Source organism: Staurois parvus, unplaced genomic scaffold, assembly GCF_062004578.1.
Source record: "Staurois parvus isolate SC_StPar_1 unplaced genomic scaffold, SC_StPar_1.0 ptg000562l, whole genome shotgun sequence".
Classification (NCBI taxonomy): Eukaryota; Metazoa; Chordata; class Amphibia; order Anura; family Ranidae; genus Staurois; species Staurois parvus.
In genome coordinates, this window is record NW_028318358.1 from 9,464,089 (window position 1) to 9,536,177 (window position 72,089).

Below are 72,089 nucleotides of genomic sequence, written 5' to 3' on the forward strand. Positions count from 1 at the left end.
TTCTTGTGCTTCTGCTGTGTGATGAGACACCTAGCTAACAGGTGGAAAGCTGCACTTTCATCATTCACTGCATGCGCTGCTAGTAATGCGGAGTCATGACAGAGCTTATTGAGCTTCAAAGAGGGCAAATTGTTGGTACCACTTAACTGGTGCCTGTGTCACTAAAGTTGCCAATTTATATGCCGTGTCGCGAGGTACGGTATCAGAGGTTATACAGGTTCTGGGACAGCGTCGTCTGATAAGCGGTTGACATGATCAACTGACTGTAAGAGACAAAAGGACATTGTGCAGGATTGTGACTCAGAATAAGAAAGCAACTGCTGCAAAAGTGACTGCAGAGCTCAATCTCAGTCCTGTGAAGACTGAGATTGAGCTCTGCAGTCACTTTTGCAGCAGTTGCATTCTTTGTTTGTGTAGTATAGCAGCACTTGTTTCTGAGGGAAGGTACAGCGAAGAGAGTTTGAGAATACCTTGTCCTTACATATGCAAGCCTGTGATATCTGATACATATTAACTGCACTCTTGATGGCTGATATATATTTTTTAAGATAATTGCAGTTAAATTTGTATACTGTGTATAAGTGTGATTTATGTCTGAAAGGATTTGCAATATGCCCTGCTCTGATGCAGCCTTCCTAATATACGATTAGAACTTATCTTATGTTTCCACCACATAACACCTATATATAGGATCTTTGTGAAGTGGCTATATAGAATGGAATGGAAATTTTAACCATATGAGGTACACTCACTTTTTTCTGTGCTGAAATGTGGTGGTTTATTCAGCCTACACATTGATTTTTGAATGATTAGAGTTCATTTTGGCTAGACATAGGGGAATATGGGAGGAGGAGCCGATGGATGTGTCAGGGTGGGCACCCCAAGTGTCCCACAGATGGACCCATGCACATGGTACCCCTAGGTGGTGTGCTTGGTGGACCTGGGATTTTATTGCAATGGGATGATATATTGTGTTATTAATTATGATTACTGTATATTTATATTCATGTATACAATACTGATGGCTCCTGAAGAAGTGGATTATGTCCAAGAAACGTGTTGAGCAAAGAAGAATCAGTACATGTCAAGATAATATACATGACTGTCTATGATGTGATTTTCTTAGGCTATTTTTACAATCGACACATTTAGGGATGTGGCACCATTTCCATAGTGTTTTTAGAGTGCCTCCTTTACATTCGTTGTTGTGGGAGGTTGAAACATGCAGCTGAGTTATGTTTTTACCGCCCCCCAACTCCTCCCCCTTAAGCTGCAGAAGCAGACCAGGGTGCTGCTTTGCATCAAAGTGCAACAAAAATGATTTGTCCTTTCATGTTCGGCAGGTAATACCACCTGTTGCAAAGTGATCTACTGTAAATTATTATTTAGAGGGCAATGTCAGTCTAAATAAGCCCCAAGGGTTTGTTCACACCACGCCAAGTGCATTTTTCTGCACTGCATAAAGACAGGTCACTGCCAGTGCACATAGAAACTATAGATGTCTGTTCATCAACTTTAACTTCTTGCCACTATATGTAAACATATACGTGGCCTTGTTGAAGTGGTTCTTGATCACCTGATCCCTGTGATAGCCTCTGATTGGATCAGTCATTGTAAGCCTGCCTCTGTGTATGCTTTCTCCTCTGAATGGAGAGAAAGATACATTGAAATAAAAAAAAAAAAAATAAGAAAAAAGGGATCAAATTATGATCTAGGTTAGAATTAGGACTTGGGTCAAAGGTCAGAGTCAAAAGGTCAGGGTCAGTATATTTTAGGTAGGATTTTACAAAAGGCATTTTTTAAATTAGTATCAGTGTCAGTTAGTGTCAGTGTTGGTATGTTTTAGGTAAGATAAAAAAGAGTAAAATGTGCACCATTATTTCTGGGCTGTGCTACAGGTAAAAAAAAACAAACAAAAAACCCCATATATATACATATGTGGTATCACTATGATTGACTGGAGCAGGAGAATTTATTTTGGGTTGTTCTTTGGTACTGGGTTATGGTAGTAAATGAAATTCCTTGCAACCGGTATCCCCGGTATGTGCACAATCAAATATACGTCCAAACCCTAGACGCCAAGATATCACTTTCTCCCCTGAAAGTCCAAGTAAGAGTCTCTCACAACGTCTATATAATAAATGACCCCTACATTGATGTAAAGTTTCTCCTTCTTCTTATTCAATATCCTTCCATGCGTGATTCTTACTTCATCCTCCACTTGTTACCAAAAATTAGTGTAAAATCGTGCTTGACCACTCCACCATGTGTTCACTTCTATACATCTGAAATCCTTACTCTTACCCTTTATCTACTTGAAAACCGCCTTATAACAAATTCCACCGACAAGATTCTTCCAATATACAGCCTCCTCTTCCATCCTCCCCTTCATAGGAGATATCCCCTCTTTTATAATATAATATAGTATGATATCTTCAATTCCTCAATATTGTGTTCTCTTCCTCCCCTCAATCATCAATTGTGACCACCAGTGATAAGTGAATGAAGGATCCTTTGATAAAGTTGGAAGTGACGTAGACCGGAAGTTGCGGAGCAGCCATCTTGGATGAGGTCTAGAATGAGCAAACGCTGATGCTGATTTTTAATGAGAAATGCTGATGTGCTATGTTTGTTAGTAAGAGCTTTTTATTGGAATAAATAGTTGGTTTTAAAAATGGAATGCACTATGTATGCTTATCTATTCTGATCCATTATACATTGCCATTGGAAACCGGGAATATTATTGGCAAGGAAGAGCTGTTTTTATCCTATGCTTTTGGACTGGCTTAGTCTGGAAAGGTGCATGGTCTGTGAGGTGGAGGAGTGTTAATTCACTTATCACTGGTGGTCACAATTGATGATTGAGGGGAGCACAAGAGAACAAAATATTGATGTATTGAAGATATCACACTAGATTATATTTCTCCGGAGGGTATATCTCCTATCAGGGACGGACTGACAACTCATGGGGCCCCCGGGCAATAGGGGATCATGGGGCCCCTGTGTTCTTGCCCAAACGCAAAACAGCCTATGAAAAGGGTACCAGGGGCATCTCATGGGGCCCCCTACTGACCCCGGGCCCTCGGGCAGTGGCCGAGTTTCCAAATGGTCAGTCCGCCCCTGAGCATGCTTTGCTGGGTTTTTTGCCTTCCTCTGGATCAACTGTGGGTATAGCATTATAACTTTTTTTTCTATAATGGTTGAACTGGATGGACTTTTGTCTTTTTTCAGCCAGACTAACTATGTAACTATGTGAATAGGTTATAACACAATGCAATGTGCATAAAAGTGTATGCAAATGTGTAGTGCATTTTTTTATGTGCAGTATGATGTGAAAGGACCCTATTGCATCTTAATGTTTGACTTTAAGCATGTAAAAAACCACTGTTCCTGGCAAAATTGATTTTTTTTTTTTTTTTTTTTTAAATATTTAGTACATATTTACCAAGGCAGTGCCCTCCTATGCCCCCTCCAATGCTCTTTGTAAAAAATAATATTAGTGGAACTTCTGTTATGTACCCAGCAGCCCTGCACTTAGCATAACTCACTGGTGTAATGGTGTCTTAAGTAAAAATATTTTTTAGAGCACCCTTGGTATCAGCTAACACTTAACCTTTTTTAGTGCAAGGGAATCAATAGTGCAAGGGTATTATTTTTTTAAATGCTGGTCTGCTTTAGGCCTTGCTTACACGTGCTTCATTTTCTGAATAGCAATCCACATTCAGATCACTCTTTAGAGAGCATTTGACAGGCGGTAAGGAGGAGTTCTATTGCCCTTGCACAAAGCATGCAATTGGGGTGCGGAATAGTCTGGTATTTAGGTAGTTAAAACAGGCAGTGAGGAGGATTATGTGCAGCACTATTAAACTTCGGATTTCTTTTTTCATAAAGAGTTTTATTGAAAAAGAACAAAATACAAGAATTATTAAGCAAAGTGAACATAGACAGGTACATTTTCTAGCAATCTTGTCCAGTGTAAACCTCCACGCAATTATGACATAAAACGTTTGTCCACGAGATCCAGGACGGTTGCGCATGAAACTGTACAGTAAACTGATATCAAGGAGCAACACAAAGGATCTTGAGCTAAAAAATAGAAAAGTGCCTGCCAGAGAAAATTGACATCATGACTATAAAGGAGTTAAAACTCACAGGTGTCGAACAGACAAAGAAAAAATAAGGAGAGATAGAGAAAAAAAAGGGGGGGGGGAGTCAGGGAGACTTGGATTTTATTTTACTAATCCTGCAGATCATTCCCCCCCCCCTTCTTTTAACTCCGGCACACTATACATGATAAATTTTAATTTTGTTTTATATAAAACATTCAGATAAAGAAAATCTTCACTGCTTCCATTTTTTCTGCCCATTTTTAGTATTTATCTAATTTCATGATTTCTGCTGAAAATAATTTTGACGTATACAGGAGCATTGAGAGAGTTCAAAAATAATCCACCAGGGGTGTTTACTATGCTAGGTACTGTACATCACTGCTCACAGCTACTTGTTTGACTGTGATTGGTGATATAAGAATCAGAGAGACTGGAAGTATGTTCCAATAACATATTGATATGCTGTTAGTTCCCATACAGTATAGTTAGATTTTTGAATCTTTTAAATTTATACACCTGGGTATGTTTGTGTTTCAGGTGATCTGGAAGCAGTTATCTACCCTGACACACTGCAGACAATTTTAATGATCATATAAGCCCTGATTCTCATGGTCTTCGGTGAGTATGTGTTACCAATACATTTTTTTGTTTTTCTTACCCTGTCTGATGTTAAACAACCCCAAAACCTTCATTTAGTGGTGGTGATGAATTTTCAGGTTAATTCAACACTGTCCATTTGGTAGGTCAGCATTGAATGGCATGTAGTCTATTAAATTCTGGCATGCCATGCAGCTAAATAGTATGGTTTGCTTATTTAGTGAGGGCACCCAACCCCATCTTAATTCACTGCACAAAAGTATCAAAAAACACCTGTACAGGAAAAAAATAGATGATATCAGTAATTACCTTATCCTCATGGTGAATAAAAGAGGCTGACATCACCATCTTTCCAGTGAGCTCTGTTAGTGTGCCTTAGCCCCTTCTAATGAGAATTTAGTTACTTGGCATTCCCCAGCAATGAAATCGCATACCTACTGTACTACTACAGCATTGTTCCCTTTGCTGGCTGCTTAGGTGAGGAAACGCTACGCCTTTGCACCTTACTAAGTGTTCTATTTTGCTAAATTTCCTATTCTGTCCTGGCAAATTGCCTCCAGCAATAGAATTGCTAGCATTGGCCTTAACACTGTGAAGAAAGGAAGGGCCAAGATCTTCAGCTGATTGAGATTGATTGATTTCCTAACCTCAGTTCAACCTTACTGCACAGCATTGCTCCTTTGCTTACAGAGCCCAAGTATCCTCCTGTCCCTCTTTCCTCTTTGGTTTTCTTCTCTTTGGTCTGTTCTCACTGCTTGCTTGGGTTTCCTTCCAGTCTCCAAAAACATGTGGTCAGTTAATTGACTCCTGTGTAAACTGGCTATGCTGGGCCCAAGCTATTGGGAAGCGTTGAACAAATACCTGGTGGTGACCTACCTTCTAAATACATTGCCAGGAAAATTCTATGGGAAACACTCAAGAATCTCAAACATGGTTCCCAGACAGCTGGTCCATAGGAAATTCAATGGGAAGGCTCAAAAATATCTGACATGGTTCCCAGACATCTAACCCATAGAATGATGGAGAGTCAGATACACCTGAGCAGAAATATTCATATATGCATTGATCTCTATTAAAACATGTATTATCCAATATCGAATGTTTCATCCAATATTGAAATTATTGCATTCATTATTTTGAAAGTCTAATATAAATGAAGTGGTAAAAAAAAGGCAAAAGTTTTTTCAGCCAGTCACTCTGAACATTTCTGGTCTGTATAGCTGGGGGCATAGCAGGGATCCTTTGCCTACATAATTTTGTGTTAAAAGTTTTCCCTCTTATATAGCGCAAAGTTGGGACGTATGTTTGCTGATCAGAGAAAGAGACAGTGAAGGGTGAAGTGTATACAGTGAAGGGTGTTGTTAATGCTACATCATCCAAAGACATTTTAGACAATGAGCACTTTCAACCTTGACCTCAACCCAATTTAACAACTTTTGGATGAATTAAAAAGCTGAGTTTGCACCAGGTCTTCTTGTCCAACATCAGTACCTGACCTCTATATAGTGGTATAGAGACCAAAGTGTTTCTCTTCAAGTTGCTTGTCCTTTAAATTTTTAGAAGCTTTATAGAAACTGCCCCTTATCAAAGGAAAGCTCTATTTTGTCCTTAAGTTAACTGCTATGAACTGTTCATTTTTGGTGATAATTTGGACATACTGTACATCAGCAGGGTTGCTAGGATGCCATGCTACACTCATTAAAACAAGTGATTAAAGCAAGCAGACCAGAGCGACTTGTGACATTGTCAAGGCATGAAGCTGTATAGTCGTTTCATCAAACTTTCTTGCTTCCTCTCAGATCAGTTGTCTTACCTAGTTCACACGTTGGGATGAGGCAGAAACTGTCCATGAGGTGACATCCATCAAGAGCTCTGCCCAGAAAAGAGACAGTGTGGTGGATTACAACATAAATAAAGCTGTTTTAAATTCTTCTGATGGGATCATTGATGATTCATCGGGTAACTCTAACGGAATTAAAAATTTCAAAATGATACATATTTCTACTAGAAATACAGCTGCCACTTTAGGGGTCTGTCCATCCAAAAACTGTTTTATGTTGGGTGAAAGCTGGCAGGTTTAATCATCCACTACCAACTATAAGTGAATCTCAAGCTGAAACTTAAGGTGGACCTGTAGCCAGGCCATGTACAGACAAGTATTTACACATTCCTAACAAACAGTAAATTAGTTTTAAAACAATCCTTCACTGACCTCTATAGCTGCAGGTATGGTGGAGCAATTCATTGTCAAAGTTTAAAAGAGAAACAGTGACATCCTCTAGGCATGGTCTCTGGGCAGCTGTATCTCCCTTTGTTCTAACATTTCAGCATTCCTGCTCTATGTTTGCATTGAATATTAGAAGGCTGAAAAGCTGCTGAACCACTGCTGGGAGGGTGAGCATGGGGAGATAGGTTGCTTTGGAAATAGTAAAAGTGCTTCTGCTGTAATTTTATATAATGGATTTCTCCACTGTACTTGCATCTATGGTCAATGAGAGCTTGTTGTAACTCATTTACTGTTTGTTAAAGGATAAGTTCACCTTTTGGCTAAAAATAATAAATGCACATTTTTTGCAGGTATAAAAATGTGCATTTATTATGTTTGGCTTGGATTCAGCTGCTCGGTCATGGAAACCCATTCCATGAAGTTCTCTAAGCACTGTTGTGCTAATCTGAAGGCCACATGAGGTTTGGAGGTGTTTAGCTATTGACTCTGCAGACAGTTGGCAACTTCTGCACACTGTGCGCTTCAGCATGCACTGACACCACTCTCATTTTATTGGCTTACCAATTCATGGCTCAGTTGCTGTTGTTCCCAGTTGCTTCCACTTTAGTTGACTGTGGAATATTTAGTAGCAAGGAAATTTCACAGATGGAATTGCGCAGGTGGCAACCTATCACGGTACCATGCTTGAGAAAATAAATACCAAGAGCGACTAATTCTTAATGTTTGTAGAAGCAGTCTACATACCTAGGCGCTTGATTTTATACACCTGTGGCCATGGAGATGATTGGAACACCTGAATCCAATGATTTGGAGGGGTGTCCCAATACTTTTGGCAATATAGTGTATATATTATTATTATTTAAAGGGACAGCACACATTTTTGTTTTATTGTTAGTGGGTCCAGTATTTAGGATATTTTGTTGCAGCAGTCCTATGTACACGATTCTGTTTGGCTGAGAGCAGGAATTATTTTATTATTATTTCCTGCATATACAGACTAATTTCACTGTTGTGGGTTCAGTGACAATTTAATGTTAAAGCATGCAAAGGCATTTTGGAAAATTGTGCATTTTAAACTTGCAGCAAATTTGGGGAGGGCTCCTTTCTGTTCCAGCTTGACTTTGCCCCCATGCACAAAGCCAGCTCTATGAAGAAATGTTTTGACAGGTTTGAAAAAAACTTGGGTGGATTGGCAGAGTTCTGACCTCAACCCTACTGAACACCTTTGACATAAAGTGGAAGGAAAATTGAAAGCCAACATTATAACTGGATGTCCAACATGCCTATATAGGTGTAATTGACAGGTGTTTTTCCAATAAGCAGCATGCACAAGGCCCAAGTTCGTAGTTCTATAATATATAGTTTGGTCAACCTGAAAATATTCACTTTACATCTGGTCTACATCAGCAGAGATTTGGAGTGGAGAACAACACAGTTGAGGACCGCTTGTCACATAAGGCATAGCTGTGTAGATTTCTGTAGGCCACCAGGTATAAGAAGACAATGTTCTAGGGACCCCGTATTGATTGTTCTCAGTACTTGAAACTGGTAAGTTAGCTTTCCTGATAATCCCTCTCTTGCAGATGGTCAATCATGTGTTTCCCGTCTAAAAAAAAGCCATCTTCTGGTATTGTGGGATGGAATGGAAGGATGTCCAGGAAGAACAAGCCCCTGCTCCTCCTTTAGAGTCACCAAAAGTTTTGTTGTCTGAGGGACCATTAATTACAAATGTACTGAACATTAGCCTCATCTTGTGTATGAGTGGAGCCATCTTCCTTTGGGGTTACTTTGGCTAGATACTTCCTTGTGGTTGTTTTCCTTCGACAAAGGACATCACAAGTGCTAAAATGTGGAAGGGATAATCGTACATCCGTTCTGCACAAACTGCGTGCAACCTGCATTCTTCTACAAGGGAAAGCTAGGACAATGAGCCCCCAATGGGCTTCCTTTTTAATGACTAGAAGAAGTAGGGATGATTCCTCAGGTTGACCCAGCGGGATCATATCCATCATTAAACAGAAGGTCATGTCAAGTCCACGTACAATTCATTTTTTATTGATTTATAAAAACAATGTTTGCTTTTTCAAAATGTGAAATAAAAAAACAAAAGATAAAAATTAACCCAAAGACCTGATATATCTTATTCTGAAGTACCAACTATAAACTTAGCACACTTACCATATTTATTTTAATAAATGCATGATTTCAGACAGCCTAGACCAGCAATGGGCAAACTACGGCCCGGCGGACCTTTTAATCCGGCCCGCGGAGCTAGGCTCCTCTCACAGTCTGCCCTGAAGACCGGTGTAGCATGAAAATCTGTCTCCTATGAGGATCTGTCCCCCTCGACGTATCTGCGCATGTGCCGGAGATCGCCGATCGGCTGCTAATGCCTGAAACTGGCACATGCGCAGATACGTCGAGGTGGACAGATCCTCATAGGAGACAGATTTTCATGCTACACCAGAACGGCGCGGGAACACGGCGAGAGGAACGCGCGGAGCAAAGGTAAGTGAATTGACACAGGGGGGACTTGGGGACTTAATATGGGGAATGAATTACTATAGGGGGGATGAATTACTATGGGGGATGAATTACTATATGGGGGATGAATTACTATGGGGGATGAATTACTATATGGGGGATGAATTACTATATGGGGGATGAATTACTATGGGGGATGAATTACTATATGGGGGATGAATTACTATGGGGGGATGAATTACTATATGGGGGATGAATTACTATATGGGGGATGAATTACTATAGGGGGGATGAATTACTACAGGGGGGATGAATTACTACAGGGGGGATGAATTACTATATGGGGGATGAATTACTATGGGGGATGAATTATTATATGGGGGATGAATTACTATATGGGGGATGAATTACTATGGGGGATGAATTACTATATGGGGGATGAATTACTATATGGGGGATGAATTACTATATGGGGGATGAATTACTATGGGGGATGAATTACTATATGGGGGATTAATTACTATGGGGGATTAATTACTATGCTTACTATGGAGGAATATTACTATACTTACTATGGATGACACATACACATCATTCATCTACTCTTGGTCCGGCCCCCGGGTCCAATATATGAACCCATTGCGGCCCTCAAGTCAAAAAGTTTGCCCACCCCTGGCCTAGGCCAACATAAAAAGTATAGGTGTCCACATCTGCAAAATACATTGCAACCAATTATCTCGTTTACTTTGTCTGTTATTGGCCCTTAAGGTTTCTGCAGTACTGTAATCTTATAAACATATTAGGTCAAGTCAGATCTACTTTAGCAACCAATACTTGACACATTACACTGCCATTTTTCTGTGGCTAAACATGGATTCCTAATGGACTAATTATAATTTGAAAAGGATAGTGGTTTTGGTTACTTGCTCTTTATAACAGAATTTGGCTGAAGTGCAGGATAACCTGATCAAAAGATAGTTTGAAGATAAATCAAAAATAATAGTTGTTGAAGGTCATAATGATTAACACAAATTAAATTTAACAAACAGGAAAGAACAAATGAATACATAAATTATAAAAAGTCCTTTGAAAGAGAAATTGTACCACCTATTGATATATCCTGAAACTACATCTACAACCATTCTTTACATGACATTTTTTAAACTTTGATGATGTGTTGTATTCAGGGGCGGACTGACCATTCAAGCACTTGGGCACTGCCCGAGGGCCCAGGGTTAGTAGGAGGCACCATGAGATGCTCCTGGTACCTTTCATTGGCTTTTTCATAGGCTTTTTTGGGTGTGGGCGAGGACATAGGGGCCCCATGATACCCTATTGCCTGGGGGCCCCATGAGTTGTCAGTCTGCCCCTGGTTGTATTGTTCACTTTTTGCAGTCTCTTCTGGATTGAATTCATGAATCTTGCTGTTTAATCCCTGGCCTCCCTGCAAGGACAATAAAGGAGCCCTGGGATTAAGTGGCAGAGACTTCATCTGCTAAGAACGCAGAGCAGACGTGAAGGTTTCCATATCTGAACCCATCCATTCTGCAAACTTAATTAATTCAGTTATACAACCCATCTCACATAACCTGGCAATACCCTCTCCTATTGTTCTTGACGAGTAGATATTTTCCATGTCAGGATGGTTGGATTTGTGTCAGCTGATTAAAGAATTGGTCATCGTAAACACAAACTTTAAAATTCAAGTCTTTCCATTGTGTTGCAGTTAAGTATAGCAACAATTAGTGAGAAATCTTTCAGAAGAAAATTAAAACGTCTGCAATTTTAACAGGGTTTATGACGTGTCCATTTTTATACAGATGGTTTAGAAGAATTATTTTTATATGGGTTATAATTCTATAGCGCAGCCATTCTAAACCAGGGTTCCATGGGACTCTAGGGTTCCTTGTTGGGGGTTGCTTGGGCTGCGGCTGGTTGTCCTCCAAGTTGATAGTTCCCCGTTTCAGTCGATCCTGAATACGGCTGCCAGACTCATTCACCTTTCCAACGGCTCCGTTTCCGCCACCCCCCTCTGCCAATCCCTCCACTGGCTTCCGATTGCGCAACGGAACAAATTCAAAATCCTAACACTGACATACAAAGCTGTCCACCATACTGCCCGAACTACATCACTGACCTAATATCCAAGTACCGCCCAGCGCGCCCACTCCGCTCCTCACAAGACCTCCTTCTCTCTAGTTCCCTGGTCTCCTCCTCCCATGCCCACCTCCAGGACTTCTCCAGGGTGTCACCCATCCTCTGGAACTCCCTGCCCCAACCCATCAGATTATCACCTACTCTCCTCTCCTTTAGGAGGAGAGTAGGTGCACCCTGAAAACCCATCTCTTCAGGGAAGCCTACCCCACCCCCTGCTAACTTATCGACCTCCTCCACTCTTCCTACCACTCCATCCCCCACAGCTATCTCCTCCTGTGCCACCATCCCCTCCCTCCTAGATTGTAAGCTTGAAAGAGCAGGGCCCTCAATCCCCTCATGTTTTGCATTGTATTGGTATTGTTCTGTCACATGTTCTGTCCCCCTTTGTAATGTACAGCGCTGAGCGAACTATTGGCGCTTTATAAATACTGTATAATAATAATAGTTGCTGCAAAGTTCCAGGGCCAACACCACTTGGATGAGCCTGTGGCATACCATCAATTATCTTTTTAGCTGTCTGTAAGGTTGGTGATATGACTACCATTTTTTCCCCACTGACCACCAAAGTAAAGGGGTCAATTTACTAAAACTGGTGCACTCAGAATCTGGTGCAGCTGTACATGGTAGCCAATCAGCTTCTAACTTCAGCTTGTTCAATTAAGCATTGTCAATAAAACCTGGAAGCTAATTGGTTTGTGTGCAGAGCTGCATCAGATTTTACATTCTTCAGTTTTAGTAAATAACCCCCCATGTGTCATTTTCCCACTCTCTCCCAATTATATGTTCTTAGCAGGGGTTCCCCTAGACCAGCAATGGGTAAACTACGGCCCGGCGGACCTTTTATCCGGCCCGCGGAGCTAGGCTCCTCTCACAGTCTGCCCTGAAGACCGGTGTAGCATGAAAATCTGTCTCCTATGAGGATCTGTCCCCCTCGACGTATCTGCGCATGTGCCGGAGATCGCCGATCGGCTGCTAATGCCTGAAACTGGCACATGCGCAGATACGTCGAGGGGGACAGATCCTCATAGGAGACAGATTTTCATGCTACACTGGAACGGCGTGGGAACACGGCGAGAGGAACGCGCGGAGCAAAGGTAAGTGAATTGACACAGGGGGGACTTGGGGACTTAATATGGGGAATGAATTACTATAGGGGGGATGAATTACTATGGGGGATGAATTACTATATGGGGGATGAATTACTATGGGGGATGAATTACTATGGGGGATGAATTACTATATGGGGGATGAATTACTATATGGGGGATGAATTACTATAGGGGGGATGAATTACTATATGGGGGATGAATTACTAGGGGGGATGTATTACTATAGGGGGGATGAATTACTATAGGGGGGATGAATTACTATATGGGGGATGAATTACTATATGGGAGATGAATTACTATGGGGGATGAATTACTATATGGGGGATGAATTACTATATGGGGGATGAATTACTATGGGGGATGAATTACTATATGGGGGATTAATTACTATGGGGGATTAATTACTATGCTTACTATGGGGGAATATTACTATACTTACTATGGATGACACATACACATCATTCATCTACTCTTGGTCCGGCCCCCGGGTCCAATATATGAACCCATTGCGGCCCTCAAGTCAAAAAGTTTGCCCACCCCTGCCCTAGACCTATTCATATTTCAAGGGTTCTTTTGGGATAAAAAGGTCAAGAAAGGCTGTTACAGAGTCCACAAATGCGCCCTCTGTCCCTAGTGGAGGAACAACCAATGCACTTGCTCCAGGGCTAAGGGTAATGTTAAATTAATTGATTACACTGGGTGATCAGTACAGAAAGACACTCAAATTAAAGATATAAATCACATCCTGAAAGTAAAATGACAGCTTCTCACCTTTCCAGCACTGTAGCTAGAAAGTCTCCAGGTTACTCTCACAGTCCAGAGGCTGAATGCTCACATCCAAAAAGTTAAACTGACCCTAATACAAATGTGTAACATCCTTCTACAATTCAGATTGCAGGAACTTAAAAGAGACACAAGGTGGCAGTGTCCTGCAACACAGTGGCACACACACTCTGGTGAAAAGCTTTATGGACTTTGTAGGCTGAACCGCAGGACTTTGCTGGGAGACAGCTAATTAAAGAACTACATTTTCCAGAGGAGCTGGAGTGTGGGCGGAGGCAGATATATACAGAAGTCCGGGAACTCAGGGACAGGAAGTGAGCTGGGAGAGTTGGAAGGCGGGTGTGAGGAGAAGGCTGTGCGGAACACCAGAGGATCAAAGCAGGCCACAGAGTGCGAAAATGGAAAAAAAGGAAGGAATAACTGACCGCTGTTATTGCCAACAAGTCTGGAGAACTACCATGGCGGACAGTGATCCAGAGTGCTTCTGTCAGGAACGAACTCTGCACGAGGGACTGGACCACTGGGGGCCCTCATCTACAGAGAGACCAGCAGTGACCAGAATGATGCCACAGATCAGGTGAAAGAGCCCCATTCTCCAGTCCATTATGATGACACTGACATTTTCTCCAATCAGCCATTCTCCATCTAGTTACTGACATTGTTCACAAGTTACATATGTTGAGGCCTAGTTCACCTGGCCTATTAGCAAGCACATCTCCAGCATAATCCAGTTATCAGAGCATACTGCATTGCTCCTCTTACAATTGGACCACATGCATCAAGGGACACTTTACATTTGCTTTGGTTTGTGTGAAAGTTATAGTGTGTACAAACTATGGTATACATACTGGAATTGTTTATGTTTAACGCTAGTAATGGCGGGTATCAGCAATTTATGGTGGGATTGTGATAGTCTGGAGGGCAATGTGACACTTTGAGGAAACTGACTGACACTAATTCAGAGCTAATAATATACACTGTCACTGTACTAATAACACTGGCTGGGAAGGGGTTAACATTTAGTAGCAATCAAAAGGTTAACTGTGTGCCTAACAATGTTTACTGTGTTGTGCTTTTACTAAGCAGTGTGCCGGTTTTTACTCCCTGTTTTGTTTCCTAGGGATAACTAGCCTGGTGTTCTCTTCACCTCCCGTCTTCTCTCCCACATTCCCTTTGTTCTTTTCTGCTTGTTTACTTCCTGTCTGGCCTTAACCTTATCTATTGCCTTGCCAGGTTTTATTTTAGTCTCCTCTAGCACCCCCAATTGGCTTAAAAGGGTAGTGGTTTTATGAATCTTGATGTTTAATCCCAGACCTCTCTGCAAGGACAATAAAGGAGCCCTGGGATTAAGTGGCAGAGACTTCATCTGCTAAGAACACAGAGCAGACGTGAAGGTTTCCATATCTGGACCCATCCATTCTGCAAACTTAGTTAATTCAGTTATACAACCCATCTCACATAACCTGGCAATACCCTCTCCTATTGTTCTTCATGAGTAGATATCTTCCAGGTCAGGATTAGCGTACACTCATGAAGGCTACAAGTGGAAAATTCACAGTAAACTCCCGAGCTTTTTGCATTGCCTGACATAATGGTGGATCATGAGTTAACACTTCCATAGTCACTGCTTCCTTGTCTGGCAAAACAACACTGTCTGCCCCTTCATCCCTCAAATGTAGGAGCCAACTCAATCGAGGTTCCGTCGACTGCTGTTTGTATTGTTTTGCTAGCTCATGGAGTTCAGTTTGTGTACACTCCCTTCTTCAAATTCCAAATCTCTGGGGTTGCAGTAATGCACCTCCCCATCTGCCATATTCTCTCTATCATGTTGGTTTTTCCAATGCTTAGTAATGAGAGGTCTGGAATACTTTTTCTTTCCCACTGGGTAATCGTTATCAGAAATAGTAAACTACCTCCTCATCCTCACTGTCATTTAAGGAGCATACATCCTCACAATCTGAATTTTGGGATGTGACAATGGCACGTACCCTGGCCTTACTAACAGGTTTAGAGCCCTTCTTTTTCCTTAAGGCATTATATGATTTGGCCATGGGGGCTGCACACCACTCTTGCAAACATCAGCCCAACTATCAGTTGAACCTACACACTCCACAGCAACTGCTAGCTGGTCTTTTAATTCCCTAATTTCTGCTTCTGCCTTCTCCCTCCTTTATGATTCAGTATAGAGAGCAAAAGAGGAATGTGTTGCGCTTGATATATGTTTTTTTTTCTCAGAATTGCTCGTTTGCCTTAGAAACAGACATTAATTTTGTTTGCATGGATACTTCTCAAATAAATGCTTTGGTAACGTTTACACATGCTGTCCTCTAATACAATGGTAACCCAGATACTATTGTTGTATTAGACGTGCAAAATGAAAAATCTTGTTTTGTTTCGTTTAGTTATTTGACTAATTTTGTTTTGTTCAATTCGTTAAAATTTGTTTTCGGAATCTTTATTCAAATTCAACTAAATTAGATAATTCGAACAGATTTGAAAATAATTCTAATGGATTAAAAAATAATTCTAACATTACAATCCATATGTGTTTTTGATGGTATATAGGCTATGTGGAAAGTTGTGCAACCATATTGGAAATTTGTATTTTTTTTTAGTAAAATTTTCAGTGTCTTTGTTGATCACTACTCGTGTCATCATAGTGCAGCTCACAATTTGTATTGTTTTGTGAAGTATTCTATTCTTTTCTATTATTTTATTTTCTATTCTATTATTTTATTCTATTCTTTTCTATTCTAATGTATTCTATTCAAAGTCAAATTCATTCTATTTGAAATTTAAATGTCAGAAGACAGTTATATTCTATTCCTATTCTATTTTATTTTTGTTTTCGAATTTATCAATTTTGTTTTCAAATTAATTTTTTTTTCAAAATGAAGCTGAATTTTGTTTCATTATTTCGGATTAGTTTAAATTCATTACTACTGTAATTCAGAATCATGCAAATCTTTGAATAATGGAAAATGTGTCTGAATTTCGTTTCAGAACGAAACGAACCACACCTGTCTATGTTGTATTTCAGTTGACAGTTAGATCCATCTATTGTTCTGTAACCATGCTCAAACATAGCTTGACCTTCTGCCCAGCCTGCCTCTGATGCTCTTCTGCCTGCTGCCCAGCTTGCCTCTAATGCTCCTCTGCCTGCCGCCCAGCCTGCCTCTGATGCTCTTGTGCTTGTTGCCCAGCCTGCCTTTGATGCTGCTGCGCTTGCTCCCTAGCTTGCCTCTGATGCTCCTATGCTTGCCGCCCAGTCTGCCTCTGATGCTCCTGTGTTCGCTGCCCAGTCTGCCTCTGATGCTCCTGTGCTCGCTGCTCAGTCTGCCTCTGATGGTTTTGTGCCCGCTGCCCAGCTAGTCTTTGGTACTGGGGTCTCACCACCTGTTGGGGTCTAATTTTGCTGCACCTTCAAGTTTGTTGCATGGGCTACCCATTTAGTATAAGATCCTGATTGCTGCATCTCCTGAGTCCCTCTTGTAGCCATTTGTTTCTGTTGCTCCAAGGCCCGATAGTCCAGATACACACTTTGGAAGTAAAAGCTGCATTCTACTGTTCAGACCCTGTAATGGAGGTCTTCTTGAAAAGGGCAGAGTTCCATATGAGCCTTGTCCTGACCTAGGTGGTACCGCCACAATCCTAGGTACATTAGGGAACCCTTACTGGGTGACCAATGCCTTGGGTAGACATGCATGGCTGTTTGAGAGTAGAGCAGTTTCTGTCAAGCAAGATGTTGAAGGTCCAATTGCTATGGGACTCCGTGGCATCAAAGTAACTGCATGGACCAGGGATACTGGTGTTAGGCCTTCAGCTGGTCTTTGGAGTCCCAGCATTGGGAGATGTGCTGCATATGTAAGTTTCAGATGTTGTGCCTCTTTATGGATCTGACCTGTGCGGAACCCAGACAGCTTTCAGATCCCTGTGTCAGGGTAATCAGTCAGCTTCCAGACCCTGGTGGTGGAGTGCATGAACAACTACTAGACTTGAGTGTCACGCAATCCAGCGGGTTGAAAAACTTGGGCCTGAAGTGTTCAAGAGAGTTTTCAGACACTGAAGGGAAACCTTTTTTCTTATCCTGCACCCACATGGACTTTCAGGTTAAAGGCAGGATGGAGCACCTGGAGGCTGCTAATCAAGGTGGGAGGGCTGTCGGTATTTGTGTCATCACCTGGGTCACCTGCTGGTGGCACTGTTGTTCCCAGAGTCAAAAGAGCAGATCTGGAGGTCACCAGCGGGTGTCTCCCAGCAGCTGGGTTGTCTGAGTAATTAGGCTGCACCTGATTGTGCTGCTGGGAGGTATATAGTCCCTCTCTTGACTGATGTTCAGTGCTTCAGTATTCTTCCTGCAAGCCATGTCCCTGCCTGAGCCTGATGCTTGTATCTGACCCTGAGACCTGCTCCTTGTATCCTGCTTCTAGCTCTCAGTACCTGGCTCCCTGTTCCCCTTGTCCCCTCTACTTATCCTGTTCATGTGTGTCCCTCCCCATTTTGTACAGCAGTGGTCAAAGGTTTTGAGAATGACACAAATATTAATTTTCACAATGTCTGCTGCTTCAGTGTTGTTAGATCCTTTTGTCAAATGTTACTATGATATACTGAAGTATAATTACAAGAATTGCATAAGTGTCAAAAGCTTTTATTGACAATTACATTGGGTATATGCAGAGTCAATATTTGCAGTGTTGACCCTTCTTTTTCAAGACCTCTGCAATTCACCTTAGCATGCTTTCAAACAACTCTTGGGCTGCGTCCTGATGGCAGCCCATTCTTGCATAATAAATCCTTGGAGTCTGTCAGAATTTGTGGGATTTCTTTTGTTCATCTGCCTCTTGAGGATTGACCACAAGTTCTCAATGGGATTAAGGTCTGGGGAGTTACCTGGCCATGGACCAAAATTTTATGTTTTGTTCCACAAGCCACTTAGTTATCATTTTTGTTTTATGGCACAGTGCTCCATCATGCTGGAAAAATCATGGTTTGTCTCGAAACTGTTCTTGGATGGTTGGAAGATGTTGCTCTTGGAGGAGGTTTTTCAATCATTCTTTATTCATGGCTGTGTTCTTTGGCAAAAATGTGAGTGAGCCCACTCTCTTGGCTAAGAAGCAACCCTACACATGTATGGTCTCAGGATTTACTGTTGGCATGACATAGGACTGATGGTAGTGCTCACCTTTTCTTCTCCTGAGATTTTTTCCAGATGCCCCAATCAGAAAGGGGGTTAATCAGAGAAAATTACTTTACCCCAGTCCTCAGCAGGCCATTCCCTGTACCTTTTGCAGAATATCAGCCTGTCCCTGATGATTTTTTTCTGGAGAGAAGTGGCTTCTTTGCTGCCCTTCTTGACACTAGGCCATCCTCCAAAAGTCTTCACCTCACTGCATGTGCAGATGCACTCACATCTGTCTACTGCCATTCCTGAGCAAGCTCTGCACTGGTGATGCCCTGATCCCACAGCTGAATCAACTTTAGGAGACAGTCCTTGTGCTTGCTGGACTTTTTTGGGGCCTTGAAGCCTTCTTCACAATTGAACCTCCCTCCTTGAAGTTCTTGAGGATCTGATAAATGTTGATCAGTGTGATGTGCTATGGTTTACTTGCACCACAGGTGCATCTGCCACTTTCCAGGGTTAGCTGCGCTTTGCCATAGACTTCTATTATATCCTGCAGGTGTGGTGCACTTTCTGAAAACGTGCCAAAACTCCTGCATTCAGTTTTGGTGTCATTTTAGAAAAGGCACCAAACCCACAGGATATAATAGAAGTCTATGGCTAAGCACAGGAAAGCTGCAGATACACTGCTCTGCACCTGTGGTGTGGTTAACCTGCAATACATCAGTGTGAAGACAACATTATTATACAGTATTTATATAGCTCGCTCAGCACTGTACATTACAATGAGAGATGAGACAGTACAATCACAATACAGTGCGATACACGAGGGGTTTGAGGGCCCTGCTCCTTGGAGCTTACAATCTAGGAGGGAGGGGATAGTGGTACAGGAGGAAAAGCTGTGGGGGATGGAGTGGTGGGAAGAGGAGGAGATCGGCACTATACTATTATCCCAGTGTATTGCTTCACACTGGCCTGAAGATCTCTTCTTTCCTGCTGCTGGCACCACTCCGGAGACCGCTAACCAGGATAATAGAGTGCAGTTGGTATCACTCCACATGGGACAGGATCCAGCACTACAGAGGAGACATCGCCTTGTGCAGCTCTTGCTCCCTACTACAGCTCCAACTTTACAAATGGACCCTCTGCATGATGCTCTGCAATGGTGGGTCAGCAAGCCCTACTGGTAGATCACGATCAACAAGCTGCTGACCCCCGCTCTAGACTAAGGGCCAGTTCACAATACTTGCTTTTCAGTTGCTTTTTTTTCTTCATCTAAAACGCACAGAAAGTAGGTTATATGGTTGTCAATGTTGTAGTTCACATCAGTCATTGCAATTCCAGTGTTCCGGTTGCAGGCAAAAAAGTACAACAGGCTGCATTTTTCCTGCACAGAATTGTACTGGAATGCGGTAAAACGCATAAAAACCACACCGGAACGCACAATGTCCCTATTTGAAGAAAAAGAGAGGGGGGAAAAAATGAACCAGAAAGCATCAAAACACACCGGAAAGTGTCAAAAACGCACATGTCCCTATTTCAAGAAAAAGAGAGGAGGGAAAAATGAACCAGAAAGCATCAAAACGCACCGAAAAGTGTCAAAAACGCACATGTCCCTATTTCAAGAAAAAGAGAGGGAAAAATGAACCAGAAAGCATCAAAACGCACCGAAAAGTGTCAAAAATGCACGTCCCTATTTGAAGAAAAAGAAAGGGGGGGGGGGGGGGAATGAACCAGAAAGCATCAAAACGCACCGGAGTGTGTCAAAAACGCACATTTCCCTATTCGAAGAGGGGTGAAAATTAACCAGAAAACATTAAAACCGCACATGTGGAAACGCATCTGGACTGCATTTCTATGCTGTGAACAGGCCCTAAAACAGACATTTAACCATTGCCGTGTGAAAGGGACCCCTCCACAAAGGAGTATGCAGTTTGCTCTTTGAATTTCCATTATTCAGCATCTCAGGTAAGTCTGCCCATTCCCACAATGTAACCCCACCTGTCCTTGGGACACGAGTGAGAAACCACAAAGCCTCCTGAGGTAGCCTGCCTATCACTGCACACCATAGAGTCATCTCAGCAAAGGACAGACACCCCCCTCCCATCTCTGCTTCCTTCTCCCGGAGCGCCGGCGGATGTCGTCACGGCGCAGTCACATGGCCCGGCTGTGTCCCGTCCCCGCCGGTCACATGGCACTGACGTCACCCAGCTTTAGGATTCGCCGGTCAGGCGGCGCGGGATTGTGAATTCGGTGTTGGCGCTCTCGTCCAGGTGATGTGTGACCGTCTGTAGCTGGCGGCCGCGAGCGCCTCCCCATGGCTGAGTGTGGAGCTGCCTCGCCAGGCAGTCGGTGTACTGGCGGCTTCTTATGAATGGCCGGGGGAGGGAAGCTCAGAGCGCCTGGCTGTGCTGGAGAGAGGAGCCTGAGTGCAGAGCAGGCTGAAGCCACCACTACAGTCCTAGGCCCTGGCAGGCTGCAGATTTCCTATCAATACCAGTCATTACCAGCATGCAGCCAGTGTAATTGCTCTTGTTGCTGGGGCCTCATCCCCATGAGGGGTGGTAATAACAGGCGGAATAATTCAGCATTGGTGCTGTACATGTGGCTGCATTGGTTTGTGGTGTGTCTATATTTATGGAGCATATTGTGATTGGTAGATAGAGCTGCCTGTAAAACGCTAACAGTAGAGCTTGTTCACACATAGGTGCTTCTCTGAAAAGCGATCTGTGGTGGTTGCTTTTCAGAGGGCATGTACCTGGCGGTGAGGAGGTGATGTGTTGCCCCATCACCATCTCTTTTAATCCTCAAAATGCCGCACTGCCATGTGACAACAGCTTGCAATTCACATGAATGGGTCGTGTTTGACAGTAGTGCAGCCAGCTGAAAGCGGCAAGCCCTTTCATTTTTGCCACAGCAGCCCCATGCCCCTTCTTCAGGCAGGCAGCTAGTGGGTGGAAAAACTGTGGCTAAGCTACATGATTTTGCTGCCCTGTGGACACTCTGGTGCACAGGACTGTGGCACAAATGCTTAGCAGCTGGTTGATGTGCAGTAGTTCCATGTCTAATTCCCCTTGTGAAATACAAATGATGAGATTGGGCATCCTGTGAATGTTGAAGTACAAAAGCCAGAGTTCTGGTTACAAATCTCCCATCTCTGGTGATCTGCAGGCAGCAGCATTGCTTCCCAGAGGGGCGGTAGCAACTAGCATCTGTGTGAATGAGGCCGAGCTTTTTTTGTATAGTACAGGTTAATCGCTTGCCCTCCTGAGGATTTACCCCCCTTCCTGACCAGGCCATTTTTTGTGTTACATCACTGCGTTACTTTAACTGACAATTGCGCGGTCATACAACGCTGCATCCAAATGAAATTTACATCCTTTTCCCCACAAATTGAGCTTTCTTTTGGTGGTATTTGATTGCCTGTGTGGTTTTTATTTGTTGCGCTACAAATAAAAAAATGCCGACAATTTTAAGGAAAAAAAAACTATTTTTGACTTTTTGCTATTAAACCTGTCCAGTAAAAAATGTTTTAAAAATCATAAATTTAGGCCAAAATGTATTCTGCTACAAAAAAAAATCCAATATGTGTAAATTAATTGGTTCACGTAAAAGTTAAAGCATCTACAAATGGCGGTATATATAAAGCACAGGTGAAAATAAAAGTGAAAAAGCCTAAAAACATGAATGCAGCCACCGCATCTAAGAATTATATTGCCGCTTACTGATATATAATTTGCTAGGTGTACTAGCCGATTTAGATACGCTAACAAATAGAAGCCAAACTACAGCTAACACTTTTATAAACTTTTTTTGCTTTTGGTATAAAAGCTGATCATTGTAAGCACCCCTGTCACTGTTAAATGGTTTGTCTCAACCCTCTAACTGCTACATCTGCAAAAGAGTTTGATCTTTTGAAACACAACAGACTTACTGGTCAGATTGCCAGGTGCAAATAAAAGCGAAAAAGCCTAAAAACATGAATGCAGCCACCGCATCTAAGAACTGGCAGCATTATAATGTTTGCTTTTGTGTTTAAGTGACATATCGGCTTGGATGTCACTCCACTTCCTCAAACTCAACCTTTCCAAAACTGAGCTCTTAGTATTCCCTCCAGCCCGTGCCCCCTCCCTGACTTCACCATAAATATCTATAACACCATCCTCAGTCCCTCCCCTCATGCCAGGGTACTAGGTGTAATCCTAGACTCCCATCTGTCCTTCCAGCCCCAAATCCAATCACTGTCCAAATCTTGTAGACTTCACCTCCACAACATCTCCAAGATACTCTCGTTCTTAACTCTGGAAACCACTAAGCAACTTATTCACTCCCCGGTTATCTCTTTCCTTGACTATTGTAACTCCCTCCTCATTGGCCTACCTCATCGCAGGTTATCTCCTCTTCAGTCTATCATGAATGCTGCTGCCAGACTCATCCACCTCACTAACCGTTCTGTATCTGCCACCCCTCTCTGCCAATCCCTCCACTGGCTTCCCATTGCCCAACGGATAAAATTCAAACCATTAACACTGACATATAAAGCCATCCACAACTCTGCCCCAACTTACATAACCGATCTTATCTCTAAATATCACCCAATCCGTACTCTCCGCTCCTCACAAGACCTCTTACTCTCTAGCTCCCTTATGTCCTCCTCCCATGCTCGTCTCCAAGACTTCTCCAGGGCGTCACCCGTCCTCTGCAACTCCCTATCCCAATCTATGAGACTCTCACCTACTCTACTTGCCTTTAGGCGATCACTGAAAACCCATCTCTTCAGGGAAGCCTATCCCGTCCTCTGCTAATACTGGAGTCTTCTCTTCCAACCAGTACATACCCCGCAGTTTTTACCTACTGTACCATTCACCCCTCCCTCCTAGATTGTAAGCTCCAAGGAGCAGGGCCCTCAATTCCCTCTTGTATTGAACTCTATTGTTGCTGTATTGTCTCCCACTATAATGTAAAGTGCTGAGCAAACCGTTGGCACAATATAAATCCTGTATAATAATAATACAACTTTAAGTCTCAGTAGCTGTTCTGGTGTAGGAAAGAATTTGCCAGCATGAGGATCTCTATCCAGGACCATACACAGGTTTGCTGAGCATTTTTACAAAACCCATGTCACGTTTGTGATGCTGTGGCTGGTGAGGTAGAACACTCATCTGCTTGTATATGTTGCTCTCGGTTTCTGAATCAGTGTGGTGTCCAGGGGCGGATTGACCATTTGGGCACTCGGGCATTGCCCCAGGTCTGTAGGGGGCCCAATGAGATGCCCTTGGTACCTTTCATAGGCTTTTTTGGGTGTGGTTTGAGTGTGGGCTAGGACACGGGCCCCATGATCCCCTATTGCCTGGGGGCCCCATGAGTTGTCAGTCAGTCCGTCCCTGGTGGTGTCACTCCCTCATTGCCAGAAAGGCCATGGAATGCACTAGTTTGCCAGTAGGAAAGCAATGTCTGCTTCATCCAGCTGGCGAGGGAGAGACGCATGTAAGCAGGTGAATGTTTCTTTGTCCTGCTGTGTCCTCCATAGTACTCCTACCACTGGAGAGTTCTTACCAACTGTAGAATCACAAATATGACATGGGCCTAATGGTGGACATACATGCTTTGATTTTATTATCCAGTCGATGTGCAATTTGATCAAAACAAATAAAAAACAATTGAAAAGACATAACTTCCCTTCCTATCAATTTAGATTGGGTTTAGTCACACTGAATCTGATCAGCCAGGGTGGAAAATAATAAATTGTGTTGCACTCATTGGGAGCACTGAAGAGAAGAAAAAGAAGAGGAGAAAAGAAATTGATCGTTTATCGTGGTGTGAATGGCCACCACTCCATATTCTGCCCCACTTGCTGCTCTCCATTCAAGTTTATTTAGTAGAAGTAATCCAGATAAAGCTTGCTCTTCTTGGCCTACCTTGGGTCAGAGACTTGTTTACATAGACTTCAAAGTGTACAGCAAACTTAGCCCAAAAAAATCTGCAACATTTTTAGAACATTTTAGGCAGCTTTGTTACTGCTGTACTCTGGAATTGTAATAAAATGTATCCAACAGCTCTGATCCATTAGTAAAGCAAAAATCAATGATGTTGCTACAAAGGGAAGAATCCACCATACCCAGACTTGGTGAGGTGGGATTTCAGAAACGGCAAAGTCATTCCTGTTAGTGTTTATCAGCACTTTTTGAGACTACAGTTCCCATCATGCACTGGGAATTGTGTGCACAGTGGGGGCAGGTTACAGTATGTCATTTAGACTGAAAGCTTTGGACTCCCAGGTCCTCCTACAAGAGCAAGTTAAAATGTAATTACATCACTCCTCTTTATGAATGGGGAATGTACCAAGCCAGAGGGGAATAGTGGGCATTGTGGCCACCAGTTGTAGGAGCAGAATATTAAGGGGACAGAAGGAATTCCCTGTATCAAGCATGTCTGTGTTTCTCATTGCTTGGATGGCAATTTCTGCCCTGAGTTCAGCTTGAAAGCATTTGGTAACCCTCAGACTTCAATATCCTCAACCTGAAGCTAAATGCAGCCAAAGTAACAAAAATAAACAAACATCAGCACAAGGGACACAACTTACAGTCAGTAGAATGTGTCCCTTGTGCTGATGCATTTTCAGGTGTCTCTCCTGTTAGCTGAAATCCTCCTTCCATGTCGGCCTCCACCACTGTTGCGGCAGGAGTTACTAGATCTAAAAGGCTGTCATGGACTCTCATCAAGAGAGCTCGACTTTGCCTGCCCTTTCCACTCAGCTCCTCTATTCATACAGCAGTCTCTATGAATGGAGGATGGGCGGATGATTGAAAGGTCTATGCCCTCCACTCATAGATTGTTTTTCATTTCATTCATTCTGTAAATGGAGGAACTGGGTGGGAAGGTGGGGCAAATTTGATGAGAGCCTGAGACAGCTCCTCAGTTCACCAAAAGTTTGTGTGGGTGGGGCATAGAGGGAGGAGGATTTCAATTAACAGGAATCTGCACAAGGGACACATCCTACTGACGGTAAGTTATGTCCCTTGTGCTGATTTGTGTGCACTTTTATTTTGGCTGTACTTAGGTGTTAAACACAAGTCAAAACAATGGGTGCTACTTTAAAGGACAAGTTCGCCTTTACACATGTTTCACAAAAATGTCCCTGCGCATGACAGTGTCCTTAATATATTAGAATATTGTGCTCTGTTCCCCAAACAAATTGCCATCTCTTCAGCCATCTGGCAGATGGCAGGACACACAGCCCCGGAATTCTATGAATAAGGTCTCATGGCCTCCCTTACCACCTCCACACACAAAGCTGATTTCCTTTATTTAAAATGCTGTGACAGTGTGGATTGCTCGTGTGTGCGTGGAGAGCAAGGCCGCAAGTCATGGATTTCTGGGGCCACATATCTGGCACTGGGTGTATCATGCCATCTGCAGGACAAACTGAGGAGGCCGTGGATTTCAGCAACTTGAAGAGATGTCCATTTATTTAGAAATGGAGAACATCATTTTAACATATTGGGCACACTCTGGTACATGGGGACCTGTTTGAATATATGTGTGTAAAGAGGATTCAAGCAGTGCTGGAGCTTACTGAAGCCTGCTAGCAGTTGTTTAAAGTGACAGCCATCTACATATGTGTTTAACATCCTCAAACTGGATGGTAATGGTGCTTTACCAGTGCTGTTTGAGGCATCCTGAAAGTTTTTCAAAGACCCAAAGGGGTTGTTCATGTCCTGCATGGCACACTGTCCTCACTGCTATAGGGGGTTAAAAATATTGATGAACATATTCCTTATTTCTGTGTAATCCTGACAGCACAATATTATGGGTCTGTATTCTGCCGTGAGTTCAAGCAGGAGGTGAGGTGGCCTTACAACTTGAAACCTCTGCATTCATGGGGAGAAAACAAGGAACAAAAATAATATTTCTACTCAGATCTGTTTTAATCAGAATCAGTTGATTCTTGCGGTTGGAATCATGGGTAGTTTTGGAGAGCTGCAGCTGGGATGCCTGTACAAACCAATGACAGGCACTGCAGCAATATGCATGTATCCGTATATCCAGCAGTTACCTGTGTCTAGGGACAGATGACCACCCCTGGACGCAATGGGGTTTATTTACTAAAGCTGGAGAGTCCAAAATCAGACTCCCTTCTGCATAGAAACCAATCAGCTTCTAACCTCAGCTTGTTCAATGAAGCTTTGGCAATGAAACCTGGAAGCTGATTGGTTTCTATGCAGAAGGGAGTCTGATTTTGGACTCTCCAGCTTTAGTAAATAAACCCCAATCTGTCTGCATCCTATTAAGAATGAATCTGTGTGTCTGTTTGGATGCAAATCATATGTTCTTCAGATGAATACAAATAGCCTTCAACAGTTATGTAGGAGTTGCTGCAACACAACTTCTATGTTTGTAAAGACCATTGAAGTACCCATGCTGATCAATGAAAACTATATGAGTTATATAACTATCATGAATACTGCTGCCAGACTCATCCACCTTACTAACCGTTCCATATCTGCCAATCCCTCCACTGGCTTCCCATTGCCCAGCGGATAAAATTCAAAACACTAGCAATAACGTATAAAGCCAGTTATAACTCTGCCCCAAATTACATCACCGATCTTGTCTCTAAATATCACCCAAACCGTACTCTCCGCTCCTCGCAAGACCTCCTCTCTAGCTTCCTTGTCTCCTCCTCCCATGCTCGTCTCCAGGACTTCTCCAGAGCTTCCCCCATCCTCTGGAACTCTCTACCCCAATTTATCAGACTATCGCCTACTCTGCTCACTTTTAGGCGATCTCTGAAAACCTATCTCTTCAGGGAAGCCTATCCTGCCCTCAGCTAATACTGGAATCTTCTACTCTTCCAACCAGTCCACCCCCCACAGTTACCTTTTGTACCACTAGCCCCTCCCTCCTAGATTGTAAGCTCCAAGGAGCAGGGACCTCAAATCCCTCTTGTATTGAACTGTATTGTTGCTGTATTGTCTCCCTTTATATTGTAGAGCGCTGAGCAAACTGTTGGCGCTATATAAATCCTGTATAATAATAATATGAGCTGTGTGTGCATCAGAAAAAAAATATTTTTTGCTGAGCACATTGTATAATTTTATAGCCATTACAAGAATGATGGAAAAATCTCAGCATCACCAGATTTGTTTACTTTTAGTGCAGTGAGACCCTTTGATGTTATAGTGTTAACAGGTTTTAGTACATCGCTTCAGTATTGTTCCCAGACATTCTAAAGGATTGCAACTATGTGTTTAATAATATTTGTCTTGTTATTTGCAGATCCAGCAAAATGTGTTCTTTGAATTTGTTCCCTGCACCTCTTGCTCGTGGAGATATGATGCTGTATGAACACAACAATAAAATGATGCCATGGCATACAAGTAGCAGCCCACCCTCTTCATTTAATATTTCTGTAAGTGACTGCGCAAGAGAAATAATATAATGAAAACAATTTAAGCTGGACACCTCCAATGTACTGTGTGGCTACTCTTTGTGAAATAAATTGTGAATTGAAGGAAGCAGGCCAGAGCATCAACGTGAAAGCTGAGCTATAGTAGAGAGTGGGTTTGGTTTTGGGGATCCTGTGGGCTACAGTTGCTAATGGTGTTTGCTCCAGACAACATAAATCCTATTAGTGTAGTAATTGTTTATTGCAGGTAGTTCTATCATTACAGACAACTGGTTGCTCTGATATCTGTAAGCATGCAGCTGTTGGTCTGTTAATGCAAAATAATACATTACAGCACCATTAATTGAGGTTTGGGTTCACCAAGAAGTCACAACTGCAAGATTATTTCTGACATTTCTCTCTGCCTACAGTACAGTATGCATGATTTTTAACTATAGACAGAAAATACACAAATTGAGCAGCTCTGTAATAGACATCAATAAATGTATTTTTTAAATGCAAGCAATGTAAGTACCTGAATCTGACCTGATATCAGCTTCTCGTAGTGCCTTTATAGTATGAGAGGGAGAAGCAGTACAAGGATTCAGTCGGTTTAAGTGCTGACATGAAGCGTGCTAATAGGATAAGAAAGCAGAGTGACAGAGGATTAACCTCATCACTGTGCTGCTTCTCCTTTTGCTGTCTAGTCACAGGCTGGAGGTAGATCCACAACAACCTGGGTTTAGAGGAGATGGGTTGAATAATGCTGATCAGACCGAGAAAAAAAGTAATGCAGGTAAAATATCAGGAATAAAGCTGAAAATTGCAACAAAAGCTAGTTTTGTTATTTTCTTTTTAATGGGATATATATTTATATATAGTTATTATGCTGTTCATTTTCCCTCAGAAACAACCACTATGTTCTTGTCTTTGTAGCTGGTAAATGTTCTAGAAATTACAATTCCTCTGGATTTAGTGAAGGTTCCGGGCAGAATGGAAATGAGCAGCAAAGCTGCTTTTATTCATCATAAGGAGAGTGTGTGGAAGAGATGTTTGAATTCATGGTAAGTGACCTAGCCAAACGTGGATTATTATTTTTAAGGCTAGGTTCACACTATTGCATTTGTTATGGCACACATTTGCTCAAGGAAAATGTCCCCATCCCTTTTGTGAAACCAAAGCTGCATAGTAACTGCGTGGTGCTTTGGCTCCATGTGGTTCATCACATTTCTGTGTAAACACACCACTTTTTCCAAAGCATGAGGGTGCCATTAAAAATTAATGGAACCCCCACCATGCATCTGCTAAACTGCAGTTGCCTTGGAATCCGGAAACACTTGCTATTTACATGCATTTCCGCACCTGCAATAGTGTGAACCTAGCCTAAGGCCATGTCTCTGTTAGCTATTGTCTACATTACACTTGTGAGTACTTTTAGGAGACTTAACCAGTTGCAGACTCTGGATGTGTTAGCAATGCCCCAAAAAAATCTCAATATTGTATTCAATGCGTGTGTATCACATCCAATCCTGCTGCCAGGACCTCCCTTGTCCCAGTACTCGGCAATTCAGCTCTGATTAAAGTGGTAGTAAACTCTTTGATAAAAAAAAAAGTTTCCTGCTGCAAGGTAATATAATATGCTAGTATGCATTGCATACTAGTACATTATGAAAGACTTACCTTAGAAAGAAGCTCCCCAATGGCACTTTGTCACCCTTGCAGGAGGCTTCCATCTTCACCCGGTCTTCCTTCTATGATTTCAGGCTGCAGCTGCTTGAATGGCCGAACCGCCGGTAACGTCACTCCTGCGCATGCGTTCGGAATTTCAGCCACGGCACACAGCGCTGAATCATGCATGCATCATCTGCTGCTCCGTAGAATATCTCCTAAACGGTGAACATTTAGGAAATATTCATTTTACCTACAGGTAAGCTTACCTATAGGTAAGCATATATGAGGTGACTTTACAACCACTTTAATCAAAGTGGCATTGCCTGAGTACACAGAGAAAGTTCTGACAGTTGGAGCTGTCAAAGAAAAGCAGTCTGGCAATGTTTATGGACAACATTGCTCAACCATGAATACAGAAACATACAAAGAAACAATGTTTCATTTTGTACCATTCTGTTCATATACAGATCAAAGGGATGAACTTGGAACTGCAGACAAAGTCAATTAAAACAATCTGAAAAGAAAAGTTTTGCATTTTTAAAATTTTTTTTTAATTTATCAATTCTTCTGTTTAACCCCTTATTAACCTTTTAGTTTTCTCTAATCAGCCCTAATTAAAGATAAGTTCACCTTTGGAACATGTTGCATATTCCACACGTTTTGTAGGGTGTAACATGTTCCCATAGCCGCAGCCGCTCCCCTCCTTCTGTCCACCCTTACAGCCGCATCACTGATTCACAGTGCTCTGTGAATCAGTACCTACAAATCCCGACAACCTTAGCGGCTGTGGGCTTTTAAATTTTTTTTTTTAGTTTCTATTTTATTAACTAATCGTACGTAAACTTTTTTTATTTTAATATTTTTTACACCTTTAGTAACCGGTCACACCGCTGCGATTTAAAATCGCTTGATTTGTGTGCAATTTCTGAAGAGTTCATTTGCTAATTGTGAAGATTTTCAACGATTTCTTGCAATTTGCAGTGTGATTTCCATTATATTCTATGTATGTGAAATCGCACCAAAACTGCAGAAAAAGAACTAATTTAGAAATTGCGATGTAGCAAATCGCAAATGTTAAGACACTGACATTCAAATTCATTAGATGCGATTTCAGGTGCAATTTCAATTCCCAAATCGCACCTGAAATTGCACTGGTATGACCGGGCACTAAAAGGATAAGTTCACCTTTATACAAAAGGGGATGTATGGGCAAGCAGATATATTGACAGGAAAACTCCATTAACTACCAGGACATTCCACAGGTCTGTGGTAGTTAATTGAGAACTACAAGCCAACTTGAAGTTTCTCATTCACACAACACAGTGAATGAGTGGTGCAGCCGGGCTGGCAGAGCTTTACATGGCCTCGTTTTTTAAAAATTTTACACCTAGTAAGGGTGGAGAAAGATCTTCCACTAGCTGTCAAAGCGGTGGCCGGTCTGATCATAACATGTTACACCCTGAATAAGATAATTTTTATATCAGCATGTAGAGCTTTCTTTAGGGAAAGGCCCACTTTAAGTGCGAAAGTGACATGCCTTTTCTTTATAATCATTATGTTTTATATATCCCTTTCCAGGAAGCAAATGGGTCTTGCTGGAATGCTTGAGGAGATATCTAACTCAGAAGGAGAAGGTAAGATCCTTGTCACAAAACAGTTTTTTCTTTCTAGAGGGAAGACTAGGTTCCTTATTTGCATGCTTGTTCTGGGTCAGTGAGTCAAAATGCCAGATAACTAGACTGTAGAAGTGGGGGTCATCAATGGCAGCCTTCATTATTCTCTGCTCTTAGGAATATTCTGTATGTTTATGAAACAAAAAAAATGTACTTCTAACAACTGTGTAGGTTTTGCAGGTTAGTTGGCATCTACCTCTGTTATGTTTCTATTTTTTTCTTTTTTTTTTTTTACAGTGCCCCAATGTTTGTGTCGTGTGTCTTGCTGCTGTCTTGCTTTATGTCGCTGGTTTTCCTCTTTCCATGGGTCACTGTTCCCACACCTGTCAGTAAGTCACCATATTGTGAATATTCCGCTTTTTAAGATATAGAAAACAGAAGGTCCATCTAAGTAGACAATGTTTGGGAAGAGGGGGCTATATTTTGACACAAAGAAATCTAGTAAGCACTAGCAGCCTGAAAAGGTGCTGTATTCCTGCAGGATTTTCATAGAACAGCATGCTTAAGGTGCTTGTCACAGCTAAAGGATTGGGCTCCTTTTTTGTTTCTTTAGGGAGGAAGTGCATTCCAATGATTACTTATAAGAAAAGAAAATAATTTCTAACCCAAATACTAAAATACAATATAATTATAACCTTTTTACAGAACAGTCAAAGTTAAAAATGGAAAAGCTTTTCATACCTTTCCCACTGGCCTTTGCAACTCCCATAAATTATAAAGATTTAGTTTTAATAAACCGAATGTATGGCTTCTGTCTACATATGTAATGTATTGTAAAATCAGTAATCCGCTGATTGGGGTCAAGCATCAGTGCTTCATGATAATGATTTCACACCTGTGAAAAGTATTGATGGTGGGATCAGCGCCAGGATTTGGTATGTTATGATTTCCAAAACATTAAATGGTTGTTCTAAATTACCTTTTATGTGTCCACAGATGAAAAGTGAAGATCTAACAGCAGAATTCTCCCAAGGTCGTTACTGGTACGTATATAGGTGCTTGTTCCCCATTCATGTACCTGTCAGTCTGGCATGGAGGATGGAGAGGCTATTTTTAACACTCCTTTGGTGTGCTCCCTCCCTGACCACTGCGTCCACCACACTGACTGAAGCTTGGCAAAGGAGTTTTTTAGCAGGGGTGGGCAAAGCCTAAAGTGGTAGTAGTTCGGACTACCTGAATTTGTTGCCTGTGTAATGTTACTGAAACTGGCACAATTGCTTGCCATAATTAAATGCTGGTCGATCTTTAGAGACCTCTTGCAAGGAAAGTGGAATTGGAGCGTTATTGAATTCCCCAGATTGTGCCCAACAACGCTTGCTTTTTATTGAAGCCCACAGGACTGTTATGCTTTTGCCTCCTTTGTGACTTCAATGTGACAGTAGTGACAATTCGAAGTGCAGGTTCTATATACCTGTAATATGTATTTTCTACATGCTCCTTTTGCATAACTGTAATAGCTACACGTGACATGCTTCAAATATGTAGCAGTCTGAGACGGGCATATTGATCATTATACTTGGTGCTGTCCAAAATGACAGAGGATTGCAGCATCCAGTACAAAGGGTTGTTGCTGTTGGGACCAGAAGTATTCATTGTGCCTTGATTTTGACAAATTTGGTTACTCATTGCTTGTTCTGTCTTCTAGGACCACTTGTTCGCTCAGAACTTTAGCTTGGCATCCACACACAAACAAGTTTGCTTTGGCTCTCGTAGATGACTCCATTCGAATATATGCAACAGGAAGGTAAGGAATACAGTGAAAGATGGAGGAAATAGGACTTTAGTCATTGAAGAATTCTGGTGATTGAAAGGGATCATTTGTTTTTTTGTAATGTAGTGCTTTGAGGCCTTGTTTAATCTCCAAACTGTTCAAATGTTTTCCTGATTTTTAAAGCTGTGATAAACCCAACAACAATTTAAAATATTGCAGCATATGCATCATTGAATGGAATGGCTGCGCTTGGTTTTCTTTTTTTTATTTTAATATTTTTACACCTTTAGTCACCGGTCACACCGGTGCGATTTAAAATCACTTGATTAGTGTGCAATTTCAGGTGCAATTTCTGAAGAATTCATTTGCTAATTGTGAAGATTTTCAACGATTTCTTGCAATTTGCAGTGTGATTTCCATTATATTCTATGTATGTGAAATTGCACCAAAACTGCAGAAAAAGAACTAATTTAGAAATCGCGATGTAGCAAATCGCAAATGTTAAGACACTGACATTCACATTCATTAGATGCGATTTCAGGTGCAATTTCAATTCCCAAATCGCACCTGAAATTGCACTGGTATGACCGGCACTAAAAGGATAAGTTCACCTTTATACAAAACGGGATGTATGGGCAAGCAGATATATTGACAGGAAAACTCCATTAACTACCATGACATTCCACAGGTCTGTGGTAGTTAATTGAGAACTACAAGCCAACTTGTAGTTTCTCATTCACAGAACACAGTGAATGAGTGGTGCAGCCGGGTGGGCAGAGCCCTACATGGCCTCTTTTTTTAAAAATTTTTTCCCCTTTTGCGGTAAACATTTTACATAAATCAAACCTGACAACTGTAAGCCCCTGTGGTGTTAAATGATTGGCTGAACTCTCTAAATGTCAATTCATTTGCCACACAGCTTGAGTTGTTAAGGGGAGGTGAAAGCTAACAGACTTACTGGGAGGATAAACAGGTGAAAATAAAGGGGGGGGGGATAAAAAGCAAAAATAAAACAACAACCACATCTAAGAATTAGTAAGCTGCAATTTATTACATTTTTGTTGCTGCACACCAGGACTAGGACATGACCCTGGCTGCTTTCTGCAGCAGATCCTATAAAGGAGACCTCACCAGTCATGGACATGTACCTCTAGTCCTCACTGTAAGCCTGCCATCCCATGTTGTATATGTATAAATGTTTAAAACTTTTGTTCCTACTGTCCACTGTAATTAAAGTGGAACTTGTTAAATAAAAATTTGTGAACAGGCATGATTTTGAATGCAGAAGGCACTTGCTATGTCTCATCTGCATTAAAGTATTCTTGCCTGCTTGTTCACACTGTACAATGAGCTGTGCACTCAGTTTAGTGTACAATTTCTGCATCTGCTTTGCTAATTGGAACCATTACTGAAAACAAGGCAGTATGATATATCCTATACCTTTCCATTCAGCTTTAACCTCACATATTGTACACTGCTCTGTCCACCATAAAGGTTGATGAACCTGAAGTGCTGCAAAGAGAAGCAGAAGCTGTGCACAGTGGGAGCACAAAGTGCTTGGTATCCTGGCTTGTAATATGATCTTTGATGCTTATACCTTATGTATATAATGATGAACCTTGTATCCAGAATAATATACTATGTTGTCATTTTTGTGACTCCTTCTTATGTTTAAGCTCAGTCACACCAATATTAAAGCATCGCCTACAGAAGGATGTGGCCAGCATGGCATGGAAGCCTTTGTGTGCATCTATATTAGCTGTAGCCTGTCAGAGCTGTGTAATTGTGTGGCATGTAGACCCAACCTCCTTATCAACAAGGTAACCACCTAATCACACTAAAATCAATGAGTATTACTTACTGATTACAGCCTATGTGTACATTATTAGAAATGAGCCACTGTGAATTACTTAGGCTTCTTGTCTGTTTATGAAGTAAAGAGAATATATGAAACTAGAGACATCACTGACATATGTTTACTGCTTTCACTCTTTGATTATATTGCTTTTACGTATCAGGATTTTGTATACCACATAGGATCATCCCATGATCAGTGCTTCTATCTGAACTTCTTTGATATGTGAAAATTAATCTTTCATAGTGGTCTGTGTGATGTGCAGTTTTCTTGTGAGTGAATTTGAAATTTATATTGTCTACATCTTCACTTTTCTCCACTTGTATGATTTACACAGACTAAATAAAATTACCCCCCAAACACTTTACCAAGATGCAGCACAGTTGTGTGAGTGGTGTTGTAGGGCTGGGTCTGAGTGCAAGCAGAGCCACTAAGGGGTTTATTTACTAAACCTGGTTGACTCAGAATCTTGTCCACTTCTGCATAAAAACCAATCAGCTTCCAGGTTTTATTGCTGAAGCTTAACTGAACATGCTGAGGTTAGAAGCTGATTGGCTACCATGCACAGGTGCCCAAGATTCTGAGTCAACCAGGTTTAGTAAATAAACCCCTAAGTGTCTACCTTTGTTTGAGGGGCCAACTAGTGGTTCTGTTACAGATCCTATCTTCACCATATAGTTTTTGTCAGGGTATCTCATTGAGGGCTGTAACTGTGTAATGTTTCCTTGGATGTTTTTTAAAAGCTTCATTGTTCTCTAAAAATCCATTAGGCCTTCTTCTGGCTGCTCACAGATCCTTTCACACCCAGGTCACAGTCCAGTCACTAGTGTTTGTTGGTCTCCTAAAGGTGGGGTGTTGCTGTCTTCATCTCCTGTGGACACTGCCATGTTGGTGAGTAGTAAAATATGACTCAATTTAGTATAGTATATGTGATATATATAATTTATTATATGTGTGTCTTAACCATAGGTGTGGGATGTGTCTACTGAGACCTGTGTACCACTTCAGAGAGTTGGAGGAGGAGGTGTTACATTCTTGTCTTGGTCTCCTGATGGCAGCAAGGTGCTTTCTGCTACACCATCTCCTGTGTTCAGGTAAGGGGACATATTCTGAAGTTCTTGGTATGTTGCCATTGATTAGAATTACAGTGCTATTTTCTTACAGAGTATGGGAGACCCAGATGTGGACATGTGAGCGATGGCCAACACTCAAAGGCCGTTGTCAAGTACGTTTTCTAAAGCTCAGCATATTTTTCGCTTTCATTGTTCACTTGTTTTGATATTTGGCTCATTGTTTCTCTTGTCTCTCCCTAACCCTTAGACTGGCTGCTGGAGCCCAGATGGAAGTCGCCTACTGTTTGCAGTGCAGGGAGAGTCTGTAATATACAGTCTGTCCTTCACTGCTCCGGAAGGTAAAGTGTTTTACAAGTTTTAAAGATTGCTTTTGTCCATGTTTATGTATGAGCTGGAAATGTTAGAAACTTAAAATATAGCTATGGCAAAATTTCTTTTTTTTTTTTGGATAGAGTAGAGAGGGATTAGAATACATGCCAGTTTTTATTACTTACTGTCTGTGTCCCTGTTAAAGAGGTTCACCCTCTCTATTTGTCTGCTTACCATTATCTTTGAAAGTAAAAGAAAATACCAAATTTTGGGTTATCCCAAGAAAAGTAAAAGATGGGAATTCTTCCAATGTGGACACTACAGTAGTTATGGTGACCTGGGGGTCCCCAAGGAATTCCCTTAATTTGCAGGGATTTTCTCACTTTCTGTTTAGCTATGGGACAGGAAGTAAAGGAAAATCTTTGCAATGGGATAAAGATAACAAAAAAAACAAAAAAAAGACCCTGACAAGGGTTTTAACCCTCCCCTGTTCTATCCAAAGTGAAATAAAAAAGTTTTGCCTATAGTTCTACTTTAAAGTGGAATGCCAGGAAAAAAATCTTTTTAGAAAGTACACAAGTGAAGTGAATTACATCTATGCTAGGGTGGTAGCGCTGCTTGCTTTTGCAGAAATTTGTTTGATTTGTGCTGGATATTACATATTGCACAATTCTTCTGGTGCTACAACTGATAGTTTTGTTTATGGTACAGTGAAAGTAGGCATTGTTCACTCTCCCCCTCCTTTCCCCACATCCATTCACACATGGGCTTGTTTCTTTTCACAGAATACAAGGCATTCTGTAAAGGGACAAGGTGAAATCCTGTCACTTACCTGCCCCCCTTGTCCATTCACAGAATGCCTTTTTGTTCAGGTTCTACATTTCAATTTCTCTTTAACCAATTTGCTGCAAGAGCCATATTTGCATTTCTTCCACATATATTAATTAGGCCTAAATTGTACTTAAAACCTCCCTCCCCCAAAACATATCTGAAAGCAGAGACCCTGTAGAATAAAATTGTTGCAATTTTTTTGTTACACCATTAGTTTAACTTTTTATTAAAACATACGTTCATAAAAATACATTCAATGTATTTTTAGTGCATACAAACACAATATATTACCCATTTTCTGGTAAAATATAAATTACATGGTTGATTATCGTAAAAGGATACCAGACATGTCAAGCCTCAAAATTGTGAATCGGTAAAGAATCACAGTACCCACAATTGTCCACAAGCAATGCTTTAAAAGCTATTAAAGTCCAACTGGAGAACTTCAAAATGATCCCTTGCTTAACCACTTCTCGCCCGTCTTTTATTTTGCAATAGGCCAGGTGGAAAGTGGTTGAGTGAAGAGATCAGTTTCCTTGTTCCGGGTGGATGTCCTATGACGTCGTTCTGGAATGCTCCAGGGAGTGAAGGATCAGGTAAATTAAAGTGCAGAACTTTCCCTTAGACTAAACAATCATTTAACCCTTGCATTGCAGGTGCAGCTCCACTGCAAGGATAACTTTTTAAGTTTTCTGCAGTTTGGCTTTAGTTGTAAATTATGCCCCTAAGATTATGGATCTCACTCCAGCGTGTGCATCGATACCCAATGTGTGAGGTGCAATTGTTGGCTTCATATGTGAACTCATCCAAAGCGCACTTGTGTACATGTTGGGATGGAGGCTTCTTCAATTTTGGGGGGCTTTTTTTTAAACTTTAAATTTACAATTTTTATTTCAACTTGCGTATTGCTATCATAATGCTCACAAGCCCCCTATGTGATAGCAGAATACAAGTGACAGGTTCTTTTTAAGAATATATCGAGCATATCCTAGACCCTTAATATCACACCTGCACTCCTTTGAAGCCGAACAAGCACAGATTTGCTTGATTACCTTTCTCCCTGGCTTCTCTAGCAGCTCTAAACCCGGTAGGTGATCAGACCTTGTCCCTTCCAGGTTTATTCTGGCTCGGGGCTGCCTTCATTCTGTCTGCTGACACCCACCATGGATGTCACTTCTGCGTTCATTCTAGCTTGGGGCTGCCTCCACTCTCTCTGATGACACCCACCATAGAAGTCCTGGGCACTCAGGAAAGATGGGTAAGCCCAGGATATATAGCTGGTGGGGTTGAAAGATCAGCATATTACCAAACGCGTGGAATAGTTTCCACAAGAAAGGGAAATGAGAAAATGCGAATAGGGAATTTGTGTATATGTTGCTGCCGACGTATGACATACATTGGTGACAGTGAAAGGGTTAAAGAGTGATTGCTGAGCTGTTGGCACATAGGAAATGTAACACATTCTAAGGTCAAGTGAATTTAAAAACTCAAGAACTTGTTGATATTGGCTGAAATAGGGGAAAGAGAAGCAGAGACAGACTGGGAACAAGTTACAAAATGCCCAGCTCCTTCAAGGTAAACTTATTAAACTTAAAATAAGTCCTACATGGCCAGTCAGCAAATATTTGATGGCACGCTTTTATTTTGTCAGAATAGCAGTGATTTCACATCACTCACCTCCTCAGCTTGAGGGGCCTTTAAAAGATGATTTGCAAGATGTAGAAAGTGTTAATCTAGTCATTTTATTTGCATTCTGAAAACATGTAAAAAATTCAGTAGTTTGTCATAACTGGGGTTGTTTTAGACAACTGTTTTGAGCATTAGATATTTTCCCAGTATTTTCCTTAAATAGCATATCTTAACGGGTTACTCCGCTTTTGTTGAAAAAACGAATCCCCCTCTGGGTGATTAATTTACATTGCCGGGGTTTTAACAAACTTTCTTGCAGATTTCTACCTCTTTCTGCTCTGAAGGAAAAGCTGTTTGTTCTTCTATATCTTTTGGTTACATATTCTGAATTGGAGTGACATTTTCTTTGTGTTCTTGCAGTGTTTTATTGAGTGGCAGGGTCTGCATTCCTGAAGAAGTGATTAACTCTTTAGGAGTATCTCTTCAAAACCTACATTTCTGTTGCAGAGGATGCCTAAAATCTGACTTTTATCTTAGTGTAGACTTCTGAGTTGCCATATTGCATAACATTTCACAGAAAATGACAGCACTGCATATTAATAACTTTTAATTACAAAATGGCGTGCGTGTGTTTTTTATTTAATCTTTATTTAGTGAAGAAACAGTACAAAGAAATTTAGGTAGATGTGTCTCGTCTCATTCAGTGTGTAAAGAAAGGATCATGACCAACAAAACAAGCTCAAGTTTTACAGTACCACTGACGTTCAAGTACACAGTAAACATATACAGAATAAGGACTAGCTGCATAATAAACTGACCTGAGACAAATGGTACAAAACAAACAAAAACATCCAGGATAGTCATTGTTAACCACTTGAGCCCCAGAGGATTTACCCCCCTTAATGACCAGGCCTTTTTTTGCTGTTTGGCGCTGCACTAATTCAAATGATAATTGCGTGGTCATGCAATGCTATACCCAAACAAAATTTACGTCCTTTTTTTCACACAAATAGAGCTTTCTTTTGGTGGTATTTGATCACCTGTGCGCTTTTTATTTTTTGCGCTATAAACAAAAAAACCACAAAAATTTTGAAAAAAACAATATTTTCTACTTTCAGCTATAAAAAATATATCGTAAACTCAAAGTTAGTCATAAATTTAAGCCAAAATGTATTCTGCTACATGTTTTTGGTAAAAAAAATCCCAATAAGTGTATATTGATTGCTTTGTGTGAAAGTTATAGCGTCTACAAACTATGGTATAGATACTGTAATTTATGTCTTTTTTTGCTATACAGCGCTGCACTAACTCAAATGATAATTGCGCGGTCATGCAATGCTGCACCCAAACGAAAATTACGTCCTTTTTTTCACACAAATAGAGCTTTCTTTTGGTGGTATTTGATCACCTGTGCGCTTTTTATTTTTTGCGCTATAAACAAAAAAACCACAAAAATTTTGAAAAAAAACAATATTTTCTACTTTCAGCTATAAAAAATATATCGTAAACTCAAAGTTAGTCATAAATTTAAGCCAAAATGTATTCTGCTACATGTTTTTGGTAAAAAAAATCCCGTGCATTAGCGGGCAAACTGGCGCTATCTAGGAGGGGCGCTAACACTATCGGAAGTCACCAGTGACACTAATACAGTGATCAGTAAAAATCTGTTCACTGTAATCAATGACACTGGTGACAGGGCAGTGAAGGGGTTAACTGGGGGGGGTGATCAAGGGGTTAAACGGGATTACTGGTGTACTGGCGGGCAATCTGGCGCTATCTGGGAGGGGCGCTAACTCTATCGGAAGTCGCCAGCGACACTGATACAGTGATCAGTAAAAATCGGTTCACTGATCAGTGACACTGGTGACAGGGCAGTGAATGGGTTAACTGGGGGGGGGGAGATTAAGGGGTTAAATGGGATTACTGGTGTACTAGCGGGCAATCTGGCGCTATCTGGGAGGGGCGCTAACACTATCGGAAGTCGCCAGCGACACTGATACAGTGATCAGTAAAAATTGGTTCACTGATCAGTGACACTGGTGACAGGGCAGTGAAGGGGTTAACTGGGGGGGGGGGGTGATCAAGGGGTTAAACGGGATTACTGGTGTACTGGCGGGCAATCTGGCGCTATCTTGGAGGGGCGCTAACTCTATCGGAAGTCGCCAGCGACACTGATACAGTGATCAGTAAAAATTGGTTCACTGATCAGTGACACTGGTGACAGGGCAGTGAAGGGGTTAACTGGGGGGGGGGGGGGGCGATCAAGGGATTAAACGGGATTACTGGTGTACTGGCGGGCAAACTGGCGCTATCTGGGAGGGGCGCTAACTCTATCGGAAGTCGCCAGCGACACTGATACAGTGATCAGTAAAAATTGGTTCACTGATCAGTGACACTGGGTGACAGGGCAGTGAAGGGGTTAACTGGAGGGGGGGGGCGATCAAGGGGTTAAACGGGATTACTGGTGTACTGGCGGGCAAACTGGCGCTATCTGGGAGGGGCGCTAACTCTATCGGAAGTCGCCAGCGACACTGATACAGTGATCAGTAAAAATTGGTTCACTGATCAGTGACACTGGGTGACAGGCAGTGAAGGGTTTAACTGGAGGGGGGGGGGGGCGATCAAGGGGTTAAACGGGATTACTGGTGTACTGGCGGGCAATCTGGCGCTATCTTGGAGGGGCGCTAACTCTATCGGAAGTCGCCAGCGACACTGATACAGTGATCTGTAAAAATTGGTTCACTGATCAGTGACACTGGGTGACAGGGCAGTGAAGGGGTTAACTGGAGGGGGGGGGGGGCGATCAAGGGGTTAAACGGGATTACTGGTGTACTGGCGGGCAATCTGGCGCTATCTGGGAGGGGCGCTAACTCTATCGGAAGTCGCCAGCGACACTGATCAGTAAAAATCGCTTCACTGATCAGTAACACTGGTGACAGGGCAGTGAAGGGTTAACTGGAGGGGGGGGGGGGCGATCAGGGGGTTAAATGTGTCCTAGAGTGTTCTAACTGTAGTGTAGTGCTTGTGTACTCACTTTTTGGATGTCTTCTTCTCTGTCTGGAACGGAATGTGTCCAGGCAGAGAAGAATGACATCATATCCTGCCCTGTGTATGTCAACACAGGACAGGATAGGACAGGGACCGATCATGTGATTTCAGCCAGAAATCACTGGCTGAAATCTAATGATTGATCCCTCCTGGATCAAATAGTGTCACCCGCGGGTCGGCGGGAGCGCGCGCGCGCGCGCGCCCCCTGCCGGCGAAAGTGTCGGGAGCGCGGAACCCGTTTTTAAACGTGGTTTTGCGCTCCACTGCCGCCCTGCACACGTATATACACAGTGGCAGGGCGGCAAGCGGTTAAGTCATGTTGCAATTCGTAAACATGTCAACCACATCTAGGTTGCGGGCTGGAGTAAAAAGAGAATGTCAGTAGGCAAAAAGAAAAGGAAACCCCACCTACCGCCAAGTAAAGGATACAGCGACGGGAGGGGAAGATCAGGGTTGTTGATGCGCCTGGACAAGTTGTTTTGAAGGTGGGATCCGCAAGTACTAGCAAGGCTACGTCTAGGCTGGAGGAGGGTGCAAGCGATCCGGAGGGGTATTGCTTTCAGGATGCCCAGGTAGAGTCAAAGTGGTCCTGAGTACCCTTATATGTGGTGATCTCTGTCACCTTCCCAATCCAATCTCCTCGGCTGGGGGTACAAGAACTCTTGCAGTGGGCAGGAACAAGGCATTTTGCGGCATTGAGGAGGTGAGAGAGAGCTGGGTTTGTAGCGAGAAAAAGGTATGCTGGGGGTGTGAAGCAAAAAGTGTTTAGGAGAAAGGGGGAGATCTGTGTCCAAAATCTGCGCTATATGGTTCCGGATGTCCACCCAGAAAGGTGAGAGCACAGGGCAATCTCACCAAATGTGGAGGAATGTACCTCTCTGTCCACAGCCTCTCCAGCAGCAGTCAGAAATGGATGGGTACACAGTACTATCTACAATCTATCATCAATTTGTAATTATTCTCCTGAGTCTTGGTGTCAATAGAGCTGGAATGCGTCAACCGATATAAGTGTTGCAGCTGCTCATCAGTAAACTCAACACTGGAGGTCTCCTTCCCATTCCGTGATCTATATCGGCATAGGATCGAAGGTAGCCGAGGCAAGTAGTTTATAGAGGACTAAGATAATATGTGGGATGGGGTCCCTGAGTTAGGTAGGTGAAAAAGGAATGGCAGAGCTGGTGGCGTTTCCAGAAATCTAAAGGGAAGCCACCAAAACGCTCCCTAAGAGAGGCAAGTGAGGCCACGTTACCTCCCTCCATGAAATGAGACAAACTAACGTCCCCATTCTTCACCCATGGTCCGAAATAGGAAAGCTGTTCCCCAGGGGGAGCCATGGGAAACCCCCTACTGGTGCCAGTGGTGTAATAGGGGGGCCAATGAGAGGGACCTATTCAACCTATCCCAGACCTCAGGGACATGGGTAGTCAATGGAGAAGCCCAATCTGAGAAACCCCTAGTTCCTGATGGGGACCCAAGGTGCTTGGGACAAGTTATGGCCCGCTATAGTTTTTTTCAAGGGAGACCCAAAGCTTAGTGGAAACCTGAAACATCCAGTTGAGGATCCGCTGAAGTGCACCTGCCCTATAATAAAGTTGTATGTTGGGTATGCACAGGCTTCTCATCCGCTTAAACCGTTTCAGTATATTCCAGGCCAGTCATGGTCTCTTGCCACCCCAAACAAAGTAAAGAGGAGATGAAGCTCAAGGAAAAAGCGTTTAGGCTGGGAAACAGGTACCATCTGCAGAAAGAAAAGTATATGGGGCAAAATGGTAATTTTTATGATATTGATCAGACCTATCAAGGTAAAAGTCGCCCTGTCCCATGCCTGTAAGTCACGGCAAATCTTGCCTAGTAAGGGGGCATAATTAGAGGCAAAGAGGGAATCCCGTGTGATCAGTGAGGTGGATACCTTAATATGTTAGAAGGTTGGGTGTCCAAGTGAATGAAAACGCACCCTTCAGAAGCAAGGTTTGGAGGTGTGGTTATTGGTAGGATTTTTGACTTCGCGTAATTTATCTTGAATTTGGCTGTAAGCACTTATTTCCTTCAGCAGGTTTGGCAGTGAGACAGTGGGGTCAATGACATGAAAAAGGATATCCTCTGCGTAGGCCGAGAGTTTGTATTCTGTTGAGCCTACCAGAACTCCCCTGATGTTTTGGTTAGCTAGGATTGTCTGGAGTAAGGGTTCCAAGACCAGAGCAATCAGGAGAGAGGAAAGAGGGCATCCCTGTCTCATGCCATTCCTGATGCGGAACACCATATAAAGGGACCCATTAACCCGGACTTGTGCAGTTGGAAGTATAAAGCGCGGCAACCCAGCTTAACATATGGGAACCTAGGCCCAGTCTCTCCAAGACAGCCCTAAGAAAGTCCCAATCCACCTGATCGAATGCTTTCTTAGCGTCAATAGAAACAATTGGATAAGGAGGGACATAATCATGCGTACGTGCCCAGTGTACAAGCTGGAGTGCCCTTATGGCGTTGTCCCTAGCTTCAGGTCTCACAATAAATCCTGTTTGGTCAGGATGAATTATGGAGGGAAGGAGATGTTTCAGCTGGTTGGCGAGGATTTTAGAAAAAAATCTTTAAATTGGTGTTAAGCAGGGAAACTGGGTGATAGTTCTGAGAAAGGGTATAGTCCTTCCCTTCTTTGAGGAGTATAATGATGTGTGCTAGTAAGGCACCTGGAAGAATGTAATCCTGGGAAGCAAGGGAGTTAAAGTACCTGCACATATGGGGCGGGAGCAGTGGGAATAACTTCATATAGTAAGCTTTAGTGAAGCAGTCAGGCCCTAGGCTTTGCCCATTTAGCAGGGACTTCACAGTTGCTAATAGTTCCTCAGGGGAAATTGTTCCAATTCCGCCCGTTCGGAAGGTTAGGGTGGGGAGTCCCGAAGAGTAGTAGGTGGAAGCGCGGCATTTATAAAGCACCCTCGCAAGCATCCTTCCACACTTTTTACCGTGCTCATAATAATGGTGTGCGATGTAACGAAGTTGGCGGCAGATACGTCGGTCTAAGAGCTTAGAGAAGAGCTTGCATAGTTCCGTCAGGAGCCATTGAGTGTCGGCGTCAGCCGTTTGCTCGTGCTGCAGCTCTGCCTTTTGTAAAGCAGTAAAGGACTCGATGGAAGTCTGCCTGTCTCTCCTCCTTAAGCCTGGAGCCCTGAGCAATGAGAGAACCACATATAACCGCCTTATGGCCCTCCCAAAGAACACCATCACACATCCCCAGTGTTATTCTCCGGAAAATAATGCGTCAGAGTGTCCAAGGTTTTCATTTAGCTGACACAACCAGGCTCTGGCTGCAGAGTGGGGCAGTAGAAGGGAAGCAGATGGCATTCCCTCAGTGACCCCCGGATGGGGCAGGCGGTGGGTTCCTGGACAAAGGGCATTTGCGGCCTTTGGATCTTGCAGGTAGCCAAGGCGGGGGAGCCGGCTATGCGGAGAACATCCAAGAGGGGATGAGATTTCTCTGAATATGCCTTGGAGAGTGGGAACAATATCCTTTAACGCCATTGCCTCTGGCAACCCATGAATACAAATATTGGAACAGTGGCTGCGGTTCTCATAATCATTAAATTGGCAAAGGAGTGCCCCGTCTGATCTTGCGCTGCACATTTGTCTTTAAGTGACGATAGTGCTAGGATGGTTCCCTCAAATTTTGGCTCCAAGATGTGCAGTGTCTGACTTCAACTGTACAATGTCTTGTTTAAGAGCTTTCGCCACTCTCCAAGCAAAGCGCTCTACTCTCTGGTGAGGAGATACGATAAGTGTTGCTTCAGGTCTTGATTCCCTGCTATGTCATAAATGTCAGAGCTCTGATCTTGAGAGGTCACTGAAGGGGAGAGGCTGGATGGGGGGGGGGGGGGTGTTACTCACCAACTGAGGAGGTGCAATCGGCAATACTCCTGGGGGTAGAGAATACTGGGCTGCAGTTGTAGTATCCCCAAGCTCTGGCCCCATCTTGGAGGCCTCTCCCTTCATCCGCCCGCTCTCTCCGCGGCCTCTTCCTTTGTTCACCCATTCTATCCAAAGAAAGAATTTATGAAGTCCTGGCCAGGAGTAGAAGTTCCCCGAGGCTGGGAGGAGGCAGTGGGACATCGCAGGTGTGCTGAATTAGCTGTGGGAACTCTTGTAGCAGGCTTAAGAAGCAGCGGTGTGTGAGGAGCTCTAGTACCCTCTTCCTCACTCCTCCATGCCCAAACCACACCCCATGAAGTTACCTTTTAATTGTAAATCGCAGGACACAGAGGTGTTCATATGCATGACTACTTGGGCTATCTTCAGGTGATTGGACACTGGCCAAAAATGGCATAAATGCCCGATCAGGCATAGTTACTTCCCCAGCGCAGCTAAGCCTCAGTTTTTTTTGCTAGTGTTCTTAGCTTATGGACATTCTACCTTGTGTCTCTCTGAAGATCTTTTAGTGGACTTTGTTCTCATTGCTCTTGGACGGTTCCTGGAGTCGGTGGGCCTTATCACATCATCTAGTAGGACAAGAGGGGACTGTACCCAGACCTTGCATTAAAGAGCCGGGGTGGCTTGACATTTCTACAGGTCATTGCAGCATCCTGCAGGCAGTGTGCTCCCATGTACAATTAACCTGGTGACCTCACTGGCAGGGTACTATACATGGCCAAGACAGTGATTGCTTTGGTGGGGAAGTAGAGTCCCTGAAGGTCCTGTGTGGCATGCCCACTGTGTTAGCTGAGGACTTGGCCTGCTAGCCCTGCAGCTGAACAGGTGAGTGCCTGTGTGTATCAGCGCAGCAATGTGGCAGGTCCTCCAACAGTGTTTTCCTGTGTATTTGGATTTCTGGGCATTTTTCTATTATGGGGTGACGGTAGTGGTGGCAGAACTTAAAGAAGCTGTATGCTTGTTAAATGTTTTCATTGTTTTTACTAGGTATTAGTGTAGTATGATCCCTGTGTTGGTTTGCCTTACTTTGTAATGATGTTACATAGTTGTGTAGTTAGTCTGGCTGAAAAATTACAAAAGTCCATCCAGTTCAACCATAAAAAAAAAAAAAAAAAAAGTTATAATCCTACACCCACAGTTGATCCAGAGGAAGGCAAAAAAAACAGCAAAAGTATGACACAATTTGCTCCTGCAGGGGAAAAAATTCTTTCCTGATTCCTCGAGAGGCAATCGGATATTCCATGGATCAACTTTACCTATAAATGTTAGTATCCAGTTATATTCTGTGTATCCAAGAAATAATCCAGGCCTTTTTTAAAGCAATCCACTGAGCTGGCCAGAACCAACTCTTGAGGGAGTCTATTCCACATTTTCACAGCTCTTACTGTGAAGAAACCTTTTCCGTATTTGGAGATTAAATTTCTTTTCCTCCAGATGTAAAGAGTGCCCCCTTGTCCTCTGTGATGACCTCAGGGTGAATAACTCTACACCGAGTTCACTATATGAACCACTGATGTATTTATACATGTTGATCATATCCCCCCTTAATCTCCTCTTCTCAAGAGAGAATAAATTCAGTTCCTCTAATCTTTCCTCATAGCTGAGCTCCTCCATGCCTCTTATCAGTTTGGTTGCCCTTCTCTGTACTTTCTCCAGTTCCCCAATGTTCTTTTTGTGAATTGGTGCCCAAAACTGAACTGCATATTCCAGATGAGGTATTACTAATGATTTGTACAGGGGTAATAGGATATCTCTCTCTCTGGAGTCTATACCTCTTTTAATACAAGAGAGGATTTTGCTTGCTTTAGAAACCGAAGCTTGGCATTGCATGACATTATTAAGCTTGTGATCTACCAGAACTCCCAGATCCTTCTGCACCATTGATTCCCCCAGTTGTACTCCCCCTAGTATATATGATGAATATATATTCTTAGCCCCCCAAGTGCATAACCTTATATTTATCAACATTAAATCTCATTTAACATAGTTGCCCAATTAAACAGTGCATTGAGGTTGGCTTGAAAGTTGAAGACATCCTGTAAGGACGTTATTTCCACTGCACGGCTTGGTGTCATCTGCAAAGACTGAAATGGTATTTTTAATCCCAGACCCTATATTGTTTATAAATGTATTAAAACGGAAGGGTCCCAACACTGATTCTTAACGCACTTGCTTGGCCAAGAAGAATGTGGTATGCAGACATTGTAAATCTCTTGGAAGATGAGCCGTGGGTTTTTCCAGATCTGCTGCTGCAGGGTCCAATTATATAATAGGAGGTACTATTCCTCTCACTGACACCAACAGCAGGACAATAATTCACTGACACCAACAATGGCTTCCAGTGACACCAACGATGGGGCACTATTCCTTCCATTGACACCAATGAGTTACTATCCTACATTTTCTTTTCCCACTGGCCACAGTCTGGCCCTCCTAAAGTCTGAACAACAGTAAACAGCCCTTTGTTTAAAATGTTTGGAGACCCCTGATATAGAATAACCATTGATTTAAAATTAAATTAAAACTAAATTAGCACTATACTATATTAAGCCATAACCGTACATTATTAAACACTACATAGAGTAATAATACTGAACGCAAATTGCAACCCTTTCTCTAGACCTTACTCTCCAAATTATTACACATCAACTAATAATAACAAAATGTAAAATTACATAAAAATCTGGATCATAGACCAGACTAAATCCTGACATAAACATGTTCAAGTTTGTAAGGCTGCTACCTGGTCTTCTGTATAAACATTTATTAAGTTCTACCAGGTAGATGTTTGTCTCTGTGGATGCCAGTTATGGGTGAAAGGGCTTGCAGGTGGCTTTTTAGTGGTGTTCCCCCATTCTGTTTCTGGGTTTCGGACGAGTCTGGCCTTGTTTACTCTGGTGTTCAGTTCTTTGGAACATCCCAAGTAGTCTTGTAGTCATGGATATGTGTCCTGTGGTGTACAATTAATAAATTAGGATTTTTGGTTCACCTGTAAAATCACAGAATTTAGAGATTCCTGGCCGAGCTTGGTAGCAGTTATGCCTCTGTGGGGATTCCTGCCTTTTTTTATGGCCACTGTCCATTCACTTGCAGGTGGCAGCATAACCCAAGTAGTCAAAAATATGAACTCCTCTATGTCCTGTGATGTACTCCAAGAAAGGGATTTTGCAGGTAAACCAAAAAATGTTTAATTATATGCAAGCCTTTGTGGATAGTGATTATGCACAAAGCAGAAGAGCTTCTAGCTATTTGAACTTTGCCGTTGGGATACTTGTATACGTAGAACATTTATTGAATGTAAGATCTTTAACTTGAAACTAATCATTTCTATATAAATATTTTAATTGCTATTTCAGTTCACATTTTCAGAGTGTGTTATATATTAAGATGGTCCTTATGATATCACTAAACAGGTGAGATGCACTGTTCTGTTGGTGGAAGTCGAAGTGCAACAGTGGTCGCTGATGTATCTGAAACTGTTTTCGACACAGAAATGGGGGAAATCAGGTGGGTGTAAGATATCAACTCTGTCTAACATCCCACATTCTGAGAAAATACAATTCTTTCATAAACCTTTGTTGCAGAATCGGTGGAGAAATCCAGTCTATGGTTTGGGATCCGAGTGGAGAGAGACTTGCTGTGCTGTTGAAAGGTTGGAGTCTTGCTGATACAGACTAACCTGTATTTTGCCCACTATTTGGTTAAGTGTTTACATTTCAGTACTGTCTGCCTTTTACAGAGAACCGCAATGATAATACAAGTGAATCCGTGATTGCTGTTTACAGGACAAAGAACAGTCCCATATTTGAGCTTCTTCCTTGGTAAGTACCCCTGACTAATGCTGTTGAGGGATGTAATATCCTAGACAAGCATGGTTTACTCTTATTGCCTTTAGCTATGCGAGTCAAAATATGATGTAGGAAAATGGGGGAAACAAATTATTTTACTGAATTCAGAGGTGATATTTTCTATACTATGCCCTGGACACTTAGTTACTTTATTCCAAGCTGCACCAATTAACTATGTATAAAATCTAAAACTAGAATTCCTCTTTAAAATCATAAGACTATTTCACTTGCTGAAGGCAAAACTAAATTCAGAAAGACCCACAAACAAAGAACAACTGAAGACAGCTGCAGTTAGAGCCTGGCAAAGCATCAGTAAGGAGGAAACCCAGTCTTTGGTAATGTCCATGGGTTCCAGACTTCAGGCAGTCATTCTCAACAAAATATTAAAAATGAACATTTTATTTATAATTATATTAATTTGTCCAATTACTTTTGGACATCCCCGCCTGGAGAACACAGTGATTACTGGTAGCGGCTATGATAGCTACTAGCAATAATCATATGTAAAATCTGACAGGCTAGTTGTACTCAAGTTGATCGATCAATCAACTTGGGTACATTCAGCCTGTCCATACAGGGTTTGAATCTGAGCTGGTCCCTTCTGAACGGGCCAAGTTTCGAACAATCTATTGCTTTGCACCATCTGCCTCTCCACCACATCAAATTAGAGAACGCTTTGGATAGCTTAAACAGGGTTATAACCCCTGTAAGGTTTATATTTGCAATCTCTGTCCCATTGGGGAGATTTACCTTCATTTCCTGTCCCATAGCCAAAACAGGAAGTGAGAGGAAATCCCTGCAAATTAAGGGAATCCCTTAAGAACTAGAGTCCTCATTGGAGGTTTTCCCCTCTATTATTTTTCTGGGGACGATCCAAACTTTTACTTTCACTTTGATGATAGTAAACCGTTTTTATTGCTGTCTGTCCCCTGTTAGGGGAGTCACCCTCTATATTTGTTACTGACAGGTGTTCTCATCTACCTCCCCTCTATCCAACACTAAAAATATAAAATGTTTCCTTTAGTTATACTTTAAAGTCTGTCTTAGCTGACCTGAAAATTCTAGTTGCCGGTTACCATGACACTTGGACTTTAATATTTGAGTAAGATCCAGAACAGGTATGAACATCAGTAATAGAGTACCTGGAGTGCAAACCTGTTCTTGGGAAATGAGAGGGAAAGTAGTGAAGTCACTGGCAACTAGCATTTTTTAATTGTACATTACAGGACACGGAGAATTATTCATGACTACTTGGGTTATGCTGCCACCTTCAGCTGAATGGACACTGGCAAAAAAGGCAGAAATCCTTGCCCGTGCATAAGTCCTCCCAACTTGGCTAAGCTTTGGTTTTGTGCTAATTAAGTGATGGATGTGCCTCTCTGTGTCTCTGTAGATCTGTCATGTATGCTTTTTTCCCTCTATATCTGGGTCTTTTCTTTACACCTTACCCTGGTGGGACAGCAGGTCAAGGGGCATGACGGTGTCCAGACCCCACATGGCAGCCTGTAATATCTGGCAGTCAGCACTGGACCCTGTGGACAGGAATCTCTGGTGTACTCTGTACCTGGTGACCTCTCTGGCAGATTGCTGTACAGGTCCAGGGCAATGATCTGCTTGGAGGTGGGTCCAGTCCTTGAAGGCCCTGTGGGACATGCTTACAGTGTTGGGTAAAAATTGGGCCTGCTTTCTCTGCAGTTATAGATGGGTGATAAAAACATTGTGTTGCCATCTTTTTTTTTTTTCTAATTCCAAGCATTGCATCCTAAGGAAGGTGCTTCCTCTTTGGATGATGTTCAGGCTGTTTGAGTTTATCTTGCGTCTACAGCCTTATTTCAACTGTTTGATTTCCTGGTTTTTTTTGACTGAAGGTTCTCACAAGGGTCAGGCTGCTTCTCAATACACTATTTCTAGGTAGATTCCTCAGCTCATTCCTTAGACCTATTCTATAAAGAGCAAGATTTCTCCTTTCCCAGTCAGTGCCCACTCCATCAGGAGTGTTGGTGTTTCCTGGGTTCATCAGCATCAAGCTTCTGTTCAATTTCTTCTCTTCACTGGTTCACAAAGTTCTACTAGGTAGATGTGTTCACCTCTGTGGACACTAGTTTTGGGTGAAAGGTCTCGCAGGTGTCTTTGTACAGGGGTTCTATCCGGTTTTTAGGTTTGGGCGTGTTGGCCCTGTTGCTGTGTGCTTACCCCTTATGTTCAGAGCTTTGGGACATACCAATGTTCAGAGCTTTGGGGCATACCAAGGTGTGATAAAGATCTATGTCTGATGTATGATTAAGAAATCCAGGATTTTTGGTTTTCTTCTGAAACCCTTTTCTTGGAGTACATCACAAGACATTGAGATCCCTCACCCTCTTCCCTGTGTTCCTCATTGCTTGTACAAAACTTAGACTTGGCTGATTTGGGAGGGGTTATACCTGCAAAGGTATTCCTGACTTTTTTGACCATTGTCTATTGATGGTTGCAGCATAGCCCAAGTAGTCATGAATATCTGAGATTGGTATCCTGTGATGTACTCAAAGACCAAAGCTCCTAATATTTCTCTTCTGATGGATTTTTAAATGTACTATGTTCAGTTTGGGGGAAAAAAAGCTTTAGAAACAACCTAAAGCTGACCTCCAGTCAAACATTAAAAAATGCTGTTTATACATTCAGTAAAAAATGAAAGCGCAACTGAGCTTTCAGTTTAAATTAAATACATGTCAGGTAGATCAAAGTCAAAGATGTGCAAAGTCTTACAGTGTAAGTATAAAAGCCTGTGTTCTGTCAGCATGATGCACAGTGGAACCCTTGTTCTCCATGGGGAAGCACTGATTCCTTTGCAGATGACTGACCTTCCAGTTAGCAGGGAGCATGAACTTTGCTGACTGCGGAGCCATAGGTTTTTCACCACTATTCTTAAAATAAAAAAAAAAAGAAGAATCTTATGCATGGATGTCTCAATGATTATGCATATCCCTCTGGTGTATAATTCTGAAACTAATGTAAATAATTCTTTTGTCTCCAGTGGCTTCCTTCCATGCAGAGTGGGTGAGGATCCGCACTTTATGCAGTTTCATCCTTGTTTCCCAAAAGGGGCGCTACTCACTGTGGTAGAGTATCTATCTTGTCTTTTCTACACATCACTTACATTATACATTTACAGTAGTCTGACAGCGTCTTCTCTTCTCTAGCTCTCAAGTTCTGGTCGCCTCTCCCATGTGCCCTTCTACTTTGTGAATGCACAGCATCCGCGGTTTATTCCAGAGACTGAAACCATGGCGCTGGCTGATGACAGCAATGCAAAAGGCACACCTTTGCTTTTTACACAAAACTAAATGTTTTCAAATCAACAATTCATTTTTGTATTTGCTTTATATTATACATAACCAGCACTACATTTAAAATGGAGAATATAGTAGTTAAAAGAGGTATGGGAAAAGATTTTTGTTTTTTTTTGGTCGTACTTCTCTTGTGGGTCACAGGAGTACATATTGCATATATTGTTGGGATCCACCCAGCTGCCTGAATCAAAGCTGGCCCCAGCTCTCAGCGCATGGCTCAGAGCTAAAGCCAGCTGCTCCCTAGCCCTCTCCAGCCCAGCACTCCAGTGAGCTCTGGAGGGGCAGAGCAGAGAGCAATGACTAACAGTTACTGCTCTCTGCTCCAAGCAGACCAAGGCCTGGGCGATCAGCAGTCATGACATGAGACAGCTGCAGCATCACAGTGATGCTGCAGCATAGAGGCGTGTATGGATGTATATTTTAATTCCCATACTTCTCATTTAAGAGTTGGATTGTTGACTCTATGAGCACATGTAGGAATGAGCAGGGCATAAATATTGAGAGATAGGAAAGAAACAGCTGCCTTTATGTGTAGCAGCAGTGATGTTAGCCTGGCCTTCCAAAATCAAGCACAGACTTTGCTATCCGACATCAGATTCTAGTGTTGGAGATCTGCACACTGACAATTGTGTGCATTTTGTGTTTGCTGAGCTCGAGCATTTAACAAGTAATTATAATGCAGCTATAAGCATTGTTTCCACACATGTCTAAAATAACGCCAGGTAAGAAGATAATTTAGTCCCCCACATTCAAATTTTTAATGAATATCATTGACTGAGTTAACATTTCTCAAGGCTTTGGAGATCCTTACCAGACAACCACAGTGAGCAAAATGGCAACCCGTCAGCAAAATAAATGGTTGTTTTAATTTCAACTGTATGTAAACATAAAATCATAATCTTTAGTGATGCATTTTTCTGTCCCTCATAGTTTATATAATGCAGACTTTTATTTAAGGTTTATATTAAAGTTTGGGCTAGATATCCAATGATTCTGCCAGTCTCCCCCACAATCCTTTGCTTCCTGATCACACTTGCCAAGAAAACAAATCCATGTTAGTGTTGCCTTGGTGCCTTTAAAGATGCAGTGCTAATGCATGGGTACTGTAGCTGGCCTTTGAAAACACAGGCTGACATACTCCTGGTCCAGCTCTGCAGAGTCTCTTTGACAGTGGCTTCTCACAGGAGTCATGCTGTCAACAGAGCAGCTGCATACTGTAGGAGAAAGTGGCAGAGCAGACCGATCAACATTAGCAGTCTCATCCTCACTCAACAACGGAAGAGGCGATATAGAGGCCATGTGACCACCAATAAAACTAGTTAGAACAATACAGTATTTAATACAGTATTTAACCTCTTCACGCTGGAAGAGGTATTTAACCTCTTCACGCATCTGGGCCTAGACACCGAGCGGCCACACATTTGCGTTCTATTAAAAAAGGACATATGTGCCGAGAGCGCTCCCAGCACATATGTCCGGTACTCACGGAAAGGTCCCGATCTCCTCTTTCGATCGGGACCTTTGCCGATCATGTGGTAGTGCATCACGGCGGTCACATGACCCTAAACCTCCCGGCTTCTGGAACCATTAAAGGGCCGGGAGGCTCCGGCATGAAGGGGTTAACAGCCAAATGTTTTAATTTTAATCATTTGGATCGTTTCACAAAGCACTGCAGATTAGTAGGTATGTAAAACACATAAGGTTGACATACAATTTGAGTCAAAATGACTCTAAAGTTCTGTATATTTACCGTATATTAAGCTGTATGAGACAAATACAAGGATACATATCTCTCTAATTAGTTCAGATATGTATTTTCTGACCAAAATTTAGATTCATCTCACAAAACAGTAACACTTTGGTTTTAATTGTATGTCCAAAACAAACAGTAACTTGAATATAAACCACTTCAGCTGCTGTACCTGTATACTCTACAAAGGACTAAGCCTCTTGATTTAGCGGTTACTTTGCCATTATAGCATAAATCATTATATTTTTTTGGGGAAGACTGTTTTGATTGTATTGTCTTCGAAAAGTATTTCTTTTGAATATGCTAAGGGCATAAAAAAAGTTTACCATTTTTCAAACTAGTGTTATTGTGATATGTCCCGCTTATAAGGACAATAAAACTTTCTGGTAAAAAGCATTGTGAAGTTATTTGCAAATAAAATAAAGGCCATTTTAAAATGTATTTTTAATGAGATACTTCTGCATAAATAAAATAAAGTGAAAAAGTTTGTTCCGAGTCCTTAAAGCATGTTTCCACTTTTGTAATTTAATTAAAAAAAAAAAAAAAAACCCACTATATGTTATGTGTTTTCATTCAGACAGCATGCCTAATTTTTTTCCCATCAATATCTCTCACCTTTTAGATGTTTCCCAGGAGGAGGTGTCATAGCTGGCTGCAAGGTTTTTTGAACAATGTTAGCATGAGCTTGTCCTAGGTCTGTCCTCATTAACATACAATGCAAGAAACCCAACCCCTGCACTTTTAACCCTTTGTTAGGGCAGACAGTGCTCAGATCTACTTACAATTGATAATAAAGATCTGCCTGCACAGTACAGACATGGTTAACTATGGCAAACACAGCTGTCAAGTCCCCTTATAAACAAAGGAAACTACCTATAGAGCCTAGGTAAAGGTCCAGAATAGAGCATCTTAAAAAGTAAGCTGCAATTTTCAAATATTTTTTTTTTTTAAGTTATACTACATGAAACATGCAACAAATGTAGAGATTATCTCAACTTGGCTGCAAAAGCGGAAATACACCTTAAAGTGTTACTAAACCCACAGCAGTAAAATCAGTCTGTATATGCAGTAATGTATGCTTGTTATACTCACTGTGGAACCTAAGGGGTTAATCCTCTGCATTGTATCTCCTGATATGACATACAGTGCCTTGAAAAGGTATTCATAGCCCTTAAAATTTTCCACATTTTTTTGTCATGTTACAACTAAAAACGTAAATGTATTTTATAGGATTTTATGTGATAGACCAACACAAAGTGGCACATAATTGTGAAGTGGAAGGAAAATGATAAATGGTTTTCAACATTTTTTACAAGTAAATATCTGGAAAGTGTGTCATGCATTTGTATTCAGCCCCCTTTTAGTCTGATACCCCTAACTAAAATCTAGTGGAACAAAATGCCTGCAGAAGTCGCCTAATTAGTAAATAGAGTCCACCTGTGTGTAATTTAATCTCAGTATAAATACAGCTGTTCTGTGAATCCCTCAGAGGTTTGTTAGAGAACATTCGTGAACAAATAGCAACATGATAGCCAAGGAACACACCAGACAGATCAGGGATAAAGTTGTGGAGAAGTTTAAAGCAGGGTTAGGGTATAGAAAAATATCCCAAGTTGTGAATATCTCATCATCCGAAAATGGAAAGAATATGGTACAACTGCAAACCTACCAAGACAAAGCCGTCCACCTAAGCTGACAGGCTGGGCAAGGAAGGCATTAATCACAGAAGCAGCAAAAAGGCCCATGGTAACTCTGGGAGAGCTGCAGAGATCCACAGCTCAGGTGGGAGAATCTGTCACCAGGACAACTATTAGTCGTGCACTCCACAAATCTGGCCTTTATGGAAGAAAGCCAAAAGAAGTCCTGTTGGCAGTTTGCGAGAAGCCATGTAGGGGACAGCAAATGTGGAAGAAGGTGCTCTGGTCAGATAAAACCAAAATTGAACTTTTTGGCCTAAAAGCAAAATGCTATGTGTGGTGGAAAACTAACATTGCACATCACCCTGAACATCCCACCCCCACCTTGAAACACGGTGGCAGCATCATGTTGTGGGGATGATTTTCTTGGACAGGGAAGCTGGTCAGAGTTGATGGGAAGATGGATGGAGCCAAATACAGGGCAATCCTAGAAGAAACCCTGTTAAGTTTGCAAAAGACTTGAGACTGGGGCGGAGGTTCACCTTCCAGCAGGACAACGACCCTAAACATACAGCCAGAGATACAATGGAATGGTTTAGATCAAAGCATATTTATGTGCTAGAATGGCCTAGTCAAAGTCCAGATCTAAATCTAATTGAGAATCTGTGGCAAGATGTGAACATTGCTGTTTACAGATGCTCTCCATCCAATCTGACAGAGCTTCAGCTTATTTTGCAAAGAATAATGGACAGAAATGTCCCTCTCTAGATGTGCAAAGCTGGTAGAGACATCCCCAAAAATACTTGCAGCTGGAATTGCAGCCAAAGGTGGTTCTACAAAGTATTGACTCCGGGGGGCTGCATACAAAGGCATGTCACACTTTTCAGATATTTATTTGTAAAAAATGTTGAAACCCATTTAACATTTTCCTTCCTCCTCTCAATTATGTGCCACTTTGTGTTGGTCTATCACAAAAAAATCCCAAAAAATAAATTTACACTTTTGGTCGTAACATGACAAAATGTGGAAAATTTCAAGGGGTATGAATACTTTTTCAAGGCACTGTATCATGTGGAGTCACTCTGCACATGCTCAGTTGGTGTGTATTGCCAGAGAGGTTTTTTTTTTTTTGTCTGTCTTGGGAGAGTGCATGTGGTCAGCATAGGACCAGACAGAGGTCAGTGGTTCTACATCCAACTAGAGCAGAATAAAAACTCCTCCTACAGGCTTTAACCAGTGCTCAGCTGGACACTGCTGATGAGAGGTATTTAGCAGTTTGTTTACCTAAATATTTCATGTTCTGTTTACCGTGGGAGACCAGATATAGTGAATGCAGGGTCCTGGGTTTAGTAACATTTTAAGCTTTGGATTATACTGTCACCTACAGGAGTATTGGACACTGGCAAACAAAAACAGGATAGCCCCTCCTATAACCAGCATTTTTTTTTTTTTGCCAGCATCTGAGGATGGACATTTTTTTCCTCAGGTCTGCTGAAGATTACCTTATTATTTTACTAGCACCTTTCTTTGATTTTTTTTTTTTTTAATTTCAGTCAAGATTATTTTCTATATCACTGGTGGAGGTATTCCTGCCTCCAGTGCAGTTGTCCTCAGCTTGGCTTTTGGAGTACTGTTCCGGGATCCCACTGGACAATGTTGCAGAGTAGCCTAGAAGCGAGCCTCGGGCATTGGTTTTCACATACAGCACTTTTAAGACTCCATTCTGGTACGTTTGTTACAGAGCACTTTCTAAGTCTAGAGTGGTAGACATTGCTTCAGCACTTGCCCTGTCTAAGGACTCATTCAGTGAGTAGTCCTCCTTGACTTCATTGGATGGGCTTGGGTCCTCTACTATTTCAGCTGAGGTTTTCACCACAGTCCTGCAAGATGGTGCCCCAGTTTGCTGATTCTGATGGCAGGGGCCACAAATATGCACCTACTACCTTTTCTGCATCTAATTTTCAGTGGCCTTGGGTTGCTTCTGAGCCATAGATTGCAGAAACTGAATCACTCAAGTCCTTCACTCAAGAGCTTACCCCTGATTTGCAATCTACTGCTATTACTCCCAGGTTACAGGGGACTGTTTTGGCTCTTATTGACACAATACGCATTAAACTAGAAGATAGAGAATGCACCGGTTGCTTCTACAAATGCTGTTTTCAGACTTGGGTTGTTTGATAGGTGCATCCACTACTGGTATGGCTGTCTTTTGAAAACCAAAAAGATAAATGTGCTGTCACTGGTGGCTCTTACTCTTCATCCGATCCTAGCTTTGAGTTTACTTTGTCAAATTGTATGACTACCACACTATACCTGCGCTCTAATCCCCAGTTCACCAAAAAACTTTATATGGAAACACTAAAAAATACTATATACAGTTGCAAGAAAAAGTATGTGAACCCCTTGGGATTACGTGGAGTTTTGCATGAATTGGGCATAAAATGTGCTCTGAACGTCATCTAAGTCACAACAATAGAAGAACACAGTCTGCTGAACATAATACTACACAAACATTAGATGTTGCCATGGTTTAATTGCACATAACATGTAAACATTCACAGTGCAGGGAGGAAACTGTATGTGAGGCCCTAGCTTAATGACTTCTCCCAGAGCTAATTGGAGCCAGGAGTGAGCCAACCTAGACTCCAATCAGTGTGATGATATTGGATGTGTTGCTGACAGCTGTCCTGCCCTTAAAAAACACACCTGTTTTGGGTTTACTGGTTTCAAGAAGCACTGTCTGATGTGAACCATGCCTCGCAGAAAAGAGCTCTCAGAAGACCTACGATCAAGAATTGTTGACTTGCATGAAGCTGGAAAGGGTTACAAAAGTATCTCCAAAAGCCTTGATGTTCATGTGTCCATGGTAAGACAGACTGTCTACAAATGGAGAAAGTTTAGCACTGTTGCTACTCTCCCTAGGCATGGTCGTCCTGTAAAAATGACTGCAAGAGCACAGCGCAGAATGCTGCATGAGGTAAAGAAGAATCCCAGAGTGTCAGCTAAAGACCTACAGAAATCTCTGGCACATGCTAACATTTTTGTTGACACATCTACAATAAGGAAAACATTAAACAAGAATGGAGTACATGGGAGGACACCACGGAGGAAGCCATTGCTGTCCAAAAAGAATATTGCAGCACGTTTGAAGTTTGCAAAAGAGCACCTGGATGTTCCACAGCACTACTGGCAAAATATACTGTGGACAGATGAAACCAAGATTCAGTTGTTTGGAAAGAACACACAACACTATGTTGTGCATCATGGTTTGGGGCTGCTTTGCTGGACGGATTGTTGTCATTGATGGGAAAATGAATTCCAGAGTTTATCAAGACATTTTGCAGGAAAACGTACAACCATCTGTCCGCCAACTGAAGCTCTGCAGAGGATGGGTGATGCAACAGGACAATGACCCAAAGCATACAAGTAATTCAACAAAACAATGGCTGCAACAGCACAGAATACGCCTTCTGGAGTGGCCCAGTCAGAGTCCTGACCTCAACCCGATTGAAATGCTGTGGCATGACCTTAAGAAAACGATTCACACCAGATATCCCAAGAATATTGCTACACTGAAACAGTTTTGTGAAGAGGAGTGGTCCAAAATTACTCCAGATCGTTGTGCAGGTCTGATCTGCAACTACAGGAAACATTTGGTTGAGGTTATTGCTGCCAAAGGAGGGTCAACCAGTTAAGTCCAAAGGTTCACATACTTTTTCCTCCCTGCACTGTGAATGTTTACATGTTATGTGCAATTAAACCATGGCAACATCTAATGTTTGTGTAGTATTATGTTCAGCAGACTGTGTTCTTCTATTGTTGTGACTTAGATGATGTTCAGAGCACATTTTATGCCCAATTCATGCAAAACTCCACATAATCCCAAGGGGTTCACATACTTTTTCTTGCAACTGTGAGTGCTTCTGAAAAAAAAAAAAAAAGCTGCTAGAACTAAACAAGTGACACACCAACCTTGTAAAATAATACAGCAAGAAAAATAGCACAATGCTAAATCATAAAATACCTTATACATACAAAATCATCAATACCTGATATATATGCAAAAAAAATCACCCCCAGTGGCCATCCATACGTCACATATGGACCAATGCTCAAAAATTAACCGCTTGCCGACCACCCTATAGCAGAAATACTACTACAGGGCAGCGGCGGTGCACAAAATCACGTGTATATATACGTGATTTTGTATTTCCAGGTAGGGGGCGCATGTGCGCCCTACCCGCGCCACCATTCGTGGCTGCGGCTGTCAATCATCAGGTCCCGGCCGGTAATTACTCAATGGTGCCTGGTGATTTCCGAGGATCTCTAATGGGGAGGAGGACTGTTTTGTTTACTAACAGTTCCCTTTCCTGTCAGCTCGGGTACACTGCTGTTGCTGGCTGTGCACAGCACTGTGATTACAGTGAAGCACACTTGACACTGCCCCATAGTAAAACACTCCCAGCACACAGTTGTGATGGAATTAAATAAAATTACCATTTTGTAATATGTGTGTGTGTGTATATATATATATATATATATGTGCAGCTATTCTATTTTCTTGCTCAAAATGGCCGCCAGATGAACCCCCTCCCATTGAGTGAAGAGCTTGTAATTAAGATGGCGCCTCCATCCGGAGCTACACCCAAGACGATGTTTGGATCCTGGAGGAAGTTTACCTTATACGGACATGACCAATCAGAAGCTTAGTTATGCTATGCTCACATGACCTCTGCACACAGCCTTAGTTGCTTGCCCATAAAAGCCTCCGTGCCTTATCTCAATAAAGGAAGTTTCATTGCCTGAACACGGCTTCAGTGTGATCCTTCTAAGTGCATGCACTCCAATATACAGTGAATTAGGATGGGGGCAGATACTCAAACACAGTTAACCCTTTGATTGCTCCTCATCTTAACCCCTTCCTGCCTGGTGCCTTTAGTACAGTGTCAGTGCTTTTTCTTTTAGCACTGATCACTGTATTGGTGTCACTGGGGATGTCAGTGACACCAAGTCAGTTCCCCCCAGTGTCCGAATGTCTGCCGCAGTCCCGCTATAAGTCGCTGATCAATGCCATTACTAGTAAAAATTACCAGTATATATACCCCAATCTGTAAACGCTATAACTTTCATGTATACCAATTTACTCGTATTGGGATTTTGTTTAGCAAAGACATGTCGCAGAATACATTTTGGCCTAAATTTATGACGAAATTTGATTTTTTAAATTTTTTTTACTGGACATGTTTAATAGCAAAAAGTCAAAAATATTGTTTTTGTTCTCAAAATAGTCTGTCTTTTTTTTTTTTTAGAGCACACAAAAAATTAAAAACTGCATAGGTGATCAAATACCACCAAAAAAAAAACTTAATTCATGGGTAAAAAAGGAAAGTTTAGCTTTGTTTAACAGAGCTTCTAATAAAATATACTACACTATATACTTTTTTCTGGGCTCCGGGGTGTTAGCTCCTTTCCATTTAGGACTTTCGAATGGTGACCAGGGATTGGGATGCCAGAGTGACTATGCTGGCTATGATGCATGCATTTACTTTTGAGCCCTCTGGTGAGTGCATATTGGTGGAGGAGTGCACAGTGTTGGTGATATGGGAAGAAGAATTTTGGGCCATCTCTTTCTTTTTACACTGTTTTGGACTTTATATGAAGTTGGATACACAAGATACACACTTTGATTGGACTTTTTCATTATATTGTGTTACTATTCCATTGCATTTTATTTTATTATATTGTATTATCACTTTTGATAAATTTCTGAGTATTGGTCCATATGGATGAATACTGGGGCTGATTTGTTTTGCACATATGTATTGATGATTGTATGTATAAGGTATTTTATGATTCAGCGCTGCACTATTCTTGCTGTAAAAAACTTTATATGAGGCTGGTTAAAAGTCTTTCCCCCAGGATAAATAATAATGTGAACCATTAAACCACTGCTATAAAATATTTAACAATACACATGTGCTACCTATTCCATCAAAGCCAAAGAATAATCAGCATATTAGGAATAAACACAATCGTGCATATTAAAAGTATTTTAGTGATAAACGTGTAAAAATCCTTGTATACCAGCACTCAGTGTATTAATAAATAACTGTATTTGAACCTGAAAAAAATTGAATCAGAGTAAATAACAGTATATGGCAGTTCTTCAGCGAGTATATCCACCACATGCCAGATATGCCTTTTTTTAATCAATCCTTCACCTCTGTGCACCACATATATAAATATAGCTCATTAACCAAATTTATATGACCATATAGTACTGGCACCTCTTTTTTTTTAACTTTCCCTCCTAGGTGGATCACTCTCTTTTTATGAACTGCCATATACTGTTATTTATTATACTGAGTGTTGGTATACAGGGATGTTCATGTTGCTCACTGAAATGCATGCGTTATATGCACTATTCTGTTTATACTTTAGCTTTGATAGAATAGACAGCATGTGTGTGAGGTATAGACACACTGTCCCTTCAGAGTTTGACTAACCTGCTGGAGGGCCATCCAATCCAGATTACATCCAAGCGGTAGCGGCAAACATCAACCATCAGGGAGAAACCAGAAGTCTCACTGCGATATAAGAGGTAGAGCAGACTCTGTCCTCACCAGAACTACACATTCCAGTCTTGCAAGCCCTTTAGTTTCCAGTTGTAGACAATTGCCAGGCAGACATTCCTAACCAGCAGAACCTGGATGTAAGAGAGTGGACCCTGATCTCAGGGATGTTCAAGGACCTGTGTCACAAGCAGGAGATGTAATCCTCCAAATTCAACAAGCTTTGTATCCTGGTACAGGGAATCCCTGGCAAAACCAGTGGATGATCAGGTGATTCTGTGTCATCAGCACTTCCTGACTTGTGCATTTCCCCCACTGAAGCTACTTTTTTCTGCTCTGAAGGATCAAGATAGAGGGCCATCCATTTAACCTCAGAACCGGCCCAGGCAAAGGTGGTACACCAATCTGGTAAGACTTCTGGCAGATGATTCATGTGCACTGCCAGATTGTTAGAATCTTCTCTCCGAGAGGCCACTTTGCCATCCTGCTTATTGGTCGTTGGCCAGGTTTTGAGGGACAGGAATCTCTGACTCCTTTTCTCCTATGATGCTCAATGCTAGGAAGTCTATTTACAGAAAGAGCTGGCATTGAGAGTGGAAGGTCTTCTGAGTCTCTGGGGCTTCCATCCTAGGAGGTTCTCTGTGGGATGAATCCTCTCCTGGTTTCTGGGTCTGAACCAGCATTTAGTGCTCAGCCCAAACAAGGGTCAGGTGTTTGCTCTTTCTAGTCTGTTTTAGAGACTTTTGGCCTCTTAGCCTGGTCTGTGGTTCACATGTTCTAGAAGTTCTATTAAGTGGATGGTTCTGCTTCTTGTGATGTCACTTTCTAGGACAAGGTTCATTCTTTGTGACTAACCTCAAAGAAAATGATACAGGGCAGTGTGCTACCTGCAAAACGTAATGCCCAAAACCAGTATCCACTTTGTAAAATTAGGTAAACATAAGAACTGATGACCTAGTGGCCACTTTAATAAACCTGGAACATAATGCTTAATTACATAAAGCCCAGGATGCACCTACATATCTTGCAAGTGCTATGTACTGGAAATGTTGGTTCTTGGAGCTGTATATCATTAAACAGTATGTTTTCAAGACAGTGTTTCCAGTCAGAGACTCTACCTACCAAAGTAATGGCTACTAGGCTGTTGATGAAATATGAATTGAATTCAAACAGATTGGGACTTATTTGTTTATACAGCCCAGTATCCAAGTTGTACTTATTCCAAAGTAGTGTCAGTTTATCTTTTGGGATTTGTGGAAAGAAACCTACACTAAGAATCCTTATTCTCCAAGTGATTCAACTACTGATAAGATAGCAGTTTCAGTTTTGTCTGCATGCATACTGATGAGGTGGGGGGTGGAGATGCTGTTGATGGTCTTCATACAGTCAGGTCCATAAATATTGGGACATGGACACAATTCTAACATTTTTGGCTCTATACACCACCACAATGGATTTGAAATGAAACAAACAAGATGTGCTTTTTTAATATGAGGGTATTGACATCCAAATCAGGTGAACGGTGTAGGAATTACAACAGTTTGCATATGTGCCTCCCACTTGTTAAGGGACCAAAAGTAATGGGACAGAATAATAATCATAAATCAAACTTTCACTTTTTAATACTTGGTTGCAAATCCTTTGCAGTCAATGACAGCCTGAAGTGTGGAACGCATAGACATCACCAGACGCTGGGTTTCATCCCTGGTGATGCTCTGCCAGGCCTCTACTGCAACTGTCTTCACTTCCTGCTTGTTCTTGGGACATTTTCCCTTCAGTTTTGTCTTCAGCAAGTGAAATGCATGCTCAATCGGATTCAGGTCAGGTGATTGACTTGGCCATTGCAGAACATTCCACTTCTTTCCCTTCAAAAACTCTTTGGTTGCTTTTGCAGTCTGCTTTGGGTCATTGTCCATCTGCACTGTGAAGCGGCGTCCAATGAGTTGTGAAGCATTTGGCTGAATATGAGCAGATAATATTGCCCGAAACACTTCAGAATTCATCCTGCTGCTTTTGTCAGCAGTCACATCATCAATAAATACAAGAGAACCAGTTCCATTGGCAGCCATACATGCCCACGCCATGACACTATCACCACCATGCTTCACTGATGAGGTGGTATGCTTAGGATCATGAGCAGTTCCTTTCCTTCTCCATACTCTTTTCCCATCACTCTGGTACAAGTTGATCTTGGTCTCATCTGTCCATAGGATGTTGTTCCAGAACTGTGAAGGCTTTTTTACATGTCGTTTGGCAAACTCTAATCTGGCCTTCCTGTTTTGAGGCTCACCAATGGTTTCCATCTTGTGGTGAACCCTTTGTATTCACTCTGGTGAAGTCTTCTCTTGATTGTTGACTTTGACACACATACACCTATCTCCTGGAGAGTGTTCTTGATCTGGCCAACTGTTGTGAAGGGTGTTTTCTTCACCAGGGAAAGAATTCTTTGGCCATCCACCACAGTTGTTTTCCGTGGTCTTCTGGGGTTGCTGAGCTCACCGGTGCATTCCTTCTTTTTAAGAATGTTCCAAACAGTTGTTTTGGCCACGCCTAATGTTTTTGCTATCTCTCTGATGGGTTTGTTTTGTTTTTTCAGCGTAATGATGGCTTGCTTCACTGATAGTGACAGCTCTTTGGATCTCATCTTGAGAGTTGACAGCAACAGATTCCAAAATGCAAATAGCACACTTGAAATGAACTCTGGACCTTTTATCTGCTCATTGTAATTAGGATAATGAGGGAATAACACACACCTGGCCATGGAACAGCTCAGAAGCCAATTGTCCTATTACTTTTGGTCCCTTAACAAGTGGGAGGCACATATGCAAACTGTTGTAATTCCTACACCGTTCACCTGATTTGGATGTAAATACCCTCAAATTAAAGCTGACAGTCTGCAGTTAAAGCACATCTTGTTCATTTCATTTCAAATCCATTGTGGTGGTGTATAGAGCCAAAAATGTTGGAATTGTGGCCATGTCCCAATATTTATGGACCTGACTGTATGTGCCATGACCAGCCTCAAAAGCACTTATTTTTGTGGGAAAGGAATAATTGTAGTAGTCTTAAAGTCAGTGGGGTTGCTACGGGGGGGGGGGCAATTTCCTCCCTAGGTTATTCCTTACCACCCCCTGCTTAATTAGGCTGCTGGGCACAGGGATGGCACCAGCATAAGGGGGCAGCATGTCCTGGTGGCAGAGCTAATTGCATAGATTGGGGCTCTTCTCTGCTTACCCTGGCTCAGTTGCAAAGCATTGGCTATGGAGGTACCTCAGTGCACTGTCAGTCACCATCACCTACTTATCAGAGCCTGTCACCACACACCTGTCTGGCATGTCCAGTGTCACAAACAAGGGACTAAGCTGCAGAAACTGATGGACTTCCTGGCTGCCAATCCATGCAGCAACCATGATGGCGCCGGTTCGATCCCAGCTTCAGCGCAGCACCAGCCTTTCTCTCTGATTGGCCCTGCACAGCAGCTCCAACATCCTGGAGAAAACAAAGGCTTGAGTAAGTACCCTCCCCTCTCCACTTCCACCCGACTAAATCCAAATTCAAGAAAGCAAATTCTGCTCCTAGACCCATAACTATTAAGGCAGAGCAGCTTGTATATGTTTTTCACCCCAAGCCTGGGTTCAAAGTTGTGCGATGTGGGACACTACATGTGATGCGCTCCGCATTCCTATGCAAATCATGTGATGTCTGTGTGTTGCAATTTGAGCTATTTGTTTTGTATGGCTTAAATCGCAGAGCATCTGCACCAAAATGGTGCAGGACCCTATTTTTTTTTGGCCGCACCTAAATCACATCGCACTAATGCAATCCAAATCTGTAAATTGCACTGCATTTTGCATTGTTTTGGGGTGTCGTCTACACCTGCAGCAAATTGCATAGACGCCTTTGGATTTTATTTCAGTGTGGGAAGTACACAGGATTCAATGTTACCTGCATCACATCAGTATGAACCAGGGCTAGGTTAACACTATGGCAGTGGGTTGTGGGTGCGGGGATTGCAGCTATTTCCGCAGCCTAAACGTACTGCTCTTTACAGCTGTGCAGGGCTGCCACCATCTCATTCTTAAAGGCACCCCACACATCTAAAAACGCAGTACATTTTCAGGTGCAGGAACCTCAACGGTTTAAAAATGGTGTGCGAAATGCAGGTACGGTAGACCAATCAAATGAACGGGCTGTTATGCTTCAACAAACATGGCTTTCAGAGCCACAATAGCGTGAACCTAGCCTAAATCTGTACCCGGTCACTTGCTGGGGATTCAGATTTTTAAAACACCTGTCCTCTGTTCCATTAGCATGTGGGTCTAGTCTCTCACCATCGCCTCTAGTATACCTGCTGTCTGTGATCACCTCCTGTTATATGTCTGTGGTCTCTGACCCTCTCCTGTAGTATGCCTGCGGTCTATGACCATCTCTTGTAGTATTTCTGCAGTCTCCCCATCAGAGACCCCCATTGTAGCCAGCATCTTCCCCCCAGACACAAAAAGACCCTATTCATTTTGAAATAGGGAGAAAGTGGCTGGCTGTGTGAAATTGGTATATGGTACTTAGTATTAGATAGTTTTTTGGTCTTCATTAGTGACATATTTAACATAGGAGAGTATTTACACAGCCCTGGTGTTTGCGGAGGTTGCTTTAAAGTATAATGAAAAGCTTTTGGGAGTTTTTCTCTTTCTCAGGTCTGGAGCAATACATGAGGAGAAAGGAAAACTCCCAAAAGCTTGCCTTTTAAGGGTTAGGTTAGTACATGAAGGTATCATTGCATACAGCATTACTCTTGTATTTGGTAATAATATTTATATATATTTTTTTTGCAGAGGTATGAATTAGTGGTGGAAATTATTAGTGCACCCCCCCTGTTTTGATTGTGCTATCCCCCATTGATGTTCCTAGAGTCACCAATGCTTAAAATGGTTGTACACCTCAGACATGAAATATGAAAAAAGCATATCCCTTCGTCGTAGTGTGTACGTGTCTCAATCCAGAGTACTAAGAGTGATTTCTGAAGGCAGATAAGCTGTATAAATTCTGTACATTGAATTTCTGAAGTCTTCTCTTCATCAAACAAGTACAACTTATGTGGAAGGATTTGTTTCATCTGTGTTTAGCATCTGAGGCTAGTCACTTCACAGGGTATATGTAAGGACTTTAAAGTGGTAGTAAACTTTTCTTCTGCAAGGCAATGTCATAATGTGCTAGTATACATCACATTATGTGACACTTACCTTAAAACGAAGCATTTCAGTGGTTCACTGTCACTGCTGACCGGACTTCCATCTTCACATAGTCCTTCTTCCAGGTTCACAAACTCCGGCAGCTTGAATGGCCAAGCCGCGATGACGTCACTCCTGTACATACGTGTGGGAGTCATGATTTACAGCACACAACTCTGAAGGAATGTCTCAGGAATGCCGTTCCTTCAGAGCGAAAATAAGACTACAGTTCCTGTCCCTTTTCTTGGAGAAGTAGCGGAAGTTTGACAACTAGCAGAGAAAGAAGCCTATATTACAAGGCACTGATAACAATGAATTTGTAGATAGGATCTAGCAGCATTACATAGTACCACATCTACAGCAGTCATGAGGTAGAATAAAAGTCCTAAAAGAAATTGAACTGTGAACAGCTTAAATAAAAACAGAGTCTAGAATAAAGAAACAGGTGGAATTTCCCCTTCCTTTAGATTGTAAGCTCCACGAGCAGAGCCCTCACATTCCTTCTGTACTGAAATGTATTGTAATTGTATTGTCTCCATTATATTGTAAAGCGCTGTGCAAACTGTTGGCGCCATATAAATCCTGTACAATAATAATTTGGGCCCATGAAGATGGCACTCAAATATATATATGTATACTGCATAGAATTCAGAGACATAGTACGGCCCATCTCATTTGTACAAAGGTGCCATACTCTTAAATACCTCACACTGGGTGACTTATTGGGTTCACAACTGTCCTAGAAGAGTGAAAGATGTCAAATATCTAACTCTAAGAGACTTGTGAAAACTCCTATTAAACATTTGCTTGCTTTATATAATTTCCAACAATTGTAGATTACTTGTAAAATACTTCTATCCCAACAGTTGCTTGTGCGCAGTGGCACACGGAGAAAAAAAAAATCCAGTTTTGTCTCTTGAGCCTGTGGAGTTTTGGTTCCCTTCACCAACTTATCCAGGTCCAGCCACCTATCCGATTAGACCTCTGATGGTGGACATCTCCCAAGCTCTCCCTAGACAGATCCATCAATCCTGAAAACTGGATCATGGCTACTACAGATGCCAGTCTCCAGGGTTTGGGGGGGCCCACTTTCAGGACCTGAGGGCTCAACCTTTTGGATCTAAGAGCAGCAAAGGAGGCATGAATGATTTTTCTGTCATTGAGGGTGGAATATTGATTGTTAATGGACAACAAAGCAGCTCCCTCTTAAATTGCAAGACAAGGTTGAACGATAAATCTGCAACTTTTCTCCAAGCAGGTCTTGATGGCAGGATAAGTTACAGCACTCTCAAAGTGCATATCTCAGCATGGCTAGCCTTTACAGACCACATATGGTCTACAGGAGCCACTTGTTCAATTTTCAAGGGCAGACATCAAGATAAGACCTCTGATTTATCATATACAGTATTTCCAAAGTGGGACTTACCACTGGTTTTGCAAAAGTTATTGGATTACCCTTTCCATCCAGATCATTCCATTTGGCACCTTACCCGAAGGACTGCTTTTCTGACAGCAATAGTTGCAGCAAAGGAAGTCTCTCACTTAAGTGCCACCTTATGTAAGGAACCATACGACAGCCTTCTTCTAAATAAAGTGGTATTGATTACTTCTCCAATGTCCCTACCCAAAGTAGCTTCAGAATTCCACTGAAATTAGGAATATACTCTTCTGGCCAATTCAACCTCAGCTGAAATAATTATGTGAGAGCAAGCTAGGCCTAAAGCTTCTCCGACCTAGAACTTCGCAGTTTTGGAAGAAAGCCTTTTCATTTTACCAAAGGGGCCCAGAAAAGGCTCTTCAACACACCCTAGGGTGATTTCTTCATGGATAGTGAAGGCTATTTACAATGCCTATACAACAGAAGGTCTACCTCTCTGGAGGTGATAAGTGCACAAGCAACCAGAACATTATCAGTATCCTGGGCAGCATGAGCTAAGGTCTCAGCAGATGTGGTTTGTACGGTAACAAGCTAGAGTACTCTAAACACCTGTATCCCCCACTACAAATTGGATGTGGCTTCAGGACTGAGACAGATTGTGGGTGCACCAGTCTTTTCCTTTGCTTTGGAACAGCATTAAAATTGTTTAAACCAGCCTCTTAGCTTAGGTGCACAATTGTGTGGTGCGGCATACCGCATGTGATTCGCACAGAAACCTCACCACATTCCTATGCAAATTCAGTGCGCTGCAATTTGAGCCAGTTTGTATGGCTCAAATCGCACCCAAAAAGGTGGAGGACCCCTTTTTTTGGTCCACATTAAAATCAGATCACATGTGTATTGACACCCATGCGATCAGATTCTGCACATTGCACCGCATTTTGCAGACCAATTTTGGGGTATTACCATACACACCCACAGCAGTTCGCATGAACAGGGTGCGATTGTGATGTGGTGCTGAATTCACACAGAAACAGCTGTGAATTCTGCACCACATTAGTGTGAACCCAGGCTTAGGGCTGGTGGTATGTGCAAATATCACCACGCTAGTGTTGTGATAAGGAATATAAATAAAATTTTGGCAAAATAGATAATGGTCTTTCTGCTAATCAATGAAATATGTTCACACACCAAACAGAACCAAAATAACCAAAAAGTGTAGCGCTGCCCCCCTTAAATTGACATGTGAATAGTGGTGGAAATCCCCTATGTGAATCACCAGAATGCTGTATCCATCTTATGCTGCTGAAATATTAATAACTGGTATATAACTCAAATGAAATCACCAAGTGTACTGAAAATGTGATATAACACATATATTGTGCATTAAAAAACAAAACCACACACACCATAAAAATACAAAAAGTACTCTATGTGCAATATACAAAAAAAAAAAACCTTAGCACATGTGATACACATTCCTTCTTTTATGCACTATATATTTGTGTTATACATCACATCTCCAGTACAGTTGGATACAGCATTCAAATGATTCACATTCACACAAGGGGATTCCACCAATATTCACATTTCAGTGTTACACCTTTGGGTAATCTTAGGGCGGTGTTGGTTCTCTCTCCCGCCTAGTACCATAGCTAGTCAATTGCTGACATAACACAGAAGCAGGAAAATAGAAAGTTGTTATCACAACACCCTAATTTATTTTCCCAGCTCTGCCTCATGTAAGCACAAATCCCTCACTATTGTTGTGAGTCTAATTATTGAGCACCTAGCTGTACTGCCACCTTCAATTTATTGAACTAGTAAGGGTTGTTCAAATAGGAGCCAAGGGATTGGGAAATGAAAATTATTTGATAAAAAATCTTACATTGTGACTGTTAACATTGAAGAAATTGTCAATTGATGAGTAACAATTCAGAAGTGTGTAGGTCTATCCCCCAGAAGTCAGAGCTGACTAGAAATGGGGTCATGGTCTGACAAAATTTTAGCAAAGATTATGTTGGCTATGGTACTGGGAGTTACAAACACAGCCTATTCTGGAGCATTTATTGTATCTGGGGAGGAGAAAAGTATGTATAATCCCTAGTAGGCTTCTGTTCTCACTATACATCATTGAGGTTGTGTTGGAGGTCAGTGAACAAGTGGTTAGCTTTTGGTCAGTGTTTATATGTTGATTTTATAGACTTGTCCAGTAAGTAGTCTTATGGTAGATTGGACTCTCCCCCTCTTACTAAAATACCTTCTGACATTTGTAAAAGCTCCACAAATATTTTTCAAAGGAAATGTAATTGCCCTGTATTTGGGGCACAGAAAATAATAAAGGTCTTCAAATTCACCCCCACAGATGATTATGATCTGCTCAGAAAAGTAGCATTCCATCAAGTCAGAAAGCCAAGTGTAGCATGTTGTTATTTAACCACTTGCCTACCGGGCACTTTCACCCCCTTCCTGTCCAGGCCAATTTTCAGCTTTCAGCACTGTCACACTTTTGCTATTGCAGTCATGCAACACTGCACACATACTTTATCTTTTTTTTATTTTTAAGACATATAGAGCTTTTAGTGTTATTTAATCACCACTGGGTTTTTTTTTAATTTTTGCTAAAAAAAAAAAGCAAAATGTTTGAAAAATTTTT

At 42.0% G+C, this 72,089-nt stretch overlaps 1 protein-coding gene across 1 annotated transcript; it reads left to right on the forward strand.

Moving 5' to 3' along the window:
• The first annotated feature begins 20,749 nt into the window (after positions 1-20,749).
• AAAS (aladin WD repeat nucleoporin) lies at positions 20,750-55,113 on the forward strand. Its single transcript, XM_089691451.1, has 17 exons — positions 20,750-20,858; positions 27,865-27,997; positions 28,910-29,037; positions 31,223-31,278; positions 31,555-31,646; positions 32,254-32,300; positions 32,963-33,061; positions 34,705-34,848; positions 35,654-35,774; positions 35,853-35,977; positions 36,048-36,108; positions 36,204-36,294; positions 49,105-49,198; positions 49,276-49,343; positions 49,431-49,512; positions 52,553-52,637; positions 52,719-55,113. Exons 2-17 carry the CDS (start codon positions 27,875-27,877, stop codon positions 52,860-52,862), a joined length of 1,560 nt encoding a protein of 519 aa, XP_089547577.1. The 5' UTR covers positions 20,750-20,858; positions 27,865-27,874; the 3' UTR covers positions 52,863-55,113.
• The last annotated feature ends 16,976 nt before the right edge of the window (positions 55,114-72,089 follow it).

Coding starts and splice junctions, on each gene's coding strand:
- AAAS (XM_089691451.1), top strand. CDS start 27,875: ATGTGTTCTTTGAATTTGTTCCCTGCACCTCTTGCTCGTGGAGATATG. Junction 31,647..32,253: donor CACTGTTCCCACACCTGTCA/GTAAGTCACCAT, acceptor ATGTGTCCACAG/ATGAAAAGTGAAGATCTAAC. Junction 32,301..32,962: donor TTCTCCCAAGGTCGTTACTG/GTACGTATATAG, acceptor TCTGTCTTCTAG/GACCACTTGTTCGCTCAGAA.